Source organism: Benincasa hispida, chromosome 11 (genome assembly GCF_009727055.1).
Source record: "Benincasa hispida cultivar B227 chromosome 11, ASM972705v1, whole genome shotgun sequence".
Lineage (NCBI taxonomy): Eukaryota > Viridiplantae > Streptophyta > Magnoliopsida > Cucurbitales > Cucurbitaceae > Benincasa > Benincasa hispida.
Window position 1 is genome coordinate 37,732,953 of NC_052359.1, and position 51,645 is coordinate 37,784,597.

Here is a 51,645-nt window from a genome sequence, read left to right on the forward strand (position 1 = left end):
AGAAGAGAGATAGGTTGTCCATAGCTTTCTGTCTATGTAGTGGTAATCATTTTGTGTAGTGTATTCTAAGAGATTGCCTACAATTAAAAATGACTTTGGATTACTTAATAACGAGCTAGAAATTAAAACCAGGTAGAAACTAAAGAAAGAACCAAGACATTTTAAAGAATACACCTATATTAATATAAATTTTGTAATTGAAGGTTCATTCAATATAGTTTACCAAGTTCTATAAAAAAAACACAATGTTTCTAAGAGGGGAAAGCAAATGCAGAATGAACATGCACAAAAATTGAGAAATTTACTTTCCTTTCGTGAGAGTTTAAAATGTTGGAATTCATGTAATGGTTAAAAATGTATCTTAGGATTTCACATACAAAAATTCCAGCCATAACAAAGAAGTAACAACAAAAATTTCAAAAGAAAGAGCGATGTCTATGTGTAACAACCAACAACATAATTCCATATAACTACAAAAAACATCATATTCACCCAACACGTCTATGCTTTCAGGAAGTTGGATAACATTACCACATTACATTTGAAATCAATGATCTTAGTCAACAAGCTAGAGATCTTTGGTATTTGGCAATGATCTAGTCAAAATTTGAAATTAATTAGCAACAACTCTCGAATAAACATAAGTTTTGCTTATTTCTAATCATAGACTTTTACAGTATACTATAGAAGTCTATGATTAGAAATGAGAAAAACTTAGTTATAACATTAGCACATTATGTGCAAAATATTAGTTTTCTTACCTTTCAATAGCACTAGATCACTAAAAACAACAACAATATCTATTCCTTTGGTTTTTAAAAGTAGTAGTCCAATAACCTTTTGACTATTTCACTTGACGAGCAGATTTGTTATTATCCTGTCAGGGCGGTCTTCAATTAGCAACTAAAGTAAAAAACATTGTTACGAAATCGACAATTAAAAAACACAAAAAAGGAATATAGAGATAGAGAAGATCGACACACAGATATACGTGGTTCACTAACGGTGTGTTAACTATGTCCACGGGTAGAGGGAAAACAGTACTATAGAGAGAAATGTTTTCAGAAAATTATATCAAACAATGCCTCCAGGGTTAGAGAGTTTATATAGCGCACTACTCTAAACCCTAGGGTCATAATCATAAATAACTACAAATAAATAAATATGCTAAATACGAATTCTGAATAGCGAGACCCCCCGTACTTGGTTGTTCGAACAAATCTCCACCTTGACTTGAATTCTCTCCTAGATAACAGATGTACAAATGTAACATAAATCAATATTGTCAGACGTACCCAGACTTCTCCCTCATGCCTCAAAGTGTCCCACAAAGGGGACCACTAACAATTCAAAACATTTAGCAAGTCCAAATAATGTTGGAACTTGCCTTGTGGGACCGGTTTGGTGAACAATATCAACAGGGTTATCAGCAGTACCAATTTTCATCACTTTAATTCTCTGTTCACCTCTTAAGAAGTGATATCTTATATCTATGTACTTAGTTCTCTCATGATGAACTTGATCCTTGGCTAGGTATATTGCACTCAAACTATCACAATATACAATAGCTTGGTCATGATGCAAACTAAGATCACCAACTAACCCCTCAACCATATTCCCTCTTTAGCAGCTTCTGTCAAAGCCACGTACCCTGCTTCAGTAGTAGACAAAGTAACTGTAGGCTGTAAGGTTACCTTCCAACTAACAACAGAACCACCCAGAGTGAACACATAGCTAGTCATAGACCTCCTACTGTCAACATCTCCAACATAGTCAGAATCAGAATAACCGGTCACCAAACACTTTGTGCAATTTCCATAAACGAGACTAACATCAGACGTTTCTCTAAGGTAACGAAAAATCCTTTTAACGGCTTGCCAATGCTCCTTCCTAGGTTGACCTATGAACCTGCTGACAACACTAACAACATGGACAAGATCAGGCTACAGACCATAGCATACATCAAGCTTCCCACTGCACTAGCAACTCGAGAAAATTTACTTCTTCACAGCTTCAGACTGTGGTGAAAGCACAGATGACAAACGAGCATTTATAGCACTAGAAGTATCTATAGGCTTAGCTGATGACATACCAAACCTGGACAATATTTTCTGAATATATACTTTCTATGACAAGAAGAGCTTATTCTTATCTCTGTCCATATAAATCTCCATACCCAGAATTTTCTGAGCAGCACCCAAATCCTTCATATCAAACTCAGTACTGAAGAAGATTCTTCAATTTCAGAATGTCAGACTTGAACTTTGCAGCTATGAGCATATCATCTACGTATAAAAGTAGATAAATCATCGAACCATATCATCAGCTTTGTTGTGATATACACAACAATCATACGGACTCCTGTTTATAGCCAAGTCTAATCATATAGCTGTCAAATCGTTTGTACCACTGCCTTGGAGACTGCTTTACCCATACAAAGATTTCTTCAACTTGCAAACATAATTTTCTTTACCTGGAAATTAGAACCCATCTGGTTGGGTCATATAAATCTCTTCCTCCAACTCTCCATGTAAGAAAGTTATCTTCACATCTAGTTGTTCAAGTTCCAAATTCTAATGTGCTATTTGAAGGAAATCGGAAACAAGAATTTCGTAAGCAGCAGAAGTAAGACTATTCCAAATTACAATCATGAATCAACAATACATTTACAGTCAACTTCAAACAAATGGTTATGCGATTCATACAGAAATTACAGCAGTAAAAACTCAAATGCATAGAAAGACAAACTCTACGCACATCGATAGAAACGTCTTCACGCTCCGTTGTGCGACTCTGATCGAAGAACAACAACTACGGGCATTCGATCTACAAGACTGCAATACCGCACGAACTTTTCGCGCTCATCCTCAACGAATGGAACGGCCTCCACAGCACCACGAACGACCTCCAAAAAAACCTCGACGGTGTTAAGTTGAGTCTGAAACCACCAACAAGGCGACCTTGGTATTTCTCGGTGTGAGAATCTAGAGGGTGAACTCTGTTCGGACTTGGTATGAGGCAGACGAACGGAGGAAACAACGATCGTGTACACGATTGGGCAAGTGGGAGAAGGCGGAGACCTATTGTATAGGTCGATGCCCAATCGTTTAGATAAAGTCATACAATCATCTAGCAAAAGCTATGTGATTGTTTAGCTCTATCGTTTAGCTCGGTCTGTTACGTACAGACTCTACACGATCGTTTACCTTGGGTCAGTGATCGTCTAGCAAAGCTATGTGATCATTTAGTAAAAACTACACGATCGTTTAGCTAGCACCTACACGATCATTTAGCTCCTCTAGCCATCGTTTAGTAAATATGTATTTACTTGACGACTTATGTGAGTTTCTTTTCGCCGGAGAGAAAACTCAAAATTCTTTTCAAACTTTTGTAAAAAAACCTCTTTTCAAAATAGGAAACCACTTTCCTTTTAAACTCACGGTTACCATGATCCAATAACCCCTCACTACTTTGGTTATTTAAAGAAAGAATTAATTATCTAATAATTAATACTATTATAAACATAAATGATAACCAACTTATCATACTATATTTAGAACCTATAGTTTTAATATTTCATCTATGAAATATATAAACCATAGTTCTTTTTTTATTCCATGGTATTTAATGCAAATCTCATTTACATCAATCCTCTACTAGATGTATCTTATACATCATACCAATTATATTATATATAATCAAAATACCTCTTGTCAATTTGAACATTTCAAATCAACACCAAGAACTGATCCTCAATAGAATCCAAGCTACCAAGGGGACCTCATGGACCTGTAGATCCAAAGCTCCAACGGTCCGTGAATACTGACTAAACTCTTTAGTCATGGGATCCACCATCCATTAAATTCCAGGCACTCCACTAAAGACCGACAACTGAACTCTTCTCACTATAGATATATTATATGTCTATCTTAACCAATCAGCAGTGCGACAACCCTTCATAGATCGCTCGTAAGTACAACTGGGCCAATAATCATTATACTCCTGTAGTTACATCTGTCTCTTTAAGTACTACTGATCCCTCTAATGAACATAAATCATAGTCCTACTATGACTGAGTCTTCTCTTCTAAAGAGAAGTTGTGGCCACTATGTTCAAGCCCAAGAATCAGCCCTTAAGGAAGCAATTTCTCTACTTATCCCTGCTTCGGGAAAGGAGTGAATTCTATCTTGTGGATTGAGTTCCCAGCTCCCATACTAGACAATTCCTCAAAAAGGTAGGCATGTTGAGTTGGCAATCTGGCCACTCTCACTCATACTAATCAAAAAATCGCCCTCAAAGGCAGGAGTTTACAAAACACTCAGGATTGAGGTCGTGTCACCTATGGTCGTTTAGATAAGATTCAAGTCTCTAGTATTAACGATGTTATATACAGAGTCTACTCATCTCGTAGTCCAGGTCTTATACAAAATCTTTGTATAGGACACACCGCTCTACGTCTCCACACAAATGATCAGGACTTACCATCTGTAGTAGTTTACAACACTTGCAAACCTGTACAAAGTGGGCTGTATCCGTAGTGTCACCAGGATCAGGTATCCCACCTTAATCCTTATACTACAGATTGATTTTGGTTATCACTTAAGGCATGATCCTATTGTATATCACATATACATGCTTAAGTTCACATAAGATAACAAAGAGCTTTGTTTATTGGATATGAGTAAATGCCAGAATTAAATAACACTTATTTTATTCATTGAACAATGTGTATCTTTACAAAACAACGAGACTCTGGGAGAATTAGGACACAAATCCCAAAAATTATAGCTAGTAACACCCTGATAGAAGTATGTCTGACTACTGGTGAGAAGATCTCATTATAATCAACTTCTTCCCTTTGTGTGAACCCTCTAGCAACAATTCGAGCTTTATATTTAAGCCCTCTGAAGGTGATATTCCCTCATTGTTCTTGAAGAACCATTTACAAGTGACAATTTTTCTCTCCTTAGATCGTTTAACTAATTCCCAAGTCTGATTTTTGTCAAGAGATTCCATTTATCCCCTATAGCAACAAGCCATTGAGCAGACTCACCACATGACACAACTTCTCTATAGGTGGATGGCTCATGAGGATCCACCTTTTCAGCAACTTGCAACACAAAAGTAATCATATCTTCAAAACCATACCTCACAGGGGGTCCAACACCAACTCTTCTAACTCTATCACGAGTTATACTCGGTTGATCTACTCGTGATCTATAATTCTTAAGCAAAACAACTTCTGGTTGTAATTCATTCACAGCTGAAGTGAATTGCATCTCCAACTGTTTTAGGCACATTAATTTCTGGTTGCACATCAGTTTCTGTAGTAACGTGTTGATCTTCTCCACCTTGATGTTGTAATTCATTCACAGCTGAAGTGAATTGCATCTCCAACTGACACTAGTACTTTCTCCCACATCAGTTGAATTAAGCATGGAATTTTCATCAAATATCACAGTCCTACTAAATATGACTCTATTCTCAGAAGGTGACCAGACTCTATATCCCTTAACTCCATCCCTAAAACCCACAAATATACCCTTTTTAGCTCTCAGTTCTAATCTACCCTCATTAACATGATAGTAGATAGTACAACCAAAAACTTTTAATAGAATAATCTGCAGGCTTACCAGACCACACCTCGTAAGGTGTTTTATAATCAATAGCTGTGTGAGGTCCATGATTGATCAGATAACATGATATATTTACTGCTTCTGCCCAAAACCTTCTAGTCAACCTACATTAGATAGCATGCATCTTACTCTCTCCAACAACGTCTGATTCATACGTTCTAAAACCCCATTTTGCTGTGGAGTATCCCTAACAATGTGATGGCGAACAATCCCCTCAGCTTTATAGAACTCATTAAATTCAAATCCACATAATTCCAGACCATTATCAATTCACAACCTTTTGATTTTCTTCTCAGTTTTATTTTCAATCAATATCTTCCACTGCTTGAAATTCTTGAAGCCTTAACTTTTATGTTTCATCATAAAAACCCAAGTCATTCTTGAGTAATCATCAATTATAGACAAAAAAAAATACCTATTGCCTCCAATAGATTCAACTTTGGAAGGTCCCCAATAGTCTGAATGAATATAATCAAGTGTCCCTTTTGTACGATGAACACCTCTTAGAAACATGCTGCGATGAAGCTTCCCAAATACACAATGGTCACAGAATTCAAAATCCTGCACCTTGTGCCCACAAAGAAAATCCATTTTTGACAGAATTGCATCCCTTTTTCACTCATATGACTAAGTCCCATATGTCATAACTTAGTCATATCATCCTTGTGAACGACTAACGATGCAATAACAACATAACTTTTTATCGTGGAACTTAATAGAAAATACAGTGTTCCACGCTTTATGTCTTTCAGAACTTCCTTAAAACCCTTATAGACATACATTACTCCACCTTTACCTTTAAAACTGTAACCCTTTCTATCGAGTACACTAAAGGATATCAAACTCTTCTTCATTAGTAGAACATGCCTAACCTCTTTTAAAGTGTAGAAGGCACCATTGTGTGTTCATATCTTGACTGAGTCGATTCCAACTATCTTGCACACAACACCATTAGCCATGCTAACATTCCCTCCATCTATTTGCTAATAGGTTGAGAACTACTCTCTATTTGGGCACATATGATAAGATGCCCCAGAATAAAAAACCCACACATCATCAGAATGTGAATGTTCATTCACAACTAAAGCTAGATCTGCTTCAGAATCGATCTCGTCTTCTTTAGGATCAATCTCAACTTGTGTAACAGAGGCGGATGCTTCCCTTTTGTCACTCTTTTCCTTCTTTTCCTAATTCATTTTTATCTGAGGACATTAGGTTTTCCAATGTCCCTTTTCTTTATAGTAGTGACAAATATCATCTAACCTAGAACTCTTTGACTTCGAAAACTTTTTATTCTAGTTCAACTTCTGCTTACTAGAATTCCTATGTCCCTTGCTCCCTGTAGAAGCTAACCCAGATGCCTGTCTTTCTGTAACTGAACTTCCTGCATTTTGACGGTCCTCTCTCATAAGCAATGTGGACTTTGTATCTTCTAAGGTTAGAGTATATTTCCCTCCAATATACGAGTCAACGAAAGTCTCATATGACAGGGACAAAGATGTCAACAAAATTAGGGTAGCATCCTCATCATCAACCTTAACCTCTACGTTACACAGATCTAATAAAATTTTATTTAATTGATAAAGATAGTCTCGTAGATACATGCCTTCCTGCATATGTAGATGATACGGACCTTTCTTTAGAAATCACTTCTTGGTTGAAGATTTTGTCATGTAAAGATTTTCCAACTTTAACCAAAGTCCAGTAGTAGTTTCTTCATCTACGACCTTGATGATGACGTCATCAGCTAAACATAGCATGATCATCGAATAAGCCTTCTCCTCAAAAGTCTGCCACTCTTCGTCATCCATGCCAGCCTTCTTTGACTTACCCGTCAGCAGCGCCCACAACCCCTGCTGCTTTAGCAGGGATCACATCTTGATTTGCCATAAACCAAAATTGTTTCTCCCGATAAATTTTTCGATCTTTACGTTCACACTAGACATCTTCAATTGTCGAAAAAATGCGAAATTTCGAAGAAACCGTAACAAGGCTCTGATACCAGTTTGTTACGAAATCGAAAATTAAAGAACACAAAAAGAAACGTAAAGATAGAGAAGATCGACACACAGATATACGTGGTTCACTAATGGTGTGTTAGCTATGTCCACGGGCAAAGGGAGAATAGTATTATTAGGGAGAATATTTTCAGAAAATTACATCAAACGGTGCCTTTAGGGTTAGAGAGTTTATATAGTGCACTACTCTAAACCCTAGGGTCATAATCATAAATAACTACAAATAAATAAATATACTGAATATGAATTCTGAATAGCGAGACCCCGTACTTAGTTGTTCGAAGCGTCAACAAATAAATTCAAGGCATTCCAACAAACATTCATGTCAATAACATCAAAAAGTTAGTTATCATTATTTTCTACATTGGTAAAGATTAAGTGTGAAATAATTACCTAATCAAATAATACATATGAAGGTTATATTTTAAATGGATGTTCAATAACAAAATAAATGGTGTTAAGTCATTGTCATTTCAAAGCAAATTTAGATAAATTTAACCGGAACATGAAAAGGCATAGAGTAACATGAATAGGAAAAGGTTGTGTAACAATCATAGACACTTCATCGCCCTCTTCAAATCTTGGAGCTAAATCACAAAGAGCTTGTGTTGTAGATTGCACAGTTGTTGGCTATGTTGGATTTAGTATCCTAAATCTCGTTCACTTGTAGTTTGTAATTTGTACAAATTTTTTATTTAATAAAGTAATAAGTATTTTATTTTACTTTTAGATAACATTATCTCAATCTAATAAACTAAGATCCAAGGTCGTTTTATGAAACTTGAACAGTATTTGGTAGACATACGAGTGGATCGTGTTCAAGTAATAATCTAAAAGGTCTGTAGTATATGGTTAAAGTTGGATGTCTTATCTTGATGACACTGCGGATACGACCCACTTTGTAATTGTTACATGAGTTGTAAGTGTTACAAACAATATGACCCATATTGTTTATGTGGAGACATGTGAGTGGAGGTATCCTATATAAAGATTTTATATAAGACCAGACCACGAAATGATTGGTTTCTTAGTATAACATTGTTGCTTGAAGAAACTAACTTTTCATTAGGATGACCATAAGGAACTTGACCTTAATCCTAAGTGAGTTGTGAACTCCTATCAATCAGGGGAAAACCTTTGATTTATAAGTTGAGAGTGGCTTGTTTCGCCTACTCAATATGTCTACCATTTTGAGGTTTTTTCCGAGTAGGGAGCTGGAAATACAACTACACAAGATAGAATTCACTCCTTCCTATAGAAATAGAACGTAGATAAATTGCTCCCTTAATAGCTAATTTTGGATCTTGAAAAATGAGGACCTCCTCATTGGCTTGAGAAAGGTTAGTTTATAATTGGACTATAAATTGTTTGTTCATTAGAGGAATCAATGGCATTTAAGGAGTTAGATGTAACTATAGAGGTAAATAGTAATTTTGACCCAGCTGTAGTTACGAGCAATTTGTGAAGGGTCAACTTACTGTTTATTGGTTATATCCAATGAACACAGAAATATATCTACAATGTGAAGAGTGCAATTGTCGGTCTTTAGTAGAGTGACTAATAGTTAATGAATGTTGATTAATCCAATTAAAAAGTTTAGTTGGTTAATCTTGAATCATTGGAACTTCTAATCTGTAGATCCAATAGATCCCCTTGTTAGCTTACTAAGGATGGAAACAAGAAATAATTTTTTTAGAATAATTTGAATTGTTCAAATTATTTATGGGAATTTAAGTAATTAATTATATTAATATGATTAATATAATATATAATGTATGCTGATACATTATAATATATAGTTAATTATAAATATGATTTATAATTAAGACTATATATTATGTGAAGAAAATTGTTTGAATAAGATTCAAATACTTTAAATAGGTATATTATAAATTATAATTTATATGAATTAGATTCATATTAAAATTATAAATTGAAATAGGAGGTTACATTATAATATGATTATAAATGTATATAATATGATTATTAATGGTTAGATTAACCATATTATTAATATTATTATTTAATATTATTATGATATAATATTAAACAAATAGTTCCCCATTAAGGCAGTTATTTGAGGACAGTGTGGGAAGGGAATTAACGTAACTCACTCCTCTTCTCTTCTCCATTTATCTCTGTGTGAAATACGGAGAGATGAGGCTCTCTGATTACTCTAGAAAAATCACTCAAACTCTTTCATGAAATTCTACAGATTTTTCCCTCTACCAAAAACTCACAAGGAGCCCGCACTTCCATTCCTTATATCCAGAGAATAACGAGGACTTTCATTGGTTGTGCTTTTCATTGGTGGAAGATTTTTTGGGATTTCATAATAAACTTGAACGCGGCCTTGGAGGGTTTAATTTGCTTGAGTTTTTGGGTTTTACAAAGGTAAATCTTCTTTATCTCTGATTTTTTTAGATTGAAAAATCTTTGTGCTTGGTCTAGTTTATGTTTCTGTAAAAATTACTTTTGATTTTCTCAATCCCAACTCAATGACAGAACGATCAATCGCTTCCATATTGGGATTCAATCTCTTCAATTGGTATCAGAGCCACCTTTGTCTTTATTTTGGTTTAGGGATATCAATTTTGATTTTTGGACGTTTTAATTCATGTGATGAATGTTGTAATTCATATTGGTTTTGGCTTATGGATGTTTACAATATTTGGCATTTAGATTCGTTTGCTTGTTGATTCAATCAATTGTAAGGGTCCGTATGTTTTTGGACATTTAATTTTAAGCAATCGAGTCTGTAATTCAAGTCCATATCGTTTGTGATTGTTGTTGCTGTGAAGAACGTCGGAATTTGGAAGATTAATTGCTGCAGAATCGAGTTTCTGGACTGTAGCGTTGCGATACTGCAACCCTAGTGTCGCGACGCTATGTTTGTTCAATGTTGACGCCCACGTGAGCTAGAGGTTTCCAGTTCGAGTCCAAGCTGTCGTTTTTTTTTCTCTAGTTTTTTGTTGTATTTTATTTGTTTATAATTAAATTAATATAATTCGATTATATTAATTTAATTATTTTATTAAGGTGTCAAATATCGTTCTATTAATTCATTTTATATAGTTTAATGTGCATGTGATGTATGTTTAAATATATAATTTATATGTTGTATATTGTATGTCATATATATTTAAAACCCCACTATAGGTTAAGCATAATCATGCATTATACTTAAATATAAATGTTATATTTTAAGTTTAGGTTACTTCTAAAGTATGCACATGCATGATGTATATCATATAGTATGCATGTTTATATAATATAAATATTATATTATTTCTTTTAGTGTATGATTAAAAGCATGCTTACTATATAGCTCATTGATAGTTTAGTATAAGTGTTATGTCAAAGTTAATGAAAAAGGAGATGCATGCAACATGACATTACTTAGACAATATAATTGTTATATTCTTTTAATGTCATTAGTATGTATGTTGTAGGTTTTAAAATTCATTAATTTATAAGAGTTATATGGTTAATGAATTAGATATTACTATAATCTAGAGGTGCATGCAAATATAGGTTAAATCTATAATCTATGTTAAATTAATTTCACATAGACTTATGTTAGAATTTTTCTAATAAGATTAGAAATAGGTTAATCTTTTATTTTTCCTTTTAATAGGATTAATTTGACTAATAAAAGATTAATTTTATAAAATAATTGTCTATAAGGGACCTTTGTCTAAGGATGGTTCTTTCTAGGCTAGGGTTTTAAGCTAATGAAAACGGAACACTCCTACTTGGGAGCTGACCTAGAAGGTGAATTAGACAAATACTCATGCAATAAATAATTTGATTTATTAAAACGTTTTATAAATTCAATTATATATTGTTCTACAATTCAATATTGAGCAAATTAATTATGACTTAGTTAAATTAATTAGCCAATTTATCTGAGTTAATAAACCCTAGGTTCTAAAACTTTTAGAGGAAGGAAAAAAAGATATATTTGATATGTCAATTTTTCCACCCATGTTCGCCCTAAATGTTCACACTGTGAGATTCATGCTCAGCCTCGTGGTGCCCTGGGCGCACTCTCCCTCAGGAAGGTATTTGCATGGATCAATATCAAGGTGAATGGAAGGAGAGTGTTTCTAGTAAGTGGGAGAAGGACTTGTCAACGCATCCTACGGTCTCTTTCATTGGTTTGTAATATATTTCCAATGCTTAGCCTCGTGGCGCCCTAGGAGTGTCCCATTAGGAAGATGTTTGCATGGAAAGGGACAAAGTGAACTCTAGTAATGGATAAGATTGCTACATTCAATTACACTAATTATGTTTTTCCCTGAGGGGGACTAATTGAAGCAGAGTTATAGGGTTGAAAACGAAGGGTTACACTTATGAGAAAATATTAAAGAGTTAATGATTTCTTGACCAAATCAATGGTAATTAAATGTTATAAGAATAAGAGTTATTCTAGTGTAATATTTAAGTGAAAGTGTCTCAATTTAGTGAAAGAATAATTATACACCCTAAGGTAGCATTTAATCTAAATCATTGAAGTATCCTTACAAAATTAAAAGGTTTTATGGTTCATTTAGAATTTTGCTAAATTGATTAGATTAAATGAGTTTTTGCTTGCATATCAAATATAGATAATTTTTTTTTAATCAACATCTTCTAAATCATGACAACGTTGTTATTTCTTTGCTGACACCAATAAATTAACCGGGGAAAACTATGCAACCTGGAAAAATACAATTAACAACATCTTGGTCATCGACGATCTCAAATTCGTCTTGACAAAGGAATGTCATCCAATTCTTGGACCCACTACTTCATGAGACATTCGTGAAGCCTACGATAGATGAACTAAGGCCAACGATAAGGCCAGAGCCTATATTTGGGCAAGTTTAACTAAAATCTTGGCCAAAAAGCATGAGCTCATGATCATTGCACGCGAGATCATGAAGTCATTGAATGGGATGTTAGGGCAATCGGCTTCACATCTCAAGCATGATGCTCTTAAGTACATCTTCATCACTCGAATGAACGAGGGACCATCTATTAGGGGGCCTGTCCTAAATATGATGGTCCATTTCAATGTAGCTAAGATGAATGGGGCTGACATAGACAAGTCCAACAAGGAAAGCTTTATTCTAGAAACTCTTCTGAAGAGTTTCCTTCCGTTCCACAGTAATGTTGTCATGAACAAAATAGAATACAATCTTACCACCCTTCTCAACGAGCTACAAACTTCCGAGTCCTTGATGGAAGTCAAAGGACAATACGGGGAGGTAAATATTGCCAGTTCCTCAAAAAAATTCCATAGGGTTCTACCTCTGGGACTAAGTCCACAATTTCTTCCTCTTGCTATAAAAAGTGAAAGAAGAAGAAAGGTGGTAAGGGGAAGAATAAAGCTACCTCACTTGCTACTGCCCAAAAGAGCAAAAAGGTCAAGGTTGCAAAGGGAACCTATCTTCATTGCAACTAGGATACTGAAAATGTAACTGCCCAAAGTATTTGGATGAAAAGAAGAAGGAAAAATAAGGTAAATACGATTTACTTGCTCTAGAAACTTCTTTAGTGGAACATGATGGTTCCACCTGGATACTTGATTTAGGAGCCACTAACCATATTTGTACTTCATTACAAGAAACTAGTTCCTGTTGGGGTTGATGTCTTAAATCTCGTAGGATCCTATAGTTTGCAATTGTATTATACAAACATCTTATTTATCTAATAAAATATGTGATGTTTTATTTGACATTTAGTTACATTAATCCACAAACAAATAAATTAACATCCAAGGTTATCTTGTAGCTCAAACATGTAAGTAGAGACATACAAGTGGATCATGTTTAAGTGATAACCTAAATGGTCTGTAGTAGATGGATAAAGCTGGATATCTTATCCTAGTGACACTATGAGTACGACCCGTAAGGCATGACTACAAGTGGATCATGTAAGTAGAGACATACAAGTGGATCATTTTACCTTCAAGGCATGACTCACACACCGGTAAAGTTTTTTTTCTAATTCGCTTAGAAGTTCATTCTTCACCAACCTCTCAATTCTATTGAGATTGATGTGTCTTAATCTCAGGTGCCAAAGTTGGGTATTTTCTTTAGGAGAAATTCTTTGAATTTGAGTTACTGTAGTTTTAAACATTTCAGTGTTATAAAGGGCTTTAGTTGTTAACGGTCTTAGCATAGAAAGATTGTTTCCCAACTTTGCAGAACAAATATTAACACCATTTTTGAAATAAAAACTTTATTTACAGAGAAGTTAATACAATAAGAATGTTCTAACAAACATTTACCAGGAATTAAGTTCCTCTTCAAACCAGGAACTACATATACATTTTTAGTAAAATATATTTATTCTGTAAAGTCGGCAAGAGGTCTCCCACTGCCACAATTGAGACGTTGTGCCCAGTTTCAACCCACATCGTCATCTCCTTAGTTTTCAGTTGTCACCAAGAACTAATTCGCTGAAATGAAGAATAAACATGGTCAGTGGCGCCCGAATCAATTATCCAGGTCGAATCATCATTCTCCACTAAACAGATTTCCAAAACAAGCAAATCATATTTATTTTACTTGACCTTCTTCTTTTCCACCAAGTATTTAGGACAGTTCCTCTTCTAATATCCCTTTTGGTTGTAATGGAAACAAATTTTCTTTGTAACATTGGCTTTGCTGCTCTTTTGAGCAGTAGTTGGTGGGTTAGCTTTCTCTTTTCCACATTTTTTCTTCTTCCATTTTTTGGTATTGGAAGAAGAAGGCACATATTTCGTCCCAGAGGTCGAACCTCTGTGGAACTTCTTAGATAATGAAGCAATATTTTTTCCCCCTTCTGTTCCTTGGTTTTCATCAAGGACTGGAAGGCCTGTAGCTCATTAAGCAAGGTGGTCAGGTTGTTGTCAATCCTATTCATAACAGCATTGTTACGGAACTATAAGAAACCTTCAAGTAAAGATTCCAGAATGAAGCTAACCTGATTAGCTTCATCGATGACAGATCCATTCATCTCCGTCACGTTGAAGTGGACCATCATGTTGAGAATATCTTCTCGAACAGATGCCACTTCTTGCATACAGGCATTGAAGATGTGTTCATGGACTCCATAATCTCACGGGTCGTGAGTATGGGCTCATGTTTCTTGGCCAAGACTTCGGAAAGACTTGCCAAGATATACGCTTAGGCCTTCTCGTTTGCCAGTGTCCATCGCTTGCATGCTTCTCGAACATTTCGAGCAATATTTAGAACTGAAATAGGAGAACAGTCCTCCATTAGGACGAAACAGAGGTCATCGATGATTAGGATTGTGTTGATCGTATTTTTCCAAGACGTGTAATTTTCGCTCATTAATTTTTCAGAGGCGAGTAAATTAAGAGTTGCAGAAGTTATTATGAATAAGTTTGCTAAAACCATACAAATTATTTATATTAGTCTATTTGCATCAAACCACTTAGAAAAACTAATCAATTTTAGGAAAAAATCTAATGTACCCTAAGTGACATCTATTTTGCAATGATGTTTTAGTGAGGCAGACAAAAGCCACCGTAGGATGTTCAGGGGCCTCTTTACTGGATTGAGAAAATCTCAACCAATAGACAAAACAACTCCTTGTTATTGTAGCTATCATTCGTCATTGTTCAGTCCCGAAATTGTTAAACTTGTTTAATATTTCTTGTAAGTGTAACCTCTCATTTTAGATTCTAAAGTTTTGCTCCAATAAGCCAACTGTAGGGAAAAATCGATTGGAGTATGAAACTAAAGTAATTCTATTCATTTCTGGAGTTTGAATAAAATATCATGTAGCATTGCCATCAATAAGGGGACTTTCACGGTGCCACGAGGTCGTGCATGAAACTTTACTTCAAACTAATGAGAGAGACCGAGTGATGTGTTGTCACACGTCTCACTCCCACTTACTATAAATACTCCCTCCATTCACCTCGATATTGATCTATACAAATACCATCTGTGGGGAGACACTCAAGGTGTCTCGAGGCCGAGTATAGATCTCATGTGTGAACTTTTAGGGAGAAATGTAAAGAGGAAAATGAAGTATCATATACCCCATTTTCCTTCCACTGAATGTTTTACCTAGGGTTAATTAACTTAGGAAAATCCATCTACTGATTTTAACTAAGTGATTGTTTAACTTGCCCAAAAACAATTCTTGTTTTGGATAGTTAAACAATTTTTATTAAGGTTTATTAAACACTTTAACAAACTTTATTCAAACATTGCATGTTGGTAATAAATCTATCTAATTCACTTTTCCAAGTAAATTCCCAGATAGGGGTATTATGTTTGCATCAATTAAAATACCCCAGCCTAAATAGAACTAGCCTTAGACAAAAAGTCCCTATAGATACATTTGTTACAATGTTAATCTTTTAATTAAGAATCAATTTAATCTTATTAAAACGATTAAAAGATTAAACTAAATTTCTAATCTCATTAGAAAAGTGATCTTACTTCCTGCATACGTAGAAAATGTTTGCATGCAATTCTGATTTATTGATTTTAATTTCTAATTTCTTTTTGTTGTGACTATTATAAGCAAAAGAAATAAATTAAAACTATATATTGCAAGTAAATCATACTTAGGTAAATTTATAACAATTATAAATTATCCTAAAGTGGTGATTTATAATTGTTATACTAAAGTAACTCTTATAATATAATGATTCATGTATATGTTATTAGTAACATACATAACAATTATATACTAAAATAATGAAATTATTAATAACATAATTCAAACATACGTTCATACTATATATTATAACTCTTATAATATAATGATGCATGTATATGTTATTAGTGCATGCATGCATATATTATAACATTTATACTATATGATGCATGTGCATGCTATAAAATTAAATCATGCAACTAAAAATATATTATAACGTTTATAATATAAATGATGCAAGAAATTAAGTGAATAACCTATGGTGGGATTTTATACTATATGGCATACATTATGAAATATAATAATAAACTGTAAATCATACATCACATGCATAATTTAAAAGCAATTAATAGATCGGGATTGGACATTAAAAGAAATTAAATCTAACTATTACAAAAAAAAATATCCATCCAATTTGAAACAGGTGAACAAGGCCTTGAATCACTCGAATCGGACCTCGAACCGGTCCAGATGAACCTAAAAAACCTGAACTAGAGAACCCACGAATCGAACCAGAACAGCAAACCACAAACCGCGAGTGAACTAGAGCTGGATTGCGCGAATTCTCCGTCTCGGAGCGTCGCGACGCTACGAAAAATTTATTTGTCTACAGCATCACAGCGTCACAGTTAGAGCTGTCTCTTATACACATCTAGATGTGTATAAGAGACAGACTTAAACTAGCTCTAAATTGAATCGAACCACGCATGAATCAGTGCTGAAATGCGCTTCTTCTCCGTCTCGGAGCGTCGCGACGTCGTGCCCTAGCATTGCAACGCTACAGAGAAGCTGTCTCTTATACACATCTAGATGTGTATAAGAGACAGGTCCAACAGTATGTTTGATATGTAAAACATACTCATGACCATTGGTACCGAAGGTATGGTAAGGTACCCAGGTATATGGCGATCTTTGCTATCAAAGGTATGGAAAGGTAAGCAAGATCCTACTTAGTTCTACGTCCACGTAAGATCATGTTATTGACATTAATGAGATCAAGCAAAAGGACTCTCTCTCAACTGAGGTTATTAGGGATTGAGCAAAAGGGTTCTCCCATATGTTCAGGCAAAGGAATAGAGGAATTTTACAGGAAATGTTTATGAGTTTTAGTCTAGGGTTTTACATTTTATGATTATATATTTTCAAATTTTTATTTTTAGACCCTGAAATGTGAATGTAAATGTTTTATTCTAAACATGTTTATATCATGAGCTATGAAAGTAGTCACTCACTGGCCATTTTCAGCTCATCCTTTTTAATGTTTTTCTCCCCAGGTAGCGATCGACGTCTCGAGGCCTAACAGTTTTTTCAGTTCAGTCACTTCTCAAGAACCTAAGAGGATTTGAATCTTAGGTGGCTCATCATGTCTTGTTAAACTTGGATCTTATGTTCATATTGTGGGAGTCAGTATAGAATTTTGAGTGGATGTTGTAAATAAAGTATCCTACTATGTGAAAAATTGTATGCTAAACTGTATAGACCTTTTGATAATAATCAGTTGTGAGTTATAAAATTGCTTATCAGGTACTAGGATATTGTTGGGGTTGATGCTCTAACTTTTTATTTATTTAATAAAATATGAGATGTTTTATTTGATATTTAGTAGCATTAAATCCACAAACCAATAAACTAACATCCAAGGTTATCATATATAGCTTAAACATGTATATAGAGACATACAGGTGGATCATGTTTAAGTGATAACCTAAATGGTTTGTAGTAGATGGATAAGGCTGGATTCTTTATCCTGGTGACACTACGAATATGACCGCTTTTATAGGTGTTACAATTGTTGTAAAGTACTACAAATGATCTGATTCTGACCATTCATGTGGAGACATGTGATCAGGGGTGTTCTATGCAAAGTTTGTATAAGACTATGACTTATTGTTCATTAGAGGAATCAGTGGTACTTAAAGAGTTAGATGTAACTATAGGGGTAAAACTGTAATTTTGGCCCAGCTGTACTTACGAACAATTTGTGAAGGGTCATCGCACAATTAACTAGTTATATCCAATGGGTACAAAAATATGTTTATAGTGCGAAGAGTGCAGTTGTCGGTCTTTAGTGGAGTGTCTGTCAATTAATGTCTGTTGAATATTTAATTAATTATTCAAGTGCCATTGAAGTTTCAATCTACAGGTTCATGAGGTCTTCTCTGTAGCTCAATAAGGGTTAAATGAGAATCACCTTTGGATTAATTTTAATTGTTTAAATTAATTGAGATAATTAATTATTATATGTGATTTAATTAATTTTACTTAATTATATATGATATAATTACTATAATTTATTTGATACATTATTTGAGAGGAGATAAATATTTGAATATGGTTTAGATATTAATTATGTGAATTGGATTCATATAATTAAGTTTAATATAAATGGGATTTATATTAAATACCATTGATGAGAGAATTAAAACTATAGGTTATATTGTATATGATACAATATTAAACCATAAGTTATATGTTATATGATATAACATATAGTTATATATATATAATAAGTTAGTTATTTTTTATATATATTAAATTAAAATTAATTTATTTATTATTATTATTATTATTTTAATTTTAAAGGGAGGGAAATAAATTACCTCCCCTTCATTCTCTCTACAACTCATGATTAAGGAGTGATGAGGATGGGAAGTTTTTCTTCTTTTTCACGGGAGAGATAACAAAGATTGATCAAGTAGTGTTTCTTTGAAAAAAAATCCCAAAATTCCTCTCCTTCTCCTCTCAATTTCCTCTCCCTCTCTTTTAAAAACTAAAAGCCCACTCGTCTCCTTAGAGATTCTCATCCCATTAGAGAATACAGGATGCTCCAATTGATAGTGACCATTTTAGATCGTTTGTGAATTCTTCGTGATAATTTGGAAGAGAAAATTCACGTGAAGAAAGGTTCTTCAAAGGTAAGGTTTTTTAGAAACCTTAATTTTCATTTTCTAATTTATTAAGCATGTTTTAATTCTGTGATTTTGCATAATCTGTATTCTGTAATTTTGCAATCTGTGAAAAAACCAAAAATTGGGACGATCCATGTTTCCGCTCAGAACCTTCACAGGTTCCTTCACTAGGAGCACAGGTTCATGGAAGTATGTTGGCAGTAGTTGTCATAAGAGGATTAGGAATTGTTGTCTTCACACTTCTTCTCGAATTATGAGGGTAATTTAGGATGTGACAAGTTGGTATCTGAGCATAAGATTTTGGGAATAGAATCATGCATTAAACTAAGGACATGTGAATGATGTTATGAGCCTAATAATGTATATGTTACAAGAACCAAGCCTCGAGAAGGTGACAGACTAACTTGGCAGATGGCTAAAAAGGATCGTGACCCTACAGGAGATTCCTTAGCTCGAAGGGATCAAGATCTAGCTAGAGAATCAGTGGTACAGGAAGCTACATCGAAGGGAGAGTCTAGTACCCCTCAGGTTAGAGTAGATCCTCAGATGAAGGATAGAGTATTTGATAAGATTGCCTAGAGACTGGCAGTAAGCATAAGATATGTACAAACGGATCCCGAGAAAAAGTATGGCATTAAGAGAATGAAGGCACTAGGTGCCACTGCATTTGAGGGTATTACTGGCCCTACAGATGCTGAATCATGGTTAATTCAGATAGAGAAATGTTTCCAAGTAACAAGATACTCTGAAGACTGTAAGGTCAAGTTAGCAATATTTCTAATGCAGAAAAGGGTTGAGCAGTGGTGGAAAGTGATAGATTCCAGGAGGAACATCTCTGAGGAGATGACCTAGGATGAGTTTAAGAGAATTTTTTAAGACAAGTACTATCCTACTTCTTATCGTAAGGAAAAAAGAAATAAGTTCCTGAAACTCGTTGATAACTTGTAAAAAATACAAGTTATCTTTTCTCTTAAGTTAGAACAATTAGGGTTTTTAATGATAAATTCTCCTCATTTTTAATAGAAACGCAAGGATTTACTTGAACAATAGAAAATTCATGTAAAAGAAGTTTTATCACTAATTATCGCGGTGCTAACGCACTACTTTACAGGATTTCAACGCAAGAACTGACAAAAACGCATTAGAAAAACGCCGACGCATGAACCATGCGTCGGAGGGAATTCAACGCATAGAAGATTCGTTACTCTGGGCTGATTGTGTCACATCACCACTTGCAAGCATGGGCACCTGCAACAGGAGGCATCTGAAAAGCTTACAAGAGGTCAAGCGGCCAACCAGGACATGGAATTTAATGCTGTCTAGGGCATGGATTTAAATGCAGCTCATCCTCCAAGTAGACGAGACCAGCGCCTATAAATACTTGAAGACCCTCCAGAAAAGAAATGGAGAGACAATTAGAAACTCTATACTCTCTGTAAATTTTTTAGACTTAGTTTTAGCTGTACAAGTTGTATCGAGGTGTAAGACGATCGAAGAAACTAAGAACCATCACCACCGCTGGCCAGGGAGTGGAAAAAGTTATTCTTGAGAAAGATACTTTGTCTTTGGCTCTTTAAAGTGATTGTACACAACAAGATTGAGCCAAAGAACTACAAGAGATTGCGTTCTTTGGCTTGACTCATTCTCTCTCTTAATATCATTTTCATATCATTTTGATTGAATATAGTTCTTTGTAAAGACTCATTGATCCTTTGTTAAGTTCATATATTTGATCATCACTTTTGCTACTGTTTGTCTTCTATTTATGTTGAAAGCATTAGTACTTCATGCATAATTCTGTTTCAACGCCTAACCCAACTTGACAACTTGGTGAAAGCATCTTTAACTTAGTTAGTTGAAAGAATAGCTAAGTCGCATGAAGCAGAATGCCTAGTACAGCTAGAGTTAAACTTACTGGTGTTTCTTGCATTCTAAGTTAGACGCATATAACTTAGAGATAGACTTGTATGTCATTTGCATTGAGAAATGTTAAATGAAGTCTAACGCATGAACAGAAAGATGAGTAAACCATCCCAATTCATCTACACTACATAAGTTGTGTACAAGTATCTTTAACCGGCGCGTCCACTTGCAAAAAAAATCCATTCTCACATGAACCATCATTTTCCACTCAGCTCTTTTGTATCACACTGCACAGGCATAACATGTTAGTATAAATAACACATCTTTTGCATTTATTTAGGAAAACTCCTACTGCGAGTACAACGCATTCTCTGTGTTTAGTAAACTGAATCCCTGTGTTCAACCCTGGACTTGCCAGGAACCTAGATTAGATTTATACTTGGGTTTAATCTAGGAAAACTTGAACGCCATTTTAAGAAGTTTGTGCCCTCTGTGTATAACTCTAACGCCCCGATGCATTGCACATATTTGGACGTATCAAGGCACAATAAAACACTCATACTTATAATTTATTTTTCCAATATGTTTTACTCTAAGCACTCCTAATGCACCATACGATAGAAAATTGGAACACTCGTTCAAGGAGATATGACAGTTGTTGAATATGAATAGAAGTATACATAGCTATCCAGGTATGCTTCTATGATTATAGTTGAGGGAAAAGATAGGTGCAGACGTTTTTAGAGCGGACTGAGAAAAGAGATACAGACTTCTATTACTGCTACAGCTAACTGAACGAATTTCTCCTAGTTAGTGGAGACTGCAATGTGAGTAGAGGAGAGCTTGGTAGAGGACAGGCAAGACAAGGAAGTTCTAGAGGAGAAAAGAGAAAATTTACTCTAGGAGAATCTGGCATGAGAGATTTTAAGCCCCATTTAAGTGAGCCAACGACCTCTTAGGATAGTACAGCAGGTAGTCAACAGAGAAGAGATAGGTAGATCCAACTAGACAGCTAGGGGATCTAGATCGAGACATACATGAGAATCGGTGGCTAATACAGATAGAAATCCCCAGTGTACCAGTTATGGTAAATATCATTCAAGACAGTGCTATAAGGGGCAAAATTTCCGCTATCAGTGTAGTCAGCCCAAGCATTACAGAAGAGAATGTCCCTAGTTAGTTGTAGGGACACAGACAGAGCAGAAGGCGTCCTCCCAGACAGTGATGCAGCCTAAGGTGGGTATAGTAGGTGATGAGGGCACTAATTGTGCCAAGCAGAAGGGTGCAGCAGGATGGCCTCGTCAACAGAGCAAGGTTTATGCTATAACCCAATAGGAGGCTGAGAATTCACCAGATGTTGTTACTGGTACGATCTTTATTCATGATAGACCTATTCATGTATTATTTGATCTGAGGACAACTCATTCATTTATTTCTAGCATGTTTGCATTGGGTATTGATAGGATGCTAGAAACTATGTCTGAGGAGTTAGTTGTTTCTACCTCTATTGGTGATGTGTTGATAGTTAATAACTATTATAAAAATTGTGTAGATTTAATAGAGGGACAGAGCATGGTGATTGATTTGATTCCCTTAGAAATGCTAGAGTTTGATGTTATTCTAGGAATGGATTTCTTGTTTTAATACCATGAAACTGTTGACTGTCATAAGAAGTGAATTTCTTGTTTAAATACCATGAAATTGTTGACTATTATAAGAAGGAAGTGATATTGAGATTATCGAGTCAAGTAGGAGTAATGTTTGCAGGAGAAAGGAAAACGGTCCCTACTTGTCTGATTTCAGCAGTAAAGACCAAGAAGCTATTGAATAAAGGTTGTGCAACGTACTTGATGAAGGATCCCAATGAAGGGTCAATAAGTTGAAGCAACGGATCATCCCAAATCCCAATTTTCATAATTCAATTTTTACTAAAGAAGAAACAATTATGCATTAAACAAAACTAAAATGATACCTTATAATGAAATTGCATAAATATAAAAAAGGTTTAAAAAACTTTTTACCTTTGAAGAACCAAATCTTCGTGAAACCACTTCTCTGTGAAAAACACGAACAACTCTAAATAGGCACTAACACAAGATGACCTCGGTATTCTCTGGAGAGAATCCAGGAGGTGTAGTGCTCTAGTGATTTTGGTGAGGGAAGGGAGAATTTAGAGGAAGAGAGGAGTAGGGAATTTTTCTTTTTCTCACTCACATAACTATATTATGTTTTTCCTTTTGCAGGATGATGAAGAAGAAGATTCAGGATCTTTTTCCCACTTACGTGAAGTAAAGAGAAAAATGGGGGAGGGGGGAGTTACAACTCCCTCACATTAATTAATTTTAAAAAATTAATTAATAAAATCAAATTAATAAATATATATAATTTTTTATTTATTTAATAAATAATTTAATATATATTAATATGATAACCATCTTATCATATAATATATATTAAACTATATGTTATATCAAATATAACATATAATCTATAGTTTATATACAATATAACCTATAGTTTCTTTTTTCTTACTAATGATATTCAATATAAATCATATTTACATTAAATTAAACAATATGAATCTATTTCATAAAATTAATATATGAATCATATTCAAATATTTGTTTCCTCTCATAGATAGTTAATATTATAATGTATCGAATACATTATAGTAATCATATCACATATAACTAATTCCCTCAATTGATTTGAACAATTCAAATTAATCTAAAAGTTGATTCTCATATAATCTCGTTGAGCTGTCGAGGGGACCTCATGGACCTGTAGCTTGAAGCTCTAACGATACGCGAATAAGTAATTGAATTCTTCAATTAAATTATTCACTATCTATTAACTGTCAGACACTCCACTAAAGATCAACAACTACACTCTTTGCACTACAGATATATTTTTGTATCCATTGGATATAACCAATCAACAATACAACGACCCTTCACAAATTGCTCGTAAGTATAGTTGGCTCAAAATTACCGTTTTACCCTTGTAGTTACATCTAACTCCTTAAGTACCACTGATCCCTCTAATGAACAATAAATCATAGTTCAACTATGATCAAACCCCTCTCAGGCTAGGAGAGCGTGTGGCGCCACATTATTCAAGCCCCGGAATCAGCCCTTAAGGGAACAATTTATCTACTTACCCCGACATTAGGGAATGAATGAATTCCTTCTTGTGTAGTTGTGTTCCCAGCTCCTCAATCAGACGAATCCCCAAAATGGTAGGTTTGTTCAGTCGGCGGTCATGCCTTCATAGGCAGAAGTTTATAACTTACTCAGGATTCAGGTCATGTTACTTATAGTCATCCTGGTGAAATGTAAGTCTCTATTATGAATGACGTTATATAATGAGACTAAACATTTCGTGGTCTGTATTATACAAACTCCTTTGTATAAAATACTCCCACTCACATGTCTCCACATGAATGATCAGGATCAGATCATTTGTAACACTTTACAACAATTGTAACATTTACAAAGTGGGTCATACTCGTAGTTTCACCAGGATGAGGTATCCAGCCTTATCCATCTACTACAGACCATTTATGTCATCACTTAAACATGATCCACCCGTATGTCTCTACATACATGTTTAAGCTACAAGATAACCTTGGATGTTAGTTTATTGGTTTGTGGTGAATGCAACTGATTTTGAAATAAAACATCACATATTTTATTACATAAATAAAATGTTTATACATTACAATTAGAAACTATGGGATCCTACGAGATTTAGGACATCAACCCCAACAATCTCCCACTTGACCTAAAGCTAATGGGGCGTACAATGTAAAAATCATACTAAAATACAAAGTACACAAATCAATAAACTAGGGCACAAACTACCCAGTATAAATCTCCTACTTGCCCTACAAACATGGCCTGTCCCATAGACCCATACTCTGTAGGTGATCCTCAAACACCTTAGTCATGAGGGCCTTTATAAATGAATTGGCAACATTATGCTTCGAAGCTATCTGCGTGACGATCACATCCCCTCGATGCACAATCTCTCACATGAGATGATACTCTCGCTCGATGTGTTTTCCACGCTTGTGACTCCTAGGCTCTCGAAAATTAGCCACAGCACCACTATTATCACAATAAAGTATTATGGGCTTTGACATGTAGAACGACTTCCAAATCAGTCAAGAATTTCCTTAGCCAAACAACTTCCTTAGCAGATTCACAAGCCACTACATACTCAGCCTCCATAGTGCAGTAAGTAATGCACCCTTGTTTGGTGCTGCTCCAGACTACTGCCCCTCCACTAAAACTGAATTCTAATCCTATTGCGGATTTCCTAGAATCCTTATCAGTCTAAAAATCAGAGTCTGTGTATCCTGTAAGGATCAGATCCTTAGAACCATACACGAGCATGTAGTCCCTCGTTCTCCATAGATACTTGAGGATATTCTTAACGGTGGTCCAGTGATCATATCCTGGATTAAACTGATATCTATTGACTATCCCCACCGTATAGCAGATGTCGGGTCTCGTACATAACATCGCATACATCAGGCTCCCAACAGCCGATGCATAGGGGATCCATCTCATTTTCTCAACCTCTTGAAGTGTCTTAGGACACTGCTTCTTAGACAATATCACTCCATACCTGAAAGATAGTAAACTTCTCTTGGAGTTCTGCATCGAATATTTGACAAGCATTTTATCAATGTATAATGTTTAAGATAGAGCTAGCGTTTTGTTCTTTCGATCTCTAAAGATCTGAATTCCCAGAACAAACTGAGTCTCTCCCAAATCTTTCATTTGAAATTGGGTCGTTGGCTAGTTCTTAACTTCAGTAAGTAGACCTACANATATAACCAATCAACAATACAACGACCCTTCACAAATTGCTCGTAAGTATAGTTGGCTCAAAATTACCGTTTTACCCTTGTAGTTACATCTAACTCCTTAAGTACCACTGATCCCTCTAATGAACAATAAATCATAGTTCAACTATGATCAAACCCCTCTCAGGCTAGGAGAGCGTGTGGCGCCACATTATTCAAGCCCCGGAATCAGCCCTTAAGGGAACAATTTATCTACTTACCCCGACATTAGGGAATGAATGAATTCCTTCTTGTGTAGTTGTGTTCCCAGCTCCTCAATCAGACGAATCCCCAAAATGGTAGGTTTGTTCAGTCGGCGGTCATGCCTTCATAGGCAGAAGTTTATAACTTACTCAGGATTCAGGTCATGTTACTTATAGTCATCCTGGTGAAATGTAAGTCTCTATTATGAATGACGTTATATAATGAGACTAAACATTTCGTGGTCTGTATTATACAAACTCCTTTGTATAAAATACTCCCACTCACATGTCTCCACATGAATGATCAGGATCAGATCATTTGTAACACTTTACAACAATTGTAACATTTACAAAGTGGGTCATACTCGTAGTTTCACCAGGATGAGGTATCCAGCCTTATCCATCTACTACAGACCATTTATGTCATCACTTAAACATGATCCACCCGTATGTCTCTACATACATGTTTAAGCTACAAGATAACCTTGGATGTTAGTTTATTGGTTTGTGGTGAATGCAACTGATTTTGAAATAAAACATCACATATTTTATTACATAAATAAAATGTTTATACATTACAATTAGAAACTATGGGATCCTACGAGATTTAGGACATCAACCCCAACAATCTCCCACTTGACCTAAAGCTAATGGGGCGTACAATGTAAAAATCATACTAAAATACAAAGTACACAAATCAATAAACTAGGGCACAAACTACCCAGTATAAATCTCCTACTTGCCCTACAAACATGGCCTGTCCCATAGACCCATACTCTGTAGGTGATCCTCAAACACCTTAGTCATGAGGGCCTTTATAAATGAATTGGCAACATTATGCTTCGAAGCTATCTGCGTGACGATCACATCCCCTCGATGCACAATCTCTCACATGAGATGATACTCTCGCTCGATGTGTTTTCCACGCTTGTGACTCCTAGGCTCTCGAAAATTAGCCACAGCACCACTATTATCACAATAAAGTATTATGGGCTTTGACATGTAGAACGACTTCCAAATCAGTCAAGAATTTCCTTAGCCAAACAACTTCCTTAGCAGATTCACAAGCCACTACATACTCAGCCTCCATAGTGCAGTAAGTAATGCACCCTTGTTTGGTGCTGCTCCAGACTACTGCCCCTCCACTAAAACTGAATTCTAATCCTATTGCGGATTTCCTAGAATCCTTATCAGTCTAAAAATCAGAGTCTGTGTATCCTGTAAGGATCAGATCCTTAGAACCATACACGAGCATGTAGTCCCTCGTTCTCCATAGATACTTGAGGATATTCTTAACGGTGGTCCAGTGATCATATCCTGGATTAAACTGATATCTATTGACTATCCCCACCGTATAGCAGATGTCGGGTCTCGTACATAACATCGCATACATCAGGCTCCCAACAGCCGATGCATAGGGGATCCATCTCATTTTCTCAACCTCTTGAAGTGTCTTAGGACACTGCTTCTTAGACAATATCACTCCATACCTGAAAGATAGTAAACTTCTCTTGGAGTTCTGCATCGAATATTTGACAAGCATTTTATCAATGTATAATGTTTAAGATAGAGCTAGCGTTTTGTTCTTTCGATCTCTAAAGATCTGAATTCCCAGAACAAACTGAGTCTCTCCCAAATCTTTCATTTGAAATTGGGTCGTTGGCTAGTTCTTAACTTCAGTAAGTAGACCTACATCATTCCCAATGAGTAGGATATCATCTACATATAATACTAAGAAAGCTACTAAATTATTAATGATCTTCTTGTAACACGAGTCTCATCAACATTTTGATCAAAGCCATAAAATTTTGAGGATGAAATTTTGTTAAGGAGAAGGTAAATTGTAAACCCCTAAACCTATTTTACTAGTTAATCATGTTTAAGTCCCATTTAATTATGTGTTTAATTATTCTAGTCTATCTTTTAAATCTAGTATGTAAGTAGTTATAATGGTTATAATAGTTGAAATATTATGGAAGTTATAATGAGTATGCATGTGAGGTAGAGATAAGGAAAATTTTTCTAAGCCTTGAAATGGGGTACACTCGGGTAGTAAAGGGTAGCCAACACTTAAACAAAATTTGAGAAAGTTAAGGCAGATGAAGGAAGGCATGATGCCAGGTTGAAAGGGAAGTAGAAATTTGCCTAAGTGCTAGAAGTTGTGCTCTTGGGCAAGATAAGAAAGCTAACATTTAGAAGGGAATTAGAAACGTGGAAATGAAGAACGCATGAGCATTTGTAGGAGTAAGAGCCTAAGGGTGGAAATTGGCTAAGTGTAACAGGAGGTGTGCGTCAGGCTAGTGAAGGCCTAGGATGGATAGTATGTGGGCAATTAAGTCTACTAGGTGAATGCATGGTAGACGTTGGGGCATATTAGAAGTTAAAGGAGGCATTTATGAGCAATAGGCCTAAGCACGAGTGTCTAATGGTAAAGCCAGCATATGCATTGGTCGAGAAGAAAGACATGATAGGATGAAAATCTGGGCGTTGATGAAAGACTTAAGCATTCGGCTTAATCACCCAATTAGTGGGCTGAGTGGCGTGTTTAGAAGCCATGATAATGAGTTAGTGCACCAACTGTCACCTTAAGGAAGCTTAGTGAGCATGCATCTTGAGTATATAAGGAAGTTTGAAGTGTAGAGCTTAGTTTAGGCATTTTAATCGTGCTAAGGAAGAAGAGTTGCCACTGATTTGAAGCTTAAGTTGTGAGGAAGCTAATTCTAGGTTGTTGGAAGAAAATTTCTCATGGAATTGAGATGAAGGTTGAGAAAATTCGTCAAGTGTTCAATAATCTTAGGTTATGCGGACGAGTTGAAAGGAATTGGTAATTCCAAACTCGTGAAGAAGAATCAAAAGCTAGGATTCTAAAGTAAACTAGCTAAGACATTTATGAATGAGTTCATAGAAGGAAATTTCATGAGATTTTATCCGGAATTTAAGTTAACTTTTGTTTCCTAATTTTTAGTTTATATTACTTAGGATATATTTTAATTAATTTCAGAGTTAAACTACAAGATAATTTCTTTGTTTCTCGCCAGGATATACGTTTCATTCCATTCACAAGTAAGTTTTAAAATTTTCTCAATCTTTATAACTTTCATACTTTTAAGTCTATGTAATAAATCATAATACTTTTATTCATAATACTTTTATATGGTCTATATCAATATATAGAGTTATTTCTTTTAAAATAACAATAGAAACCACATAGTCATCACTCTATCAAAAAGAAAAAATACCTCTAATTCTAATTAGGAGAACTACTTGCAGATCCTGGTCTAAGAACTAAAATTTCTAAATATAATGATAATATTTAAGACCAAGTTTGTAGAGCATATTTACAACAATGTCCTTATCAGCCTCATAATCATATATTTTAATTCAAGAAATTTGGATTGATTTCAAAACATGAAAACTCGTAAAGACAGTTGTAATATTAAATTATTTAATTTATGGAGCTACGAATATTTTTTTTTTACAATTCTTTAATTACATAGTGTTCCTATACAAAATTTCTGACTCCGCCACTGATTACATATCCACCGGTTTAAAGTAACTTGACAAAGCAATAAGACAATCAAACGAAATTGCAAAATGAAGACCGACCTCCAAGGCTTATTTTCCTTGCTAAGGCCAGTTAAAAGAAAAATTAAAAATTAAGCAGACTAGAAGTTTTAGCATAGTCTGAAAATATTACTAGGGAATCACTGGGAAATAGAGGATGATTTATGAAGAAATAATCTAGACCATCCAAAAAAACCTTTCAGAACCATATTTGCCAACCATTTACAGAGAAGTTTGACAGAAAAAATAAGGGGAAATGATTTCTTTACCTTAACCCTTGGGAAATAAACTTGGTGATTTATACACTTTAGGCTTACAATGATGATCTCATATTCTATATTGTTACATTTTGAGAAAAACTTGCATTGCGATTTATCCATCTTACCCTTCCGTTTGAATTTTAAACCAAAATACAACACATTTAACCCCAAAACCAAACCAAGAATCCAAAATTTTACATAGATTAGTATCAAGTGGATGAATTTCCTTCACATGACACACTCAAATACAAAGCATTGCATGATATTCAAATGTTAGGTTTATCATATTTAATGTTATTATTAATGTGGCTCAAGTACATTATCTACTATTTTATCTTTTCGACCTATTATTTTATTGGGTCAGTTAAGTTAAGTAAACGATAATTCTTAAATTACGTAAAACATAATTTCCTAATTAAACACTCTGATGGGAGGTGTCTCTATAAAGATAAAACCCTAGGGATTGGTTCTCTCCTCCTTCATAATGTATGAGTCTACATTGTTGATGTCAGTTATTAAAGAAAAACCTCTCAATACTACCATAAGAATAAGCAAAAAAATAATATTATTAATAAAAGAAAATAAGAAAAGTGGGAGCAAAAGAATTAGTGTGAAAAAACTCCAAATCAAAAAAAAAAAAAAAACAACGAACTAGAAAAATTATTACAATCACACAAAAATCACTCGTAAACTCAATTACAAGAGTACTTTTTCAAAACATTGTATCGTTCACGTAATTGAACTGGTATACCAATATCTTACGGTGTTTAAATTGGGATCATTTAAACCAAAGCTATAGGCTTTTAGATATATATATATACTTTCAAAATCATTTGGGATACGTTTACTCTCATTTAATACTATCAAATTAATATGCATGCCTAAAAAAACCATCAACTTAATAAAAGGTGCAATCAAACGTGAGTTATTATAGCCGAGGGACCAATTGTCAGACAACATTTTAAGGTTTGAGATTTGAGAATACTAAATTCTTTCACAATGCAAGAAGAAAAAATAAACAAAAGAAGAACAAGAACAATATCCAGATTTATATTATTTGGTTCACTCAATGTTAGAAACTTACCACAAATTTTTGCTTTTAAAAAATGGAACTAGGACAATTTGAAACCAAAAGCACATGTTCCTTTTACGGTGCTTGGAGTCCAACACTTTCTTGAATCTTTTCAATGAGAGATAACTGCATTTCTAATAGTTTGTCAAAATCCAACACATGAAATCAAACTGATCAATACTCAAACTATTGATTTTCATCTTTTATTTGACATCAGTTTAGTTCTCTATTTTATAAAATCGATCGATTCACGTTAGTTTCTAATAGGTTCCAAAACAGCAAAACATCGAACCAACTATCACCGAGTATAACAGTTTGAAAAAGTAAAAAGAAAAATCCTTACAATGCCATTCATACTAAGGAGGAGTCTCTTGGATTAGAATTGGTACTCCTTTTAGACTTAATTATATATTTTATACAAGTACAAATCAAATTCATAAGATTAAATACCTCAAAGAATCAATCAATTTGTCCTAAAACTAAAAGTTGAAGGATGAAAGTATGATTAACCCAATAAAGACCATCACGAGGCAAACTTTAGATAAAGTTAACTTATTTTTTCATTATTCATGATACACATCCAACACTCTCCCCCATCAGGAAAATCGATCACAAACTTCGCAACTTAGACAAATGAGCAATAAATGAAGTAAAGTATAAAATGTGGCTTTAAACAAAGGTTGAATTATATAAATACTCCTAAACTTTATCTCATTTGTTTCAAAAATATCTTATTTTTTTCAAAAGTTACAATGTTACTATTGACCTCTTATAAATATTTTTTTTAAATAAACATGTTAATCATAATCTCGTAATTATTGATACACTGACATGTCAATTGAATTATTGTCGTTTTGACATGAGAGAGGAAAAGTTGAGTAAAGAAGAGTGAAATAATGTACTGTTCCTTTGCCTATTATTAACCCAACTTGGGCCGAAGATAAAGGTTAAAATAGTTATGGAATTTATTAAAAAAAAATGGTGCATGTGAATCAACTTGATTGGTTTTAGTTGGGCATTTATTTCAGCCTCCATAAACCAATTAAATAAGAAGTTCTAATTTCATTGAATCTGTTTTGCCTACAATAATGCATATTGTCCACTTTAGGCTTTAGGTTTGTAGAGTTTTGCATTATGAATTTTCACTAGAAAATTTGCATAGAAGTTGTTTTGCCCCCTTCAATTCGAACAATGATATTGATTATTATCTTAATCGATAATCGTTGATGGTTCAATCTACAACCTTATAATTGTATTCAACTAAAAAAGGGGAAAAAAAGTTCTCATCTTTATACCATAAAGATCGTAGGCCTTAATTTTGATTGATGTAATTGACTATTGAGATTATTTGCATGTCAATAAACTCATAATTTAAGTGGGTCGTGAAGTGAGTACTCTTCGATAGTTGTTCTTAAAAATTTGTAGCTATTGGCCTTTATTTAATTTTTAGATGAGATATTTTTGTGGGTATTCATTCTCTTTTATTGTATTACATGATTTTTTTTTAAAAGAAAATCATTAGTGAAAAGTAGATAACAAATTAGGAAATTTGGAATTGGAAGTAGTATCCATATGCTTAATTTTAAAAATCAAAATGGTCACCGGAGCTTAAAATTTCATAAAACTCAAATGCAAAATATAAAAATCCAAGAAATCTAGTATAAACTTCAAACAATCATAAAAATATATGAGTTATATATATATATATATATATATAGATGGGTTGGATCAACTTGAATTTTTAATTTTTAAAAGTATAATCTAGACCCAACCCAACCCGAAAGACAAAAAACTCAATCCAACACAACCTAACTCTTACAATTTGAGTTGGATAGTCCAAGTTATAAGGTCATTTGAACGTCGCTAATTGACGTTGTATAAGTTTATCTTCTTGATTGAGATTTTATTTTTAGAAACCTTTAAATAAAATACTAACATATGCATTATTTCCTAAAATAAGTTGAATTATAACAATTTGCACTTTTAACTTTCACATGCTAATTTTAACCAGAAAAAAGGTAATGTAGAAATTTATTTAAGCTCACTAATTTTATGGTATCAAGTTTTGTACTAATTTTAACCAAAAAAAAAAAAAAAAAGTAATGCAGAAATTTATTTAAGCTCTATCAAGTTTTGCACAACTCTAAATATCATTAGTCCATATATTAACTGTTGAATAACTTTATCAAAACTCATAAATTTAATAAAAAGAAATTAGCTCTAATGTCATTTTTCTTTGAAATCTTAGTAATCAATCTTTTGTCATTCATACTTTTCGTAATTCATTATTAAAATTTTAGAATGCTTCTTTTTAACAAATTTTTAAAAGAAAACTTATCATAGGGCAAAAATTGCAATATAACACTTTGCAAGTTTAAAATTAAGATTATAACACTTATTTAGGATTGAAGTATTGTTTAATAAAGTTGAAAGTTCAAGGTCGTGTACGATTTTATTTTAGTTATATCTTTCTTGATACAACTCTGTTATAGCGAAATGATCATTCATTTTCTTTTTTTCTTTTTTTTTTTTACTTTTTTTCCAACCAGACTTACACTCGAAAAAAAATCTTAAATTACCTTAACTTATTATGCCCTCAAAATCTGAAATATAATTCAAGTTTAAACCTGCCTGTAACTTAATTTAACTTATATAAACAAATATGCATTAATTTAACTAAAACAAAGGCCTCACACGAGTACTCTCTTATTGAATCTATTATTATTGTTGTTATTGTTATTATTATTATTAAGAATCTATCATTCAATTTGTACATAATTATTGAAACAATTATTGTAATAAGTACACACTCATATCAAGTCTTTTCCTTTTATATTTGGAACAGTTACAAATATAACAATTAAATCTAAAATATTTGTAGATATAGTACAATATAAAAAAATTTGTAAATATAACAAAATTAATATTTTGCTTTTGAAATCTATCAGTGATGGACATATCGCTAGTAGGGATCTCTCAGTGATAGACCATATCACTAGTAAGAGTCTATCAACAATAGAATCTATCATCGATAGATTTTGTTATATTTGCAATTCTTTTAAAGTGTTGTTATACAGTTAACTATTATCTTTAAAAGTGCTATCATATGCCATTATCCTTTACATTTTGGACAAAATAATTTCCCACGTTTTAGTAGCTACCTGACTTTTATACCATAAAAATATATGATTTGATAAACAACTAAGAAGAAATAGGTTCAATCCATAGTGACCACCTATCTAGAATTTAATATTCTACAAGTTTCCTTAACATTTAAATGTTGTAGGGACAGGTGGGTTGTCTCATGAGATTAGTAAAGTTGTGTATAAGCTAATCCAAACACTCACGCTATATATATATAGCTTGGGCTTAGTTTCTATTCACACCTATCTAGAATTTAATATCCTACAAGTTTTCTTAACATTTAAATGTTGTAGGGTCAAGCGGGTTGTCTCGTGAGATTAATAAAGTTATGTATAAGCTAATCCAAACACTCATATATATATATAATATATATTATTATAGCTTCGGCTTAGTTTTTATTTAGTCTCTAAGTTTCAAAATGTTACATTTAATTCTTCAATTTTGAGTTTGACTTCTATTCAATCCCAAGTTCCAAAATGGTATAATTTTACTCTTGAATTTTGAGTTTTGCTTCCCTAGATTTCAAATTTTACATTTTTAACCTCAATTTTCACTAAATAGTCACTTTTGTTTTTAGTATTAATACTCATTAATTAATTTAGAAGAATAAAAAAATTATCATCATTTCTTTTTCATCACTATTAAATTAATTAATAAACACTAACCCCTATTACTAAAAGTGAGTATTTAACCAATATTATATATATATATATATATTTATGCCAATCTAAGCATATTTAACTTATTAACACAAATACTTTCAATAAAAAGTTCAAGAGTTTAAATTCTCTTACTCTCACGTGTTGTACTAAAAAAATGTTACTTGTAAAAACAATCACAAACATGACTCAACTATTTAAAACAAATATCTCATACCAAAATATTAGAGGTTCAATTTCTTATCCTCATACTAAAACAAATATTATTCTTGTAACTACACTTAAGTATTCTTGTAACTATTGATGTTTTACATAGCAGGGGTAAGGATGGCTTGTCCGTCCCACTCCCATTCCCCATTTTATTTCTCATTATACTTATAAAATTATTTGTATAATTTTGTAAGAGTCAGGATGAGGATTGAATTCCTCCTGCAAAATTATATCCCATTTAGTTTTAACAAAATCAAATAAATCGAATTTTTTAGGAATCAATTAAACCAAATATGTTCAAGTGAAATGTTTTAGTTACGTAGTTTTCACCCAAAAAAAAATCATTTAAGGGATTAATTCTACATGGAGAATTTAAATTTAACGAGAACTTATATAGTATATATACAAAACACTATAATAATGATAAATTAAAAAAGAGGTAGAGCAGAGACGAAAACAAGTCATGAATTCTTTATCTCTGTCTCCATTTGGTGTACAAAGAATTTTGCCCATCTCCTGCCTAAATAGGGAATCTGTGCCCGTTAGTTGCAAGTTACTACGGAAAAAAAATGAGCATCCCAAACTTATAACTAAGTTTGTTTTTTTGATAATTTAGATAATCTAAATCTTTATACCTAGAATTATAGATAGCAAAAATTACATATAGATATCATCTTTAAATAATCATGTTTGTTTTGTAGAAATATTTTTTAAAATACTTAAGAATACTTGAATAATTGTATTTGTTCTTTTAGAATTTTTACTCAAGAATGTCTTACATTTACATAATGTTCAAAAAAATGTCCTTACGATATAATTTGGACTTTTATAACATATTTATTTTTATTAAGTTGAATTTCTTTTTAAATTAATATAGATTTATTGTTTTATTTTTATTTTTCTCAACAAAATATATATTAATTTAAGATTTTTTATAAAATAAATATTAATTTATATTTATATTTGAAAATGTTTCTAAAAAAAAATAAGGGGAAAAATACCTTTTTGGTCCCTAGATTTTGGGTATAGTTTCTAATTTCTATTTGGTCCTGGGTTTTCAAATGTGGATGTCCTTAAGTTTTAAGTTTTGTTTTAATTTAATCTCTAAGTTTTAAAATGTTCTAACTTTACCCTTGATATTTAAAAGTGATAAAAAAAAAAACAGTGAAATTTGATTAACTATAATTCTTTTAATGTCTTTTAATTTATTTATTAACATAAATTGATACTAAAGATGGAGTATTTCATGAATAATCGAGATTAAAAGTGTAAATCTTGAAACATAAGGACTAAATTGAAGTAAAACTCAAATGTCAAAGGTAAAATTGTAATATTTTGAAACTTATGAACTAAATTGAAAACAAACTAAAAAAAACTAAATGTGTAACATTTTGAAACCTATGGACTAAATAAGAACTAGACTCAAACCTAGGAACCAAAAAGATATTTTTCCCAAAAATAAAAGCAACTATAATATAACCAAAGAGAGTGAAACACATAGTTGATGGTTTTTATTTTAATTATAAAATGAAAATAAAAAAGAGTAATATCTATATATATGTAAAAAAAAAAAAGGTTAAAAAAGGTAAAATGAGAATGTCCTGGACACAGAAATCCAAAAAATCTATGTTTCAGGAGAAAATCCAAAACTCTCGAGACGCCCTCTATAAGGATATCCTAGGATACCCGGGCAAATTCACATTACCACAAAACAAACGTGGTAATCCAAATGTCTATTCTGTTAGAATCTTGGATTACCATGAAACAAATGATCCCTAAATGTCAATTTTTAAAGCGTAAGAATTTTCTAACCATGAGCAAATAATTTTCTAATCATGAGCAAACAGCAAATACTTTTCAAAGTCACTTTCTGATCATTCATCTATAAAATAAAAAATGACAAACTGATAAATAAGAATCAAAATCAATTATCTAAGCTTCGTTTGACAATATTTTGTTTTAGTTTTTTGTTACTTAAATATATGTTTGTTTCCTCCCAATTTTTATACCTTAACATTTCTTAAAAAAATATTTGTAATCTTACTGAATTTCCAAAAACAAAAATAAGTGTTTAAAACTACTTTTTTTTTAGTTTTCAAAACTTAGCTTAGTTTTTGAAAACATGGGTATGAAGTGGAGAATAAAATAAACTTATAAGAAGAACTAGTGTTCATTAGATAATATGGGTTCCATCTCAAAACCAATTTGAGATGAAATCTCAGGTTATCTAATAGTATTTATCAGCTTTCATTTAAAAAATCAAAAGGTTAGCGACTGAACAAGCGTTACCTTCTCAGTTCCATCCTTCCAATCTATTTGGCATATAAAAAATTTGATTATGCAGACCCATCTTCATTCGCAGCAGCAGCATCCACCACGGACTTGAGCCATCTTGATAAATTAATCAAGAATGGAGTGTACACAAAATAGCAAGTGATTGTCCAGCTGACTATCCCCTGTATAACGCCAATGCAAGCTTTAAAATTTTTCTAGGAAAGAATTCTTGCATTTTCCTATCACTTCCTAATCTGTGTTTTTCATCACTTACCTCACCAAAGATCTCTATGTTGGCTTTGGGATAATACCAGAGATGGAAGAACCTGCATAAGCATAAGACCAAGGAGTTGAGTACCATTTTGTTAGCGAAAACCGGATCGAAGTCAAAAAATTTGTTTATGAATCAAATGTCACTTGAATATCTCACCGATTTTCAGTAAACTGACTTGAGTGAACTATAGTTGGTTTCTATGGTAAAATCTGCAGTAGCTAAACATCTTAGTCACAAACGGTTGAATGTTCTTTTAAAAGTGTGATGATGTTTCGACCTTCTAAACAAAGGAACTCATACGTGGAAGTAGTGTTTATAAGCTTAATCTTCAAAAACCAAAAACTAAAAATCAAAGTCATGAAACAGAGCCTAAAGCCTAAGTTCTTGACATTCAAGTTTTCATTTAAAATCTCATCAAATAGCAACTTATGAAAGGTTGGACCAAGTGAATAAGGTAGATAAACCTCTCTATAACCCAAACTCAAATGTAGTCCAAGTATAAACTCATTCCTCAAACTCAAATGTAGTCCAAGTATAAACTCATTCCTATGTCTCACTAACAACTAAACTTCTAACATTAGAAAAACTAACTTCTGCATATAAATCATCACATAAGAATGATTTAAACCAACCAATACACATGATAAACTACCAGTACATGAATTGAAAATGAGGGTGGCTCACATACTTCATAATGGGGATCTCAGCCAGAGGGCAGACAAGGCCAAGAACACAAGCGAGCGAGAAGCCAAGCAAAGAACTATCAAGCAATGCCCATATAAACTCGGCCCCAGCAAACAATGCATAAGCCTCAATATTATCAGCTACTCCAGCTTTGTACATTTCAGCACTCAATTCAATAAACAAACCCAATGCTCTGATCAAACAAAAACAAACAATACAAATGAATGAAACAACAAACAATGCTTTCCCCAAATGAATCTTATGAAAAAAGAGCACTCACATTAAGGAAGCTACTGTCCTACCGAAGCAACCCTCTGATTTTCTTGGTGAAAAATTCTCATCTAAGTAGAGTTGAATCAAACCAACAGAACAGTAGAACAATCCCAGCAAGAAAGGAACCTAACAGCATTCAGATTCAAAACCGCTAGTAAGAAATCATCAATTGCCCTAGAAAATAAACAGACAATTCGCGAATCTTACCCAGATGTTAGTATGGAGGGGGCCGATGTGGATGGATCCTGTTCGATAAACGACGAGATTGACGCGAGAATGGAGTCCATCGAGAAGAGGGCCTAAGAGAAAGCCTGAGCCAAAGAGAGCGATGGAGATGGAAGGCCAAGTGGTTCTAAGACTGAGGCTTGTTCTGGCCCTCCTGCTTCCATGGCTGCTGCTGGTGCAGTGAGGTTTTTGCAGAGAAATTTTGGAGTTGGAGTGGAAATGGGATTGGGAAAATTGGAGAGAGTGGGAAAAGCCTAATGCATAGATTGATTGCATCTTTTCTTGTTTCCTTGTCATCCACTAGAATTCATTTTGGAAATGGAAGGGTTATTGAGACCAAATGTGTCTGGAACATGGAATTAGAGTTTTTTGTTGATTTTTTCTTTAAAAAGAAAATGGTTGCAAGTAAACTTACCTTTAAAATACCAATTTCGATGGAAATATCATAAGAAATTCGATGAAAATACCTATAAAATCTCGATATCGATGGATATCTTTTAAAAAATAATTATAATAATTCAAAAAATAAATTTAAATTAATAAATAAACCATTTTATGATTTTTAAACAAGATAACATGTCTATTATTTATATTTGTTTACATTAGTGACATTTTGTTGTTTATTTTTTATATTTCATGGATTTTTCTACGATACGTAGGAAATATCGATCCATCCCTCATGAGTCATGTTGACGTCAAACTATGGAAACATGGAAATATTTATGAAAATATCGACATGTCAATAGAAATTTAATACTATAGGTATAACTAGTAAGAAATATGTCTTAAGTAAGACATGAATTATACGCCTTATTTAGTTAGTGTTGATACCAAAAATCGCACCAAAGGTAAATTTGTATTTGTGTTGAAGGAGAATAACTCGATATCCTGCAAAAATATGAGTAAAGCTAACATCGGTGTGGTGTTGGGTCAAATTCACTAGTTAAAATCGGATTTGAATTTGATTCTACCAGTAAAAACTTGTGTGAGTTAAAAAGCATACCTCTTTTTAGCTGTACCTCTTGAATTATATAAGTCGTCCATGTGATAATCGAATCTAGCTTATCTCTTCGGCTTCCAAGTCATTACTAATCATTAATTCATCCATTTCTCACGTGAATCATCACTATTCGGACCATTACATATTTCAACCCTTGACGTGCTCGACTTTTGGATGGAATTATGACTCTTGATTCACCAATCGTTACTCTCATTGTAATCATACTTTTTAATACCGAAATAGTTGAATTATATAAATAGTCAACAGAAATTGGCAATTTACTAGCCTCCAGATTAACCATCTTAAAAGAAACTTTTAAATGCTAACTTTTAACACATGTATGAGGACTATTTCATCTTTAAAATCTAATGCATGGCTAAAAGGTCATGCAAAACTCCCTACCTCACTTGGGTTAGTTCAATTGAGAGTGAATATGGGTTGCATGCCAACCCCTTTTTTGTACTTTTTTTTTTATAGATATAAATTTTTTAAAGGAGTTGGCCTCATTTTCGAGGTCAACTGAGTTTCCAACCCGTAAGGTGGGGGTCGATAGCTTGGCTGACCCCCCCTTCCTCTCTCTTTAGTCGGGCTTCACAGCTTGGCTGCCAACCTTCCACGGGCTAGCCTTTCTAAAGGGAGGTTGGCAACTTTATTTATTTTTTAAAATTTTTATTTCTTTATATATATTACTATTTTACTCGGCTAAGAAGCATACTTCACCCCTTTACTCTTAAATAGCAAAACAATCCACGGTTGGCAACTTTATTTATTTTTTAAAATTTTTATTTATATATATATATATATATTACTATTTTTCTCGGCTAAGAAGCATACTTCACCACACTTTGCTCTTAAATAGCAAAAAAACCCACCTAAAAGTTTATCAACTTGGCTTCCTAACTCGAGCTATCTGTCGAGTTTAACTTGCTTTTCTTAACTCAATCTTCCAGCTCGATTCGCTCTCTTAGCTCGGCTTACAATCTTAACTCAAATGAATCAAGCTAATTAAAACATTTTCTCAGCTCATTTACCTTTGATTTGATTTGATTAATTGGGTTTAATTTCACCCTCCACAGTTAGGATAGAGTCAAATCTTTTAAGTTGATGGGAGACCTCGATGGAACGACCCTCCTCGCTTCACTATGAACAAATGTGATGATGGTACTCGATTGAATACATTGAATCTAGCCCCTTAATATCCTCCTCCTCCTAACTCGTTCAAATCTCAATTTTAATGTGATAGAGATTAAAGATTGTGGAGATGAGAGCTATTGTTTGAAGAGTGATATACGATGCTTGTGGCTAAAAGGCCAGACGGATTGTTAGCTCGATTGAGTTTAACAGAAGGGGTGCCTTGTTTGATGGTATTTCCTTAGCCATTGAGTGCGCCTCCACCGACTTTGGATTACTCTTTAATTCTTTTGAAAGTTTTGGGACATTACTTCTTTACAAACAATGAGTTACAACCTTTCATTGATGTAAACAATGAGTTACAACCTTTCATTGATGCAATCATCCACACACAAAAAAAAAAAAAAAAAAAAAAAAAAAATAAAAGTTTATTATGGGTTTTTTTTCACATTTTGAATACTTCTAATCATGCTGCACATACTCCACATATCATTAACAAAAGAAAAAATATATAATTGCGGCATACAAGGAAAGATGTCTATTTTCTTTGCAAAACCTAAAAATGGGGGAAATTTTTTTACAAATGTAATGGAAAAAAATTATATACGACTATGGTCAGTGGCGGATTCAGAAATGTTGTTCAGAAGATTTATATTAATTTAGTAAAAGTAAATGTAATGAATGAGATTTAAACATGGGTCTAGAGGGACTGGGAGGCAGATTTACTACTAAGCTAACTAATAGTTTTAATACTATGTAATCATATATATGAATAATTAAATAACTTCATATGACATTATTTTTTGTTTCATTTTAGAGGTTTAAGAATTTTTTTCAGGAATTAACTATATAAATTAGGATTCTTAGTGGATAATTTTCTAAAGAGATTGAATGGGGAATAATTTTTCATGGGAAACTCAATCCCACAAATTTTTCCAGAGATTTTCTTGACTCCGATCTTTACAAAATTAAAAATAGAAGATTTCATCTTGATATGAATAAAAATGGAGATGGGGACGAAGAAGTCATCCTTGTCCCACCCGATCTCGTGACATCGCTATATGTATGTCCGAAAAGGTATACTTAAGTCTCATTATTCAATTGAAAATTTGAATGACGTAGGACAATGATATTTGGTAGACAAAAAAAACAATTTTAAACATGATCTTACATTGATTTTCAAGTTGTCTCTCTCCATTATTATTTATTTTATAATAATACAAGTTTCGTTGTTTCTAAAATATTTTTTAAAATATAATCATAATATTTGATGAGCAAATTACACAAATATATATATATATAAAATCTGTTGACAATTTAAAATTACTATTTAAATTTTTAAATTTAATGCTTATTATTTGCATGAATGTAAAAGTTCAACTATTTTGTTATAGGAACATACCTACAAGTTATGCATTTTTTTTTTTTTTTTTAGTTTTAACACTAATTTTTTTGGTTGAATAGAAGTACTTAACTAGGTGAATTATGCTCAAGATGAATATTATAATTTGTATTTGGGGTTAAATTCAAGAATAATGTGATTTTTAAAAGTAATAAAAAAAATGTGGTATATAGAAAAAAAATTTCAAATATATGTATTAACAAGAGAATTTTTGAATTGTCCTCACATTTTTTATTAAAATAATAAAATGGGTCATACCCACAAGAGTGGACCTTGAATTAATTAGTTACATGGGCTTAACAAACTAATAGCCCAAATATATCAATTACATTTTTATAACTATCTAACAATCTAAGCACATATTTGTCACACACCGGACTGCTCAATACACAATCTGGTTTATATCACTCTACTATATGGAAGCATAGAAGATCGCTAATGGTCAACCAAATGTTTTGACTATCACGACAATAATCAAGCAGTAATGACCAAATATCTTGTGTGTATGACAATCTAAAAAAAAAAGAATAATTACTCACCCAAAACGTATGTAATATTTAGTGTGAAATAACATTTCTTTTTAAATATTTAATTATTACCTGATTGTGCATCAGTCGGTCAAATATTTGTCGATATACTAGTAATATATTTGCTGACTATTCAGACGTAGCTAATACAACACTCCATTTAAAATTTAAAAAGTACAATTAATTTATCTTATTACATAAAATGATAATGGAATAAATATGTAAATAAAATAATATATGGCACTAGGTGGACGATGATCTAGGGTCTGTAACTGGACTTGTGGTGCTATAATTTTAAATCTTTTATAAGCTCATACTTGTAGCAGTATCAGTGGCCCCACTATTTCCAAAGCTTGTGCATTAGTAGCTCGCATTTGGTTAATAGATGCTTGAGATGGGGAAGAAAGTGAGGGAGAAAGTTGTAGGGTAGGTCTTGGGGCCACGAAGTCATGTACCGGATACACGAGTTGGGGAGTCGTAGACTCAATTCGCGATTATTGGTCAACGCTACATGTGTACATAACTATACATGTGATAGTCTGTGTGTCAGGGTGTGCCAAATTCACGTGAACGATGAGGAAGTCATGGACTCCATCCACGACTTAGGTGCTTACTCTACAATTGTGTATAAGGTCCACGATTTTGCTATTTTATTTTTACCAAATCTTTTAGTCTAACTCTAATTTTGTCAATAATTATTAAAATAATATTATGTTAAAAAAAATTCTTGTATTTGACATATTTACATTCTCAATCTTTCTTTCCTTTCTTCTTCTTCTTCTTCTTCTTCCTTTTTTTTTTTTTTTTTTTTTTTTTTTTTTTTTTTTTTTTTTTTTTTTTTTTTTTTTTTTTTTTTTTTTTTTTTTTTTTTTGAGATAATATATTCTCAATCTTTAATACGGTATGAACATGCTATGATCAATATATAAGAAACTTTCCTTTCAACAAAAATTGATTTGCTCCCTAATTAATTGTAAAACACATCATTCAAATTTCAACATAATTAACATTATGTTAATTATGATGTGAAATTTGAATGAAATTTGGGAATGATAATTAGTTAATATGCTAATGTCAAATTTCTTTAAAAGAAAACGGAAAAACAAAATCTCATTTGATCCACTTGTTCAAGTTCACCATCATCCTTCATTATTATTAATTATTAATATTTATTATTATTAAATCGCCCTTCATTATTAACGCTATAAATCAGTCATTTTTTTAATTAAAAAATATCATTTCTTTTTTTTTCTTTCTACAAATATAGCCTAAATAAATAGATTTAACTACATAATTGTTTAAATTTTCCAATGTTTTTACATTAATGAACTAATGAACTAGTATTTTACCCAAAAATCTGACCTAATTTACTTTTTTTCAACTCTTCTTACCTTTCACTTTTTATAATATATATATATATATTCAAACCAAAAGAAGCGGGTAAGAAAAATTCTTTCATTTATGAACTTCCTAAAAACGGTTTTTTCTTCCAAACCTATACAAGTGACGAAAGATTTTCCAAAAATCTACAAATGTTGGGCTCATAAATGTAAGCAAGAACCGGCGAGAAATTTTAAATGAGAAAATAAAGTATATTTGATGTAAACAACATTATATATTTGAATTCTTTAGAAATAAAGCAAGTTATGTTTGAGAAGTGCATGCACAAGACAATTCGTACGATATATCATCTTATACATTAAACAACTTATGTGAATTTTCCAATATATTTGTAAACACACCAAAAAAATAAAGCATGGTACATGCGATGTATATTTTGTATTTTCCAATATTATCAATATATTCAACATGTACTTGAGATCTTAATAAAGAGATTATTGATTTTCAACTAGGAATATAAAATAAAATAAATGAAATATCTTAAAAAGAAGGAAACATTAATTTGAAATATCCCCATTAAATTGATATCAATCGAAATTAAATTTGAAAATTATGTTAATAAGGAAAGAATTAAATTGTATTTTGAAAATTTATTGATGAGAGTTAAAGTAATTAATGATATATAAAAAAATAAAATCTTTATATAATTAATAGTAAATATAGAAATGATATTTTGTTTTTATTTTAAAATATTATGAAATTAAAAGATGAGGGATAGTATCATCAAAATGTTAAAGTGTTCTATGATGTTTTTTTTAGTACAACAATTATGAAGATGGGAGATCAAACCTCCCACCTCTAGGATAGAAGGTTATGTCAACTATTGCAGAGTTGAGTTCACTTTGACAATCCAAAACGTTGCTAAAATATAGTTATAGCATATTTATGCATTTTAGAACATTTGTGAAATATTAGTTATATAATAGGTCAGTTTCCTAATTTTTTCTCTTTTTTTAGTACGATAAGAGTAGAAAGATTGACACATATCACAAGCTGATTGAGCTATGTTCGTTTAGGAATACGAAGAAGAAAAACAAACAACAACCAACCTTAAAAGGAGACATCAATTTAATTAGTGAGGTATAACATCTAATCAATTAAGAATGGAAAGTGTTTCAATCAACATATTTATTGAACATATCATACATTGATTTGTTTTTTTTTTAAGAATATTAACTTCTATATTAAATGTTAGAGATAATGGAGGGATTATATCTTTATGATCTATTTTCCCACATTAATGTAATGTTATGTCCAATACGTTTCGATACTTTAGTTAATGTAGGTTGAAGTAGTGTCAAGTTGCGCACAAATAAAGATTTGTAGCATTCTTTTAAAGGTGGGGTGCCCTCTATTTATACCACCGTCTCGATTAACATATCTTGGACCTAATATTTGGAGACACGTGGTGTATGTGAGGTGTTCAAGAGGGGCGAGATTTGATAATTTGTCAGTTGGTTAGAAGTTTTTACCTCTTTTATATTGTAGATGAGGGTTGCCATGATTCAGGTAGTGTGGGCATAGTTCGATTTTTACTACCAATCAATCTTACTTTGCCAGTATAATTAAATTTCTGCTACGAATTAACCATTGAATCATATTCCGGTATCAATACAATTTATACAAAATAATAATAACAACAATAATAAATTACCTTACTTGTCAATCAAAATAATATTTAATAAATTATGGTTAAATGACAAATTTACAAGATTAGTCCTTAAATGTTTGAATGTGTATCTATTTAGTCTATAACTTTTAAAAAAATTATCTAATAGTCCTTAAACTTAAAATGTAAAATTTTAAATGTAATATCATAATAAATATATAAATCAATTTTATATCATAATATCAACTTTTAATAATTTTATTATTGGACATTTTTTTAATATATAAACCTCTTAAATATTTAGACTAAATTTGTAATTTAACTTAAATTTAAAATATAGCAACAAATATCACCATTGAAATTTTTATATATAATTTATAGAAGTGAAGATGACGCGTTAATGAAGAATGGATCATTTATTTACATATGGTTTTGTTTAACATACTTGTTTGGCAATTTGAGGTCTAACATATGATTAACTACTAATTAAGAATCAATTAGAAAAATAGAAAGTGAAATTTTCAACACAATCAAACTTGTTCTCAATTAAAGAAAATCAAATTTAATTTGTAGATGTTGACAATCGTATTGATCTAATTTCTAAATTTTAAAAAGAAATTTAAATATGTCTCACAACTTTTGATTCTGATTATTATCCTAATGATAGAAAATAATGTTGATGTGAAATATTAATTAGAGTGATGAATAATAGTACCTAATCAAATGTCATATGAAGGTAGGGAAATTAGAGCAATTATAAATAATTAAACAACTAATTTTTGTTAAATTGTATTCCCAAGTAATCTTTGATCTTGTAGGATAAGCTTTAAAACATAATAAATGATTGTCCACTTTGTAATATAGACATTTGAAGAAGTTTATACATGTGAAATAATTTAAGGAATAATACTTTTTTTATCTCTAGATTTTGGCTCTAATTTTTATTTAGTCCCTAGGTTTTAAAATGTTTCACATTTAGTCCTTAAGTTTTGAGTTTTGTTTCAATTTAGTCTCTAAATTTCATACTACAATTTCACGCTTGAGATTTGAATTTTATTTCAATTTGTCTATAGATTTTAAGATTTTACATTCTTAACCTCAATTTTCCATTAAACACTTACTTTCAATCATTGACGTCAATTTTTATTAATTAATTAAAAATAATTAGAAGTGAAATTTTAAATTTAATTTTGAAAATGATAAAAATAGTAAAACTTAATTAATTATAATTCTTTTAACGAAATTTAATTTATGTAACTTCAAAAGACAGAATCGAGTATTTAGTGAAAAATTGAGACTAAAAGCATAAACCTCAAAACATAGGGACCAAATTGAAGCAAAATTTAAACGTCAAATGGTAAAATTATAATATTTTAAAACCTAGGAACTAAATTAAAACTCAAAGCTGAAACACTGAACGTGTAACATTTTGAAACCTAAAAACTAATTAGAAACTAAACCCAAAATCTAAGGACCAAAAATGTATTTTTCCTAGTAATTTATGTATTGATGATTTCTAAAAAAATTATAATGAATGGTTTAAATTGATTAGCTGATGAAAAGTTAAGAGTTTAATTAATAAAAATTATAATTTTTTATGAGATATTTTTCGAACAAAATTTGGATGAGGATATAAATTTATACACTTACGAAAGCTCGTGGTTTTAATTAATACAATTATTAGATTATGGTTTAAATGGATGAATATAAATTAATATTTTTTTTCTAACATTTATAGGCAAAATAGATCTAACAATTCAAATTGCGTTATTAAACTTGTAATTAGATGTTAAATTCCTACTCTATATTTATAAATATAAATATCATAATTAAACATTCAGAATTAATTGTAATAAACTATCTTCTTTCTATATCAAAATAAATAAATAAATAAACTATCTTCTTTATATATATATAATAAACTCAATAAATAGTAAAAAGAAAATAAATAAAACAAATAATTTAAATGAAAGGAAAGAAAGCGACACCGACAGCACATCTTCCTAGGAGCCAGATTTTCGATGTGTCGATCCACTACAGTCTTATTAGTCATCAGAGTAGTAACTGTCGGATTGTCAATCAGCTGTCGTTCGAAATCAGCCATTTGTCCCACATCGATTAGTTTTGATAACACTTCACACTGTAAATAAAGGAGAGTAGCCTCCCAAAACTGTCCCTTCGGGGACATCCGATAAAATTGGAACGATACAGAGAAGATTAGCATGGCCCCTGCGCAAGGATGACACGCACAAATCGAGAAATGGTCTAAATTTTTTTTTCCATCTTTGCCCCTACTCCCTCCCTATATTTACGAATATATCCCTTCCTCTGTTGACTGTTTTCTGACATTGTTTTACACTTATACCCCTCTGTCCATCTCCAGACTTCTTGAATTCAAAAGTTCGGCCAGCATTAAACAGAAGGACATAAATGTAAAAAGTGCTCTTTCTTCATTTACGAATTTAGGCCTTCAATCCATTTCCTTAAATCTTTTTTTGAAATTCATTTTTTGTTTTTGCTTTTAGGAACCTTTAATTATACAAAATTGATAGCATTGTATTTTTCAAACCATTAATGAGGTATTTTCCACCAACATAGTAATCTAATAATTTGTTCTGACTAAAATTAACCTTCAAATTTTAATAATTACATCAATTTATACCTTAAATTAAGTTTCATTTGGATTAAATTTGATACAATTTACTAAATTTGATGTGTAATTGATGAAATTTAAAAGTTTAAAGTTAAAATTAATACAACCTGTTGAGATTAATATTAAACATGATTTTTTTCCAAAATTAAACCAATCTATCCATGATGTTTGTAATACTACACATATTTTCATTATTGTTATTATAGAGAAAATGATTTCACAAATAAAATCTACCAGTAATAAAAGTCTATCATCATTAATAGATTTCAATCCATATACAACTCTAACAATAATACAATATATCAATTATAGAAATTGATAAACTTCAATATAATTATAGTTTTAATAACAATACAAGTTGAACTTAAAAGAAAAAAAGGCAACATTACAAGTTGATGATTGAATTAAACTATCTGTTAGTGATAATTATTAATAGTCTTCAATAATTCTATATACAAACATTTATATACTTCAACAAATATAGTTTAAGTAACAATACAAGTCTATAATTAAATACTATTAATATTAGAAGTCTAAGAGTAATAGATGTTTATAGGATTTAAGTCAGATAAAATTCTATCAACAACATAACTCCAGAACTTTTGATAGAATGCCTATTTGTTGTTGATAGAATTTGTTAAAAAAAAAAAAAATGAGTCTCAAAAAGTGTCTAATAGTCCTATGAACTTTCAATGTTGTGTTTAATAAGCCCTTAAATTTTAAAGTTTAGGTTTAATATTATTGGCTTTTTGGCCCTTAATCTCAAATTAATTAATTTTAATTAATTAATTAATCAATGTTTTGATGATAACAAACTCAATTTTTAATTGCTAAAAATCTTAGTGTTTTAATATGTCCATAGCGTAGAGCTCGGAACAACGATTCCAACACCTCTTGAATCACTCAAATCGGAGCTAAAACGAATACAATATGATTGAAACAAGTCTATAGGAAAATACTGTGGTGGATGACGTGGCATAACCAGACCATTTACATGTAGACATGTGATAGCCAATTGTTGAATGGTGGAATCATTAGAGATTTAATTATGAAGGGACTTTTGATTTTTGAATTGATTTAAAAATAAAAAAAAAATTGAATTAAAAGAAAATTTAAAAGGAAAATATTAATTTAATATTATTTTATGTTTGTATCTAAGGCTAGTTTTTTTAACACATATTATTTTTTAATTTTTTGGATTGACTTCAAAGAGAATGAATTTAAAAAGAAAATGAATTTAAAAGAAAATGAATTTATATTTATGTATAATTTGTGTTATACAGCTAGTTTTTTTGGACACTGGTATGTTTTTTTTATTTTTTGGATTAATTTTAAAAAGAAAATGAATTTAATATTATATTTTATTATATCTAACGGACTAGTTTAGTTTTTAAATCTGCTCCACCATTGATTTTTCTTTCTTTTTTTTCCCAAATCCAATGTTCCAATTAATTATGGTTTCTAAAATTTTTTTCATGCTCTATATAAACATCTTCATATCTCCAAATTTTAAACAAAACAAATTTTAACATTTCATAATCTACCAAAACTCAAAAAGTTTCATTGTTGACTCTCTATTAGTCCCAAATTTTTTTTTCTTTTCATCTTATTCTTGAGAGAGTGTTATTGTACTGTGAGGATAAACTTGTTGAGTGCTTAAACTTGTAAATCCACTATAGTGAGAGTTGCAATTGTGTTCTTAAAAAATTCCGAATTTTGTAAGGTTTGGAATCTAACCGTGGGAAAGGGATCAGGTTTGCTCTGAACCGTAAAAGGACCATGGTATAGTACGGTTAGGGCTCTAATCGTGGAAAGAGTCGGAAAGATTATTCAAATTCTCAAGAGGCGTTTGGGGAGTGGAATAGGTGAGTTTAGACCGAACCACTATAAAATTACGGTGTCTTTCTCTAACTTTTTTTTTTATTTTGTAATTAATTTTAAGTAATTTATTGTATGTTTTAAGTTTGGTTTTTCTATTTATTTGCTAAAATTTAATAGAATTAAAATTAATCATATTTTTTATCATTTTATTTGTTGCATAAATTTTGAATTTTTCTTATTATTATATAAAAGTGTATTAATTAGTTTAATTAGGTTAATTTAGAAAAAAAAAGATTTAATTAAATCTATTCACCCCTCTAGGGTTCCATATCGAATCCAACAATTGGTATGTTGCTCTTCTTGAAATATTTATTTTTGATAAACTTAATTGTTCTTGAGCTATTGAAACTTTAGGTTTTATCCTTTTACCTATAGTAATCTATTAACAAAGCTCATTTCTTTAATGAATACTTATTATTGTTTATTGAAAAGAAAGAATAAGGATTTTTTCTTGCTTTCTATTGTTATGATTTATGAGTATTATTGAGGAAGGTTTTAAAACTCCACAAAAGATGTTGATTGGTGTTAGCAACTATAAAACCTTAAGAATAATGGTAATAAAATGAAAGAGAGCCTGCTCCTTTAAATGCCAAAGAATATTAATTGCTTATTATTTGGTTGCTTTGAATGAAGTTTGAAGTATATAGAGTGTCTATTTTGCAAACCGCTAAAGAGATATGGGAATAAATTAGAAATTATCATATGAGGAATGAGGGTTAAGTAAAAGAAACAAAGATTAACATGTTAGTTTCACAATATGAATGTTTAAAATTGATGAAAATGAAGCTATTTTCCGATATGTTTATTAGATTTTACTAACATTGTAATGCCCTTATAGAAGGAACTTGGCGGAAAAGTACTTTCAAATCTTGAGAAGATTTAAAGAAGCTCATTGTGGTATTTGCCTAAACAACTGGGAGGCTAAAGACAGTCATTCAAGAGGCAAAGGATCTCAAATACTCTTCTCCATTAATGAAACTCTGGGTCGTTGTTGACAGCATGAGATAAAAGATCAGAAAAAACATGGAAGGATGAGAAGAAAAAAAGAAGAAAAGAAGTAATAAGCTTTAAAGAACCCATCTCTTTTAGAAGTTGACTCCCAAGATGAAGATGCACCTTGATAAGTGACCCTATGCTTTTTCACGTAAGTATAAGAACTTCATCAAGAGAAAGAGCAATCAAAGAAGCATATTCCTCCAACAAAAGAGTCAAAAGGTGCAAAAGAGCAAAAGATGAGGTAATATGTATGAATGC

At 32.0% G+C, this 51,645-nt stretch overlaps 1 protein-coding gene and 1 non-coding gene across 8 annotated transcripts; one reads left to right on the forward strand and one right to left on the reverse strand.

Moving 5' to 3' along the window:
- Positions 1–30,946: 30,946 nt before the first annotated feature.
- LOC120091134 lies at positions 30,947–39,157 on the reverse strand. 7 transcript variants are annotated; one of them, XM_039049000.1, is made up of 6 exons: positions 38,770–39,154; positions 38,570–38,688; positions 38,294–38,482; positions 37,606–37,657; positions 37,347–37,513; positions 30,947–31,170 (listed from the first exon to the last, which is right to left on the reverse strand). In XM_039049000.1, the coding sequence occupies exons 1-5, from the start codon at positions 39,082–39,084 to the stop codon at positions 37,394–37,396; spliced, it is 795 nt and encodes a 264-aa protein (XP_038904928.1). In that variant the 5' UTR covers positions 39,085–39,154; the 3' UTR covers positions 30,947–31,170; positions 37,347–37,393. The 7 variants fall into 7 exon arrangements, 5 of the variants coding, with proteins under 5 accessions (XP_038904928.1, XP_038904924.1, XP_038904925.1 ...); XM_039048997.1 differs by lacking the exon at positions 30,947–31,170 and adding an exon at positions 35,381–35,577; XM_039048998.1 differs by lacking the exon at positions 30,947–31,170 and adding an exon at positions 35,381–35,590.
- Positions 39,158–48,029: 8,872 nt separating this feature from the next.
- On the forward strand, positions 48,030–48,132 carry LOC120092292. Its single transcript, XR_005485999.1, has one exon. It is a non-coding gene; the product is annotated as a U6 spliceosomal RNA (small nuclear RNA).
- The last annotated feature ends 3,513 nt before the right edge of the window (positions 48,133–51,645 follow it).

Coding starts and splice junctions, on each gene's coding strand:
- LOC120091134 (XM_039049000.1), bottom strand. CDS start 39,084: ATGACAAGGAAACAAGAAAAGATGCAATCAATCTATGCATTAGGCTTT. Junction 38,483..38,569: donor AGGACAGTAGCTTCCTTAAT/GTGAGTGCTCTT, acceptor TTGTTTGATCAG/AGCATTGGGTTTGTTTATTG. Junction 37,514..37,605: donor ACATAGAGATCTTTGGTGAG/GTAAGTGATGAA, acceptor GGCGTTATACAG/GGGATAGTCAGCTGGACAAT.